The 72,089-nt window shown below is 38.0% G+C and overlaps 3 protein-coding genes across 3 annotated transcripts in view; 2 read left to right on the forward strand and 1 right to left on the reverse strand.

The window, feature by feature from the left end:
- Nucleotides 1–228: 228 nt before the first annotated feature.
- On the reverse strand, nucleotides 229–35,100 carry LOC140244606 (mixed lineage kinase domain-like protein). The gene is made up of 11 exons (XM_072324231.1): nucleotides 34,904–35,100; nucleotides 31,506–31,677; nucleotides 29,831–29,948; nucleotides 26,775–26,870; nucleotides 25,117–25,243; nucleotides 19,782–19,891; nucleotides 17,397–17,623; nucleotides 10,138–10,289; nucleotides 5,574–5,635; nucleotides 1,631–1,777; nucleotides 229–295 (listed from the first exon to the last, which is right to left on the reverse strand). Exons 1-11 carry the CDS (start codon nucleotides 35,098–35,100, stop codon nucleotides 261–263), a joined length of 1,443 nt encoding a protein of 480 aa, XP_072180332.1. The 3' UTR covers nucleotides 229–260.
- Nucleotides 35,101–49,555: 14,455 nt separating this feature from the next.
- Nucleotides 49,556–50,233, forward strand: LOC140244618 (uncharacterized). The gene has a single exon (XM_072324242.1). It carries the CDS (start codon nucleotides 49,556–49,558, stop codon nucleotides 50,231–50,233), a length of 678 nt encoding a protein of 225 aa, XP_072180343.1.
- Nucleotides 50,234–64,211: 13,978 nt separating this feature from the next.
- Nucleotides 64,212–72,089, forward strand: part of LOC140244628 (uncharacterized) — a 31,448-nt gene continuing 23,570 nt past the window's right edge. The window contains exon 1 of the mRNA XM_072324252.1: nucleotides 64,212–64,290. The gene's annotated coding sequence lies outside the window, so the exon portion shown is untranslated. The remainder of the gene's footprint in view (nucleotides 64,291–72,089) is intronic.

Raw genomic sequence — 72,089 nt, forward strand, 5'->3', positions numbered from 1 at the left:
AAATTCATCTTACCCGCCCAAGCACGAAAAATTACTCGCCCGAAAAGATCCACTTTCACAATATCATGCATACCAAGCTACTGTTGTAGGCAAATACTAGTGACTGACCATAGAAAATTAAATATGAAGCACTTATTAGCTTTCAGCTATTTGAAAATCAATTCATTCAGAGAAAACATTACGCATTTGCCTACTGGCTTGCAATATCTACGCAGAAGATGATGTCAAGGGGTGGGTTGTCGTGACAACTTCTTATCACATTATAGGCACATCTTATTCAGTCGGGTGACAACATCTGAATGAAGTGAGACAAAATTGAAAGACAAGGAAAAGAATAACAACTTTGTTCTTATAAGTCCTCAAGTCTCATACACAATATTTACTTTTTATTCTTTATCATTATTTGTACAATTAACTGCTCATGTTTCTTATGGTAGAGTAAAACTTCTCTTCCACCTGATTCCATTGTTTTGAGTATATGAGTGTTTTGGTTGCAGAACTTTGAGATGCATCATGGTTTCCAAATGTATAGATCTCAAATTGGCAACAAATTGCACAAGATAATTTTTTTTTCTCTCTCTCTCAAATTGACAATGCAAGTTTCTTTCTGTATCAGTACAGATTTGACTTTTAAAATTTAAACATTTCCACCTATTCCTTTTCCAATATAGATATATAAGCAGAGATACAAAGGTATGCAGTAAAATTCTGTAGTGCCAATTTTAATGGCAAGTCAACATCTCGCTTAGCAAACACAAGTCCAAAATCAGAAATGATTTTACATTTCATTGTATAATAGGATATGAAGACATAGGTATGATTTCAGGAAGCCTCTTACAATATCTTGGAGACTTGGCAGCTTGGTCTTTGAATGACCTTTGAACTTTCTCTCTTTTAATATTTTAATCTGACATGCTGCAGATGTTACCCCTGGTACTGAGCATCTATAAATACATATTTAATATGAGCTTAATGCTATTCAAAGCATCATACTCATTATTGCAGTCCAATAACAGGTTCCATTAAATTCATATTGAATTCAATTCAATAATATCAGTTTGTTGACAGTCACTTTCATGATTGAACATATACATTTCAGAAATGATCAGCAAAATGTCCAGACCTTTGAATCACTTATGAAAATGGAAATGTCATTTGCCTAATACATGGGTTAATCTTTAACCCGTTGAGGACGAGTCCCGAGTATACTCGGGCAGGGTTTTATGGGAAATGCGTGTTGTAGCAAAATCAGTCCGTCCTCAACTGGTTTACAGATCATACATCCCTTTAGCAAACATCACAAAATTTTGCATGGTTGAAGAGTTAAATGTATCTAATTAGCATGTATGAAATCTTACGGCAATACATTACTACATTTTTAATAGGAAGGAAATGAAAAAATAACCCCATGTCATTCGAGCATACATTCCCCTTTGTACCAAGAATAATGGTCGGAATTGTATTGGGGTCCAAATGAATTTACTGGAGTGAAAAGGAGGGGAGAGGAAGGCTGGAATATCATTGAGATAAGAGAGAGAAGTGATGAAGAAGTGAAATTCCAAATAATGTTTCGAAAAATGAGCAAAATAAAAAAGAGAGCGGGTAATTCTGGCTTCCATTTCCAACTCACCTCCTGTGTCTGGCCTGTCTCCTGGACGTGTCGCACGGCAGATCTCAATGAGCTCGCGGAAATCCTCGGGAATGTCGGTGGGTGGTTTCTCTGTCTTACCACTCTTGATGAATTGGCGCTTTTCGGCGACGCTTAGCTTTCCATCCGCTGAGCAACAAGGTAACATCAGAAGGAGAAACGACTATTAATTCAATAGAACTCATCCGCCTGTGCAGAATTATGGCAACAGATATGAATGTTCACAACAGACTTATCTAAATTCTATGCTGCATTGTTGATTGTGCAGTCTATATAAGTATGGCGATCTATTAGAACACAGGTTTACACGTAATAATATATTACAAGCTTGTAGACTGCTTTGCAGTAGATGCCATTAATTTTGGAAGCATGATATTTCTTGGATCTGGGACTTTCGTAATAACTGACGGGTTGAATTCCCAATCAAAAACCACAGTGGTGGACTACAACGAGTACTAATTATTATCATGTTTCAAAAGAAAAAAATTACGAATTCCTTATTGCAAATGGCATCTAGAAATGTTGCTATGGCGACTGGTATGCCCCTGCCATAATGCATGGTTCTCCTCATAGATCTAGAGTGCAACGTCTTTACAATGTGTGTTGACAGTTTCACATAACTGGCAAAGTATTAAAATGACAGGTTTTTTATTTTATTGCATGTTCATTTTCCTTGAACTAGGTTTAATTGGGTAAATGGCTATATCGTCTATTCAGAGTGCATGTACAGTATTTAGGAATTTGAGCATTTTTACTTGACTTTTGACCCCCTTTATACGTTTATGCATTAAGTAATTTTCAAGGTATGGAGAAAAGTATGATTTCAGTATTGTATAGTAATTTTTTTAAAGCATTTTAAACATTTTTTTTAGCCTTTAACCCTTGGCCTTTGACCTATGACCCTAAAATTCCCAAAAGAATCACTGTTAGGTAGAACATGCATAGAAATGTACAAAGTTTCATAATTATACCTTGAGTCACTTTCAAGATATGGAGGAAAAAGTGAAATTCAGCACAATTCACTTGATCTCTGACCTTTTGGCAAGAAACTTCCCAGAGAATCTCGATTGTTGGGTATAGATGTACACATATGTATATTAAGTTTAAAGAAAAATCCTGCAGGCATTGCATGAATGTGAGGGACACAATGAAATTTTACGGAGTTGACCTTGACCTTTGACCCCCTGAACTTTTAACCATGACCTCTAACTTCCCTATATCATTGCTAGTCAGTACATGCATATGTATTAAGTTCCATGAAGATACCTTGAACTATTTGCAAGATATGGAGAAAAAAAAATTCAATTTTAGCATGTTCACTTGACCTTTGACCTCATGACCTGAATCTCTGGAAAATCTATATTTGGTAGTACATGTATACACTAAGGTTCAAGAAAATACCTTTAGGCATTGCATAGATATGAGAGAAATCTCATAGTGAAATTTTGAGCATTTGACCTTGACCTTTTGACCTTTGACCTTGAGCATGAGCATAAGCATTGATAGGCACAATATGCCAACTCATACATATACATGGCAAGTTTTATAACGATACGTCATTTCTTAGTTATGTTGTCCACAAAATTGAGGACGGACAGACAACCCCAAAACATTATGCCTCCGGCAACACTTTCAGGCGGAGGCATAAAAATTGCATTTCTTTTTGAGAGGCAATTTCATTGGAGAGATGCTATTTTTGCAAATATCAGTCAACTCAATAGATTGATAAAGAATGGATTCAGTAAATTAGGAAAAGAGGTTTGCAGTTACACCATGCGTATGCAGTCCTTGAAAGGGCTGTTTCCATGGTTAGATGGAAATAAACTGTAACTGAATTCATTACAGGTGAATTGATACATATCATAAAACTAGAAATGTCGCTATGGCGACTGATGCCTCCGCCATAATGCATGATTCTCCCAATAGGCGTATAGTACAATGTCTCCACAATGTGTGATCCATGACAGTTTCACATAACTGGCAAAATATTGAAATGACAGGTTTGTCAGAAATGTCTTGAACTGGGTTTGCTTCAATTTTTTAAGAGTGCAGGTACACATGGGGAATTGAGAATTTGTACTTGAATTCTGACAGACCTTTTTTATAAGTTTATGCATTGAGTAATTTCCAAGGTATGAAGAAAGAGTGTAATGACGGTACAAAATGGATTTTTTTTTTTCTGGCCTTTGACCCTTAACCTTTGACCTTTGACCTTCTGGCTGGAAATTTCCCAGAGAATCTCCATTAGGTAATGCATGTACATTTCGACCTTGATTATCCGGCCATGTCGGGACCGGCGCTCATCCGGATAAGCGAATTGGCCGAATATGGGAGACACAATGTTAAGGTATATACCTGCCGTCCAAGCTGCCGTCCCAGTTCACTGGCAGCTACATATACATGTAGGCAGGTAGCGTACCCCGCAACGGTGGTGTAATCTATGCTAGCCTGCGCAAAATTGTAGTCCCTTCTTCACAAAAATAAAGTTTCTCTTTATGTGAAAATCATACATGTTTTACCTCATTAGATATTGAAAAACCTATCATGCGCATCTTATGAAATTAGTGAAATAGATCCATGAAAGTCACTGCTTTTTGCTCAATTTTTGGATGAAAAAAAAAAGTCCTTCACTGCGTGAACGCGTCCGGATAATAGAGATTTCCGGATAAAAGGAGGCCGGATAATCGAGGTCGAACTGTATTAATTTTTTTAACTAATAATGCAAGCATTGCATATACTAGTATATGAGGGAAATAGTAAAATTTTGAGGAGATGACCTTGACCTTTGACCCCCTATTGACCCATGACCCCTAAATTTCCCAGATAATCCCTGCCAGTCAGTACATGTGTATGTACCAAGTTCCACAAAGATACATTGAACCATTTGCGAGAAAAGTGATATTGCAACATTTTCACCTAACCTTGACCTTTTGACCTTTGACCTTATGACATGAAACTCTCTGGAGAATCTCTACGCAGTAGTACATGTCCACACCAAGTTTCAAGAAAATACCTTTGGGCATTGCATAGATATGGGGGAAATTGCAACATTTGTAGCATTTGACCTTGACCGTTTGACCTTTGACCTCTTGCCAATGTCACTAAAATCTACTCCACTAATTGTCCTATCATACATCATCCTTGGACCAAGTTTGGTGAAAGCTGCTTCATCCAGTTTTGAGTTATCACGTAAACAGATAAATTTTAGGATTTGACCTTGATCTTTGACCTTTGACCTCTGTCCGATTTCACTGAAAAACTAATCAAGTAATTGTCCCATTATACATCATCCTCCAACAAAGTCTGGTGAAATTTGCTCTATCCAGTCTCGAGTTATCGCGTAAACGGATACAATTTCATGATTTGACCTTGACCTTTGACCTTTGACCTTCAGCCGATTTCACCCAAAATCTAATCAAATACTGTAAAACGAGGAATTTTCGCGTGCACTTGAATTTCGCGAGTGCCAAGATTCGCGAAATTAAAATGCACGCGAAAGTTCTTGTTTACACTATATGCATTGAACGCCAGTGGCACTTCGCGAAAATTTCATGCCACGAAAAAGGCTGTCAGCTCCAATTCGCGAAAATTTCATGCCGCGAATATATCATGTTTTACAGTAATTGCCCCATCATACTTCATACTTGGACCAAGTTTGGTAAAATTCCAGTAAATATTACTCAAGTTATCACGTAACGAAAGCGGACGGACGGACGGACGGACAACTCGAAAACATAATGCCTCCGGCACCACTTCGTGGCAGAGGCATAATAATCATAAATTCTATGCATACTATGTACACTTCTTTTTGAAAGTGTCCACGCATAATAAATGTATGAACATACTATCATTATTAAGCTTGTGGTGTCAATAATCATAATAACAATTTGAAGTATCCTAACGGAAATAAATGCAGATACTTTACCTTCTTCCTTAGCCTGGAATGGCCTTTTCCTTGAGGCAATCTCATAAAACACAACTCCCAACCTGGAAAGAGATAGCACACAAAAGAGAAGGATATATTTCATATTGATGCTTTACAGGAGGGGGTGGGAAACCAGTGAACTCAACATGAAAGGTACAAGCCCTGTATAATACATTTCTAATCGTAGCATGTTAACGAGTGGTTTCTTGCTTTCTAATTCTCATCTGCAGTGACTCTGTCTGTTCTCGCGGTAGCTGTTCCTGAGCACAGTCACTCCATCCTGGTTCTTTTGATTGGAAGACGGCATCAAGTTTGGAAAGGCATCGTCATGAGGAAGTTTTTACTAAAGCACAATTTGGATTCCAGTAGAATACTCAATGAGAGTGTTTGGACAATTGGACAATCCATTAAAAAGTCATTACATTTTCTGTACTTTTGATTTAATTCCAAGTTCTGCTCTCTCTTGAGTGGGATACAGTGGACTCACATTATAACAAAGTCCTCGGGATCGGCATTTTTTTTCGTTATATCGAAATTTTGTTATAACCGAACAAATAAACAATAAAAAACATAAAGAGGGAAATGTTTGTTGTAAACAGAATTTTGTTATAACTGTGTTCATCATAATGGGTGTGCACTATATCTAGAACAATTTGAGACATCTAGGTAATCAGATTAGAAGCCAACATATTGAGACTATAAAAAGAAAACGGACAAATACCCATATTTGACCCGATACTAATAGATGGTATTAAAACACCATTCTCCATGTCCTCTGGAGATAGTGGTTTTTTTTTTATTTTTTATTTCTTTCCATTTTCAAGAAAATGCATCTCTATGGAATTCCTTACATACTTTCTTTATAATGTTCTAATCCAGTGTCACCATGCATTGGTGTCCAGTTGTAAGAAGAAAAGCCCTCAAGTTGAAAATGCTGTTTCAACATTACCAGCACAGACACTTTTCCACAGAATCAAAGATTTGGGGCAATTGATAGACAATGTGGCAAGTAAAAATTGGTTGGATTATGGCAGCAGTCTGCTGTGATTTTTCTCCTAATGCCAGCAGAGGAGTAAATTAAAGTTGTGCATATCACCTGCTATTTGGTGACTAATTTGACATTCATTTCTTGCTGCAAACGTATGTGTGGATTAAATGAATGCAGAAATATTAGTAGAACACATCAGTGAAAGTTTCACAAAAAAGTGGACAATCTGTTCAAGAGTTACACATTTTTCATGCTCCTGTTCAGTCATCACTACATGAGAAGACTACTACAATTTGTGAGGTCATGTTTGTTCGAAAAAAATAAAAAATAAAAACTGAATTCTAAATATGTTCATATTTCCAGTGAAGGAAAGAGTGCTTGACTTACCTCTTTCAGGAAGCTGGGGGAACAATATTACTCTCAATATGTGTCAATGACTAAAATGAAAATGCAGAAATTTTCATGTTACATTAATTTTAGCATATTTTGTGCTACTTCTGGCTAGCGCAAATTCTAAAACCCGAGAATATGTGTTTGAACCGCTCGGCATGAAAAATGAATCACACAAAAATATCAACATTTTTGGTAGCTGAGGGAGTAAGTGCATTTCATCAAAAATGAAATCTTGTGGAATTCTCTAAAGATCTTATTTTGCTGTACATATGTGCAATCGCAAACTGTAGTAGTCTTCTTATCCCCAATGCTTGCACAGAAATAAAAACATATAATTTGTGACTGGAATGTTTGATTTTCCTCAAAAATTCACTGATGTGTTCTACTAATATTGCTGAATTTACTAACATATATTTGGGTGAAGTTTTCCTTGAAGGAACCATGCTGAATGAAAGCACAATGATATTTCAGAGAGAAACTAGAAATGTCGCTTTGGTGACTGGTATGCCTCCGCCATAATGCATGATTTTTCCAATAGGTCTAGATAGTACATGTGGACAATGTGTGATTCCATTTTCACAAAATTGGCAAAATATTGAAATGGCAAGTTTGTCACAAATGTGTTGAATGTTCACCTTCCTTGACCTAGGTTTAATTGGATGAATAGGAGAGAATGTATTTGGGGATTTAAGGACTTTAACTTGACTTTGACCCATTCATACATTTATGCATTGAGTAATTTTCAAGGTACCGGTATGGAGAAAAAGTGCAATTTCTGAATTGAAGAGTAAATTTTTACCATTTTCATCTGGCCTTTGACCCTAAAATTCATAAGATAATCACTTTCAGGTAGAGCATGCACAATATAGATGTACTAAGTTTCAAGATAACTTGAGCCATTTCCGAGATATGGAGGAAAAAGTTAGTTCAGCACTTTCACTTGATCTTTGACCTTTTGACCTTTGAGGCAAAAAAAGAAGAAAAAAAAAAACTTTCCAGAGAATTTCTATTAGGTTACACATGCATACACAGAGTGTAAAAAAAAATAACCCTGTTGGCATTGCATAAATATGAGGGAAATAGTAAAATTTTGAAGTGTTGCACTTGACCTTTGACCCCATGAACCCTACATTCTCTAGATAATCACTTCCAGTCAGTACATGTATATACTATGTTCCATGAAGATACCTCGAACAATTTTCCAAGGTACGGAGAAAAAAAAGAAGTTTTGATATTTTTACTTGACCTTTTGACCTTTGACCTTTGACCTCATGACCCAAACTTTCACCAGAGAATCTTAATTGGGGAATACATGTATACACTAAGTTTCAAGAAAATATCTTCAGGCATTCAACAGATATGGTAGAAATAGTGAAATTTTATGTATTTGACCCTGACCTTTTGACCTTTAAACTTTGACCTCATGACCCAAACTTTTACCAGAGAATCTTAATTGGGTAATACAGGTATACACTAATACCCCTTTCCCGCTGAAGAAAATCTTCCCCGGGGGCACCTGGGGGCACCCGGGGAACCCCGCAGTGTGAAAGGTCACTCGGTTGAAACCTAGGGGAAGCCTAGGTGAAACACCGATGAAATTTTGGGCAATTTTTACCCGAGAAGCGTCCTGGGTAAACACCGATAGTTCAACGGGAAATCACCCGGTGGTTCACCGAGAGCGCCCAGTGTGAAAGGTTGTCTCGGTGAAACACCGGGGAAAATATGCAGATTATGTCAAAGGTCATGTCTTGTTTCTGGTCATGCACACGTTTTCAGCTAGCTAGCGCGCACTCGACCTCCCAAATCCACACGTAAAGGGTACTAGTAATTCGTGTTTGTAAACATACACACGACACTACATAGTACACGTGTATGTCGTTTCGTGTGCAATGTGGCGTTCACAGTGCGACAGCATTGTTTTCCATCATGCTGTGCATTGTATTGTTTAATTAGCACGCCGTGTATACAAAGCTGATATAGGTTTACAATGTACTTGATCGCTTTGATGCTTCCTCCTTCTTCGTCTTCCTCTAGTGTCTATGTAGCTCTTAACTCTTCCAGTAAAGTCTGATAGTGATACAGTCCGCCTCTTTCTTGATTTTTTCGTATTTTGTGCTTTGGCGTCAAGTGCTGGGTTTACAGTGTGCAGGAGAAATCCTTTGACGTTTTGTACTGTTGAAATTTGAGGGAATTTTGCAAATGGCTGGAGCGTGGACCAAAGACGAAGAGAGATTATTACTTCATCAATTACGTAGCGAGGCAGCAGTGAACGAAGAACTGAGCGGGACGTCGGCTGACGCTGGCACCACGTACGAGTCCCTCCTCCGAAAACTTGCTGAACATGGGATCGAAAAAACCAAATCGCAGATGCATAACAAACTCAAGTACATAAGATCACCCACGTTGCGAGCAGAAAACCCGTCTAGGGGAAAGTTTCACCGAGAGCAGTGTGAAACGACGGGACTGAAACTTTCACCGAGAGGTTCCCCGGTGAATTCACCGGGGAACCTCTCGGTGGTTCACCGAGACGGGCAGCGGGAAAGGGGTATAAGTTTCAAGAAAATATCTTAAAGGTCCAGTTTACCTTTGGAAGCAGTGATTTCAAAAATGTTTAAGATATCACATTTAATGCATATGTGTAGGTCTGTTGTATCATAAAACATCCTACCATATGAAATATTTGCAATAAAACCTAAGATATAAGGAGATATCAGGGTTTTTCTCAATAAACCGTAACTGTATACGGTTTAGTCTGGAAACATTGTTATTATAACTATTGTTCACATTTCGTGTATTTAACAACACTTAACAGCGATTATACAGATTCAAATTTTGACAGTGGTTGTTTCTATCCCTAACTCACATTTTAGAACTATTTTAAAGCACTAATGCTTTCATCTGCATATGGTAAATTATGCCTTTAAGGCATTCAATAGATATGGTGGAAATAGTGAAATTTTACGTATTTGACCTTGACCTTTGACCTTGAGTATGTGCACCCAAAAGGTGATAGGCACAACTTCACCCCCTAATACACATACATGCCAAGTTTCATTAGGATACCTCAACAGGTTTTGATAGTTACCTTGTCCACAAAATTCATTACGGACGGACAGACGGACAACCCGAAAACATAATGCCTCCGGCACCACTTCGTGGCGGAGGCATAAAAAAATAACTTACTTGTAGATCTCGGTCTTAATGCTGATCTTGCCATTAATGTCAGCCTCCTCAGGGGCAAGATACAACATCTCGTCTTTCTCCACATCACCTAAGACCTTGTCTTTACGCTGACTAATCTTTGACAGCGACTTTGTCATTCCATTGTCCGAAATCTGCAAAAGCCACATGAGGAAAGAGCATCCAGAAAATTACGTCTAGGTAAGAATAACAAAATATATGAAACTAGAAATGTCGCTACAGCGACTGGTTATACCCCCGCCAAACAACATTTCATAAGCTTTGGTCAAAACAACATTTCATAAGCTTTAGTCAAAAAACTGAGGAAGTAGTTGAATCCGCAAGATCTTTCCTTGATCTTCTGCCATTAATATGCCGTTACCATGGCAACGTACTTTCGAGTACTGTCGAAAAATGCGTCTTGCACATCTACAACCAAAGGCACACATCTGTACCAAGTTTCATGGAAATTGGGCAAAAACTGAGGAAGTAGTTTGCAACACAAAATTTTCCATCATTTTGGCTCATAATATGTGAGCTGTTACCATGGCAACGTACTTTTTGTCACTGTCAAGAAATGTGTCATGCTGACCTTTATCCTAAGACAAACATTCAATATGAATTCCATGAGAATTGGAAGAACACTGATGAAGCAGTTTTGCCATGAAGCATTTTGCCCTATATTTTACCAATAACATGCCGTTACCATGGCAACGCACTTTTTGCCACTGCGGAAATATGTGTCTTGCACATTAACATATTCAGATGAACACCTGTACCTAATTTCATAAAAATTGATCAAAAACTGTGGGAGGAGTTCGCGACGCAAGATTTGTACCCATTTTTGCCCATAATATGCCGTTACCATGGCAACGTACTTTTGGGTACTGTCAAAAAATACGTCTTGCACATTTACAACCCAAGGCACACATCTGTGCCAAGTTTTATGGGAATCGGTTGAAAACTGAGGAAGTAGTTCGCGACGCAAGATTTGCAACGGACCGACCGCCCGACCGTTCGCTGATTCCTATATACCCCCGTCAAACTTCGTTTGGCGGGGGTATAATTAAGTATAGGATGGTCTATCATGGGTCCAATCCTGCTACAAGTCAATTTAACCGGTTCCATACGGGAACCTGGTGGCCTGCATATCACGTCTATGGAGATTTCAGAATTTAGTATTAAACAGGTTAAGAGAGATAGAGCAGAGGCTTTGCATTCAGTGACTGCCAAGAACAAAACCCAAACTTATTTAAGCTCCAGCAGTTTTATCAACACAGCTTTACACATGATGCTGTCTATTCAATAATGCACGTGTACAAAGAATTATACAAACCAGAAACGTCGCTATGGCGACTGATGCCTCCGCCATAACGCGTGATTCTCCCAATAGGTGTATAGTATAATGTCTTCACAATGTGAGATAACAGTTTCACATAACTGGCAAAATACTGAAATGACAGGTCTGTCAGAAATATCTTAAATGTTCACTTTCCTCGAACTATGTTTGCTATAATTGTCTATTAACCCGTTGAGGACGGTTTGATTTTGCTACAACACGCATTTCCCATAGACACTTGCCCGAGTATATTCGGGACTCGTCCTCAACGGGTTAAAGAGTGCAGGTACATGTATTTGGGGAATTGAGGATTTTTACTTGACTTCTGACTGACCCTTTTATAAGTTTAAATGCATTGAATAATTTTCAAGGTATAAAGAAAGAGTGTATTCAAGTATAATATAGATTTTTTTTTTTTTTTTTTTGCATTTAAACCTGGCCTTGATCCTTAACCTTTGACCTTCTGGCAGGAAATTTCCAAGAGAATCTCCATTACGTAATACATGAATATTAAGTTTTAGAAATAATAATGCAAGCATTGCATATACTAGTATATGAGGGAAATAGTAAAATTTTGACGAGTTGACCTTGACCTTTGACCCGTGACCCCTAAATTCCCTAATCCCTGCCAGTCAGTACATGCGTATGTACCAAGTTCCATGAAGATACATTGAACCATTTGTGAGAAAAGTGAAATTGTAACATGTTCACCTAATCTTTGACCTCTTGACCTTTGACCTTATGACATGAAACTCTCACTGGAGAATCTTTATGCAGTAGTACATGTCTACACTAAATTTCTAAGAAAATACCTTTGGGCATTGCATGCAAATGGGGAAATAGCAACATTTTTAGCATTTGACCTTGACCTTTTGACCTCTTGCCAATGTCACTAATTCTACTTAACTAATTATCGTATCATACATCATCCTTGGACCAAGTTTGGTGAAAGCTGCTTCATCCAGTTTTGAGTTATCACATGAAAAGATCAACTTTAGGATTTGACCTTGATCTTTGACCTTTGACCTCTGTCCAATTTCACTCAAAAATTAATAAAGTAATTGCCCCACCATACATCATCCTTGGACAAAGTTTGGTGAAATTTGCTTGATTCAGTCTTGAGTTATCACGTAAACAGATACAATTTCATGATTGACCTTGACCTTTGACCGATTTCACCCAAAATCTACTCAAGTAATTGCCCCATCATACTTAACACTTGGATCAAGTTTGGTAAAATTCCAGTCAATATTACTCAAGTTATCGCGTAAACGAATGCGGACGGACGTCCATACAGACGTACGGACGTACGGACAACCCGAAAACATAATGCCTCTGGCACCACTTCGTGGCGGAGGCATAAAAATTTACTAGATACAAATAATAGGTACGGTACTGGAGTTTGAGGACAAGGAAAGGAACCGGAATGTAATAAGCACAGATTATTAGATGAAATGCTTAAATACAACAAAGGATGGAAGAAGAACATAAAAGGATTAAAAGCCTACTAGGTCACGTAGCTGCATGTATGGCAGAAGGACCCTATAAAGGCTTGTGTGGCTAAATAATCACAATAAAGAAATGGTTACATCATATGAAAGAGCTTTCAAAACTCTGTTAATCATGTCACAAACCTGATTTCGACTTTGAGATTGAATTTTCACAATAGGGCCCAGGCTTACAGTAACTTTCCTGTGTAGTCTTCACTGGCATTAAATCATCCTTGGCTCTCTCTCTCCATGACGTGATAGTGAGATTTTATTAAATCAGGTACAGTAGATTGCAGAATATATGACTGTGCCCATTTTGAACAGAAAGTAGGAAATTAAGTGCACTACTACACATTAGTAGGCCTACACATGCTCACTGCAGGGCTCATACACTTCCACATTTTGAAAATTCCCTGACTTTCCATGACTTTCCAGAGCAGAAAATGTAAATTTCCATGGCCATTTTACACGATGTACACATCTTATTCTAAAGTGTGTAAAAATACATCATCATAATACTAGGAACCAAAACACAAATCAAGTGTGTATACTCAGTTATACACACTTATGCTTTGTTCTGAAAGCAGCTCCTTAAAGGGGAATTTTTCCCAAACAACAATGTGGATTAGTTGAGTAGAAAACAATTGTAGAAACCCAACAGTAAAATGTTGAGCAAATTTTGATAACCTCTTAACAAGAATTAGGCAAAATTGTGTATGTTGCCCTCTTTGGACGGAACTAAGTTTTCTTCCATGTTTTCTTCTTAACGCGATAAAACACAGGAATGCCTTCCGATGTTCCTACTAAATTATTGAACATAATCATTCGATTTTCTTTTTTGCGAGATACGCGTGCGTGATATTAGGTCAGACCACGGGGGAATGAGACAAAAAAGATAACGCATTCAAAAAATATTCGTGTAGCGACACTTGTGGCCAAAAATGGACAATTGGAATGTGTGTGCAACTCACCATTATATCCTTTCCATTTTTAGTTCCAACTTCCAGTTCTTTTGCTTGTTAGAAAATATGAGTGTGGATGATTAAAGCCGAAATAATTAATGAAATCATTGCAATCTCGCCGGGTGACAGTAGCGTAAAAATAGTTGAATAACACATGTTAACCTAAATCAGAAAAAGAAACAAACGCATTTATTAGTTTGAATTTGTCCATTATCATTGAACAAATAATTTAAATATGAGTGTGTATGATTAAGCCGAAATGATTAATGAAATCATTGCAATCTCGCCGGGTGACAGTAGTGTAGAAATAGTTGAAAAATGCATGTTAACCTATTATACTTAATCGGCGTTCAGAAAAGAAACAAACGCATCTAACAGTTCAAGAACGGATGTACAAAAGGCGAAGAGATTTCGGAAGAAAATAAAAAACGCATTTTTAATCCCTTCGGCCGCAATGATGTACATTGCATAAAATTACAGCCGAAATGATTCGTGAAATCATTGAATTCCCGCTGGGCACCAACAGCGTAATATACCTCGCAAGTTAACGATAAACAACGCATGTATGTTTATCTCTGAAAGCATCGCGATCTCGCCAGGTGACAGAAGCGTAAAAATAGTTAAATAACGCATGTTAACTTAAATCATAAAAAGAAACAAATGCTTTTATTAGTTTGAATAGATCTGGGTTTGTTCATTATCACAATCTTAACACTGCATTTCACAATGAAGATTTTTCTTTCTTTCAGAATGGTCTACCAGGTAGATTTGCGTAAAAAGGATCTTAACCTTCCAAATTCAATCCTGTCGCATATTTTTCAAGAACAGATGTACAAAACGCGAAGAGATTTTCAGAAGAAAATAAAGAACGCATTTGTAATCCCTTCGGACGCAACGATCATACATTGTATAAGATTACAGCCGAAATGATTCATGAAATCATCGCATTCCCGCTGGGCACCAACAGCGTAAAAATACCTCGCAAGTTACGGTAAAGAACGCAGATATGTTACTCTATTTGCGGTGGTGTTTAGAAAAACTTAACAAACGCATTTTATACAATCTGACTTTGTTCATTATCATTTTACACTGTATTTCACAAACGAAAAAAAAAATTCTTTCAAAATGGTTCAACACCAGAGGAAGAGATAGGTGTAGAAAGAATCACGAAAATAATATAGGCCTATACTTCTCAAGAACATAATGTGCAAATATCATGCAAAGAGATTTTCAGAAGAAAAATAAAGAATTAACTAATTTCAACCTCTACGTACTTTTTGTCTAATTCACAAATGATTTCCCTTTATTCCCTTAATAACAATGATCCATAGTTGTGTAATATCAACGCAAAGGATATTCTTAACTTTCATTGATGGGTATATGACGTCATGCTTATGTTTTTCCTTGTTTTTTAATGCGTACGGTTATAATGAGGTAACGGTAATAACGAGGTAATATCGCCGGTCTCACGGACCTCGTTATAACGGGGTTTCACTGTACGTACATCTACCTACAAAAAGGCAGACTTGCGGAAAACAACCATGAGATAGGCCGGTCGCACTGCAGCAAAGTAGCGCTAGCTAGCTAGAGCTCACATGCGCAGCCTAAATGCGGACTTGCGATAATTGCGCCTTTGGAAATAAGTAACCACGAGGTTGCGATATTGTCTGTCGAGTAAGCTAATCATACACACAAGTACACGTGCACATGCACATGAAGGACGCAATAGACACAATATCTGTGTCGAGTTTATTACGAAAACTGTCTTAATACAAGAAACCACAAATTTGACAAACTATTTTTCCTTTGTTGATAAGAGAAATCAAATACTATTTTAAACAAGGAAAAGTAGAAATTACGCGGTGCGTAACATATGTCCCCGCCGGAAGTAGCATTTAGTGGCAAAATGTACAATATAGGTAAAAAATCAAGGTCAAAGGTCAAAGAAGTCAAAGGTCAAAATTCTGTGTAGAAGTTTTGAAGCCCTCACCTAGTGCCATCACATAAAGCAAACGGAATCGAAATCGGGTTAGAAATGGCGAAGGAGTAGCATTTTGTAGCCAATGTACAATATAGGTCAAAAATCAGGGTCAAAGGTCAAAGAAGTCAAAGGTCAAAATTCTGTGTAAAAGCTTTGAAGCCCTCACCTAGTGTCATCACATAAAGCAAACGGAATCGAAATCGGGTTAGAAATGGCGAAGGAGTAGCATTTTGTAGCCAATGTACAATATAGGTAAAAAATCAAGGTCAAAGGTCAAAGGTCAAAATTCTGTGTAGAAGTTTGAAGCCCTCACCTAGTGACATCACATAAAGCAAACAGAAGTGAAATCAGGTTAGAAATGACGAAGGAGTAGCATTTTGTAGCAAAATGTACAATACAGGTCAAAAATCAAGGTCAAAGGTCAAAGGTCAAAATTCTGTGTAGAAGTTTGAAGCCCTCACCTAGTGACATCACATAAAGCAAACAGAAGTGAAATCAGGTTAGAAATGACGAAGGAGTAGCATTTTGTAGCAAAATGTACAATACAGGTCAAAAATCAAGGTCAAAGGTCAAAGAAGTCAAAGGTCAAAATTCTGTGTAGAAATTTTGAAGCCCTCACCTAGTGCCATCACATAAAGCAAACGGAATCGAAATCGGGTTAGAAATGGCGAAGGAGTAGCATTTTGTAGCAAAATGTACAATATAGGTTAAAAAATTAAGGTCAAAGGTCAAAGAAGTCAAAGATCAAAATTCTGTGTAAAAGTTTTGACGCCCTCATCTAGTGCCATCACATAAAGCAAACGGAATCGAAATCGGGTTAGAAATGGTGAAGGAGTAGCATTTTGAAGCCAATGTACAATATAGGTCAAAATCAAGGTCAAAGGTCAAAGAAGTCAAAGGACAAAATTCTGTATACAAGTTTTGAAGCCCACACCTAGTGCCATCACATAAAGCAAATGGAATCAAAATCGGGTTAGAAATGGCGAAGGAGTAGCATTTTGAAGCAAAATGTACAATATAGGTCAAAGGTCAAGGTCAAAGGTCACAATTGAAATTTTGTGTAGAAGTTTCAAAGCTCCCATGTAGTGCTATCATATAAAGCAAACAGAATCAAAATTGGCTCATAAATGACAGAGAAGTAGCAAATTGAACATTTTGATCACACACGGACGCACAGACGGACACACGGACGCACAGACGGACGGACACACGGACACACACACGTACAGAGCCCGTTTCATAGTCCCCTGCTCGAACTCGTTCGGCAGGGACAAAAATATCTTGAAAAAAAAAATATTTTCCCTGACTTTCCAGAAGAAATAGATGGATTGCCTGACTTTCCCTGACTTTTTGCTTCTGGAAAAAGTATTTTTAAATTCCCTGACTTTCCAGAAATTTCCTGACGCATACGAGCCCTGTCACTGTAAAAGTGTGATGTTTGCAGTGGATACAGCAGATTTGCTGACACTACAAATTGTATAAAGCCCCACCTTGACTGCGTAGTACTCGTTCACAAAGAAGCGGGTGGTGGTGATGGCACGGTGCAGCATCGGCTTAGACTGACCGTAATGGATGGCATAGACGCCTTGGGCACAGTCCCGCGCCATCCGCAGTCGTATCTTGTTGGGCTCCCAGGATAAGGGGTGGGCTGTTGGGTTCTCCAGCACACCACGCAGAGAGCCATGCTTCATGTATTCAACCACAAAGCACAGCCTTGCTGCAAAATGTGAAGCCATAGCAGAGGAACAACATAAAAACAAGGCTGTGGGACTGAGGCACTCTGATCAAAGTGCTGCTCATACAGCTGATATCAACATAGATACGTTAATCTCCTTCTTTCTCACACTCTTGCATTCATCTTTGGCTGTGCTTCGCCAAAATTTTAGACTCCTTACTCTGACAGTGTTCAAGTTGTTTTTTCGATACCTGTGCATGAGTGAACACAAGAATGTTTCATTAAAAATCAGGCAAAAATGAGAAATTTGTGACAAAATGATACTGGTCCAAGTAATGCTTGCAAACAGTGACAGAATTGCTTCATGTCTCTATCAATGATCTGTTTTGTAAAATACTGGTACTGGTAACCCTTTTGTTAATCAGCAACTATAGCCCCTTAAGCTTACTCTTCTTCTTGCACAGGCAGCGCTCAACAATACCGGGTATCACTTTTTTCTCTGATGGTACATATTTGGGCCACTAAAATCTTCGAATTTGACATTTTGGTGGCCTAAAAAAAAAGAAATGTTGCTGCCCAAAATAAGGAAAATATAACATTTCATTTTGAATTTAAGTCGCCTTATTGGGCCATCAAAAAAGGACCTTTTTGGAAATTTGGTGGCCCAACATAAATTTTGAGTGGCGCTAGCCACCAGCCATCGCTAATGTCATGCACTGGCTAAGGTAATCATTGCCAACATGTCAAAACTCCAAATAACAATTTCACCCAAAATTCTTAATTCCTATAAAACAAAACAAAACAAAACAAAAAATCACTGAAGCTCTGTGGGCAGGTGACTGGGAGACGTATGGGCTACGAAATCATTACATCAACTTAAAATCATATCACTTTAACAGATACGTATGTCCCTAATCTGTGAAAATATCAAAGACTTTGAATATCACAGCTTTCTCAATTCTTGCTTGATTTACTTCTACTACTACTACTACTACTACTACAGTACTACTTCTACTTCCTCTTCTTTAATTAAATTAACATAAAAAAATAATAATAACAAAAATAATCATGATAATAAACAACACATATAGTACTACATACAGGCATTTATAAGGACATCGAGACCGAACAGAAAGTTGACTTAAAGTACAGAATGTAATTATGAACATTGAGATTTGTACATAGCAAAAGAAAGGAGGGAAAATATTACAATTGATTAAGTGAGTTTTTAACATTGATTTAAACTGCCTGCTCTTTGAACATTTTGAATGGGAAAAGGAAGTTTTTTCGAAAGAAATGGAGCCATGACAGAAAATACCGAAAATACCCTATCATTGTAGGCCTAATACCTGTAGGTTAAAGTATGAGGTAACTATATATGGTACCGGTATTAACTCTTTTAAATATGCCATGGTAGAAACCCCTTGTTTGCCACATTATTCTGAGTCATGCCTTGGAAAAACATTATATTTTTCCAATCTATGTAACTTTTATGAATTTCTGCTAAGTTGGACAAAGCTGTAAAGAAAATGGCAAGCTTTGCTTTGATGTATTAATTGTATGACAAATCTATGATTTTTTTTCTCTTTCAAATGAACAGTAGCTACATAATTGTAAAGCATGACGTTCGTACACCAAACAGTGACAGAAACTTAGAATTTACACATAAATCCAGTGCCGTGAGTGGGGAATATCGCTTGCTAGTCAATCACCAAACAAAATGTAAGCTATGTGTGAGAGGAACGGAATCGCAAGAAATGCTTTCAACGAACTGTAGCATATGGTGATTTATCAACCGGTTTGGGCGGGTTTGTGCGTTTGAGCAGAATGTGCGAAGTTGGCATGCCATCAACTGAGTCGGGCGTGCAAACTTGGCACATAGAGAGTTAGAGTGCAGAGTAAAGAACAGAGAGATTGGGTCAAGTAAAGGAGCGATGTAAGATCAATGGGACAACATTATTACATATATCTTATGAACTATAAGAAGAACTTGAAAAGTGATACATTGATGTATGGGGAACCAATTTTGGAGGGATTGGAAAACTGGAGAATTGGAGTCCTGACACTTTTTTCACAGTGTTTGTTTGGTCTTAATCTATCTATAGATGTCAGCCCGAAAGAAACAATGACACTAGTAAGCACAAGTGAAGACATGCAGCCACAAGGGAAATATGAATGAGACTTCCACAGACTTTCTCACCTTCTGTATCCACTACATATCCATACAGCTGGACGATGAACTGTGAAAAACGCAAACACTTCCATTTATCCGCCTCCTGTAGCAGCTCCTTCTGTGTTAATTTCGATTCACTGGCATAAAAAAAGAAAGAAAGGAAAACTTCAAAAAGTGAGACTGCAGGATGTAATAGGGAATGAGATTTCAAATGGCTACACCAAGTGAAAGCACCACACTGACTATTGTACAGCTCTGCTTTCATTGTGTTGGATATAGTGCAAAAAAAATCTTCCTGAAAATTTCAAGACAATCAGAAATTCAAATTCACTACAGCTCATATAAAACACATCATTTTTGAAGGAAATGCTTGCTTGCATTATTGTTGACCCTACAATGTACATTGCAGCTACAACATTTCAATACGCTTGATCTTCACAGCACTTTGCAGTTTTGACATGCTTTGTACACTGAGCAACTCCTTATGTAATGAAACTAATTAACTACAACATAGGCGTGTACAGTGAAGGCCCGTTATAATGAGTTCGGTTGTAACGAGGAACCACTTATAACGAGGTGATCGCGTCGGTCCCGTTTTCCTTTGCGTGTAAACCTGTGGCAGAACGAATCGGTTATAACGAGTTCGGTTATAACAAAATTCCGGTTATAATGAGGACATTTTCGGTGCATTATGATAAAGAAAAACATAAGCAATTTGATCGGATACGAGGTTCCATTTCTTGACCTGCCGCTTCCAAACGCGCGACGAACGAAACATTGAAAATCGAATTCACGCTATCCCCGTTTTACAGAGTCTGTGCTGAACGTAGTAAGACACTGCACAAGTGCCTGTCCCGTCTCGATCTCTACATGTACTATCTGAAGTGGGAAGACTCGGAAACAAACATGTTTTCAGTCCCGCCGTTATCCTTCTTTACCGTCCATTATCAGTGAGGAATAACCGAGTACCGTTCCTTCCATGTTTCTTCTAAACCACATAACATGATCATAATCATTCCATTTTCTTTTTCGCGAGGTTCCATTTCTTGACTTGCTGCTTTCAGACATGCGACAAACAGAACAGTGAAAACCGAATTCACGCTATCCATCTCTTTCCCGTTTTGCAGAAAACGTTTTCTTCTAAACCACGCGATAAGACGCAGAAATACCTTCCGATGTTCCTAAGTTATTGAATAAAATCATTCAATTTTCTTTTTAGCGAGATATGCGTGAGTGATATCAGGTCAGACCACACCGCAACGAGAGAAAAAAAAATAACGTATTCAAAAACTTCTCATGTAGCGACACTCGATCGTGGCCAAAATGGACAATATTGGAATGCGTGTGGAACTCATCATAAAATCCTTTCCATATACGTTCCGACTTCCAGTTGTTTTGCTGGCTAGTAAATATGAGTGCTTATGATTAAAGTCGATATAATTAATGAAATCAAAGCGATCCCGCCGGGTGACAGTAGCGTATTAAAAATAGTTGAATAACGCATGTTAATCTACTTTTTAGTCGGTGCTTAGAAAAAGAAACAAATGCATTTAACAGTTTAAATAGATCTGGGATTGTTTATTATCGTGTAACAAATGATGAATATGAGTGTGTATGATTAAAGCCGAAACAATTACTGAAATCATCGTGATCCCGCCTGGAGACGGTAGCGTAAATAGTTGAATAGTGCATGTTAATCTACTTAATTGAGGTGGTGTTCAGAAAAAGAAACAAACGCATTTGACAGTTTGAATAGATCATTCATTATCATTTAACACTGCATTTCACAATGAAGATTTTTCTTTCTTTCAGAATGGTCAATGAGGTACAGATTTGCGTAAAAAGGATCACAACCTTACAAATTCAACCCTGTCACATATTTTTCAAGAACGGGTGTACAAAAGGCGAAGAGATTTTCAGAAGAAAATGAAGAACGCATTTTTTAATCCCTTCGGGCGCAACGATCATACATTCTATAGGATTACAACCGAAATGATTCATGAAATCATCGCATTCCCGCTAGGCACCAACAGCGTAACATACATGTACCTCGCAAGTTACGATAAACAACGCATGTATGTTACTCTATTTGCGCTGGTGTTTAGAAAAACTTAACAAACGCATTTTATACAATCTGATTTTATTCATTGTCATTACACTACACACTGTATTTCACAAACGAAAAAAACATTCTTTCAGAATGATTTGATACAAACGGAAGAGATAGGTGTAGAAAGAATCACGAATATGATCCTGCCGAGTAGGCATACTTCTCAAGAACATAATGTGCAACTATTATGCACAGAGATTTTTGGAAGAAAAATAAAGAATTAATGCATTTCAACCCCTACTTTTTGCGTCTTTTTTATGTATCAATTCATAAATAATTTCCATTTATTGTCTCAATAGTCACGATCTATAATTGTGTAACAACAATGCAAAGGATCTTCTTAAGTTTGATTGACGGGTATATGATGTCGTGCTTATGTTTTTCTTTGTTTTTTATGCGTATGATTATAACGAGGTACCGGTTATAACGAGGTACCGGTTATAACGAGGTAATATCGCTGGTCCCACGGACCTTGTCAAATAACGGGGTTTCACTGTACCTAAGATTGTGCAAATGCTCCTACTTGCTATTGTATCTTGTAGTGTAACATGGTCTATAAGCGGGACCTTCACAGTATTGCACCTGAGTGGGGTTCTCTACCTTGCACTACAGTGAAGTGAGTGGGTTGGGATGGGGTAAGGAATTTACAAAATATGAGTTGAATATATTTTTCTGTTCAAGAGCCTTGAAAGGAATGACATAGTTTCAGTTCTGATTGGGCTTCAGGTTTCCAATGTTTTTTGTTTGTTTGTTTGCTTGTTTTTTGATGATTTTTTTTTACTTGATGACATACAAAACTAGAAATGTCGCTACGGCGACTGGTGTATGCCTCCGCCATAATACATGGTTCTCCTAATAGGTCTATAGTACAATGTCTTGACAATGTGTGATGACAGTTTCACACAATTGGCAAAATATTAAAATGACAGGTTTGCCACAAATGTGCTGAATGTTCACTTTCCTAGAACTAGGTTCAATTGGATGAATGATTAAAACGTCAGAGTGCAGGTATTTGGGGGAACTGATGATTTTCACTTGACTTTTGACCCTTTTACAAGTTTATGCATTGAGTAATTTTCAAGGTATTGAGAACTAGAAATGTCGCTATGGCGACTGATGCCTCCGCCATAATGCATGATTCTCCCAATAGGCGTATAGCACAATGTCTTCACAATGTGTAATCCATGACAGTTTCACATAACTGGCAAAATATTGAAATGACAGGTCTGTCAGAAATGTCTTGATCTGGGTTTGCTATAATTTTTTTAAGAGTGCAGGTACACATATTTGGGGAAATGAGAATTTTTACTTGAATTCTGATGGACATTTTTATTAGTTTATGCATTGAGTAATTTCCAAGGTATGAAGAAAGAGTGTAATGATGGTACAAAATATATATATATATATATATATATATATTTTTTTTTTTTTTTTTTGGGGGGGGGGATTGAAACCTGGCCTTTGACCCTAAACCTCTGACCTTTGACCTTCTGGCTGGAAATTTCCTGGAGAATCTCCATTAGGTAATGCATGTATTAAGTTTTGAAACTAATAATGCAAGCATTGCATATACTAGTACATGAGGGACATAATAAAATTTTGAGAAGTTGACCTTGACCTTTGACCCCTGACTATTGACCCATGACCCCTAAATTCCCTAGATAATCCCTGCCAGTTAGTACATGCATATTTACCAAGTTCCACGAAAATACATTGAACCATTTGCGAGAAAAGTGATATTGCAACATTTTCACCTCACCTTTGACCTTTTGACCTTTGACCTTATGACATGAAACTCTCTGTGGAGAATCTTTATGCAGTAGTACATGTCCACACCAAGTTTCAAGAAAATACCTTTGGGGCATTGCATAGATACGGGGGAAATTGCAACATTTGTAGCATTTGACCTTGACCTTTTGACCTTTGACCTCTTGCCAATGTCACTAAAATCTACTCAACTAATTGTCCCATCATACATCATCCTTGGACCAAGTTTGGTGAAAGCTGCTTCATCCAGTTTTGAGTTATCACGTAAACAGATAAATTTTAGGATTTGACCTTGATCTTTGACCTTTGACCTCTGTCCGATTTCACTGAAAAACTATTCAACTAATTGTTTTATCATACATCATCCTCCAACAAAGTTTGGTAAAATTTGCTTGATGCAGTCTTGAGTTATTGCGTAAACGGATACAATTTCATGATTTGACCTTGACCTTTGACCTTTGACCTTTAGCTGATTTCACCCAAAATCTAATCAAATAATTGCCCCATCATACTTCATACTTGGACCAAGTTTGGTAAAATTCCAGTAAATATTACTCAAGTTATCGCGTAAACGAAAGCGGACGGACGTACGGACGTACAGACGTACGGACATACGTACGGACGTACGTACGGACGTACGTACGGACGTACGTACGGACGTACGTACGGACGGACGGACAACCCGAAAACATAATGCCTCCGGCACCACTTCGTGGCGGAGGCATAAAAAGTATAATTTCAGTATTAAATGGTAAAATAGTATTATCGAAACCTGGCCTTTGACCTTTGACCCCACAGTTCCAAAGAGAATCACTGTTAGGTAGAACATGCATAAATATGTAAGTTTCATGACAATACCTTGAGTTATTTTTGAGATATGGAGGAAAAAGTGCAATTTAGCACTTTCACTTGACCTTTGACCTTTTGACCTTTGACCTTTTGGCAAGAAACTTCCCACAGAATATATATTGGGTTATACATGCATACATCAAGTTTTAAAAAAATCCTTCAGGCACTGCATAAATATAAGTATATATATTTTGAGGAGTTGACCTTGACCTTTGACCCATGACCCCCAACTTCCCTAGATAATCACTGCCCATCGGTAAAAGCATATATACTAAGTTCCATGAAGATACCTTGAACCATTTGCGAGATATGGAGAAAAACATGAAATTTCAATTTTTTTTCACAAAATAACCTGTGACCTTTGACCTTTGACCCTAAAATCCACACAAAGTATCATCCCCCAAGGATATACCCTCATACCAAGTTTGATGCAAAACCACCACACGGTTCTTGAGATATCGACAAAAACAAAACGGGACGGACGGACGTACGGACGTACGGACGGACGGACGACCCGAAAACATAATGCCTCCGGCCACTTTGTTGGCGGAGGCATAAAAACCCAAAAACATAATTCTAACAGAATTCAAAGCTTATTTGATGGAAATCGGTTTTGCATCAATGATGCAGTCATACCTGTCAGTAATCGCCTTAACTATCAGCAATTTGTTTTCATGTTTGTGGTTCACCCTGTAGATTGGTCCAAAAGTGCCCTCATGCAGGATCGTCTTATCATCGAAGTCTTCATGACTCATTCGCATATCTTTGAGGACAGATAACAAAAAAGAAGAAAAGAAAAGAAAAGAAAATAACAAGAGTTGGAAAATGAAGATGCGTTTGTTCCTGAAGAGAGGATCATTTTCTGCCCATAGCCAAGGTTCTTGCAAACTGCACTGTCTCAAGAATTTGAGTTAAAAATTATCTCCCTTCTTTTGATAAGGCCTTCATTTTTCATAAATATATAATTGATAGTTCTCACACAATATTCAATAATTTTCAAGAGCCCATTGAATGTTAAATTCATAACTTGCAAACACTTTTGAAGCTAAGTTCTCATTTTTCCTCAAATTGGCAAATCCTTGTGTATCTGCTTTGTAAGCTTGATAGGTGTAGACTTAAAGGCAAAACATAGTTCTGATATGCCTGCAAAATTGTCAAATTTCGCTCCGTAATGTACAAGTATGCCTAAGAAATGTGTGGAATAACGCTGTAATAACAACATTCTGGCTGGTTGCAGTTACAGGTCGAGTTGATACAATGCGCGCATCAATTAAAGAACCTCCTTGGCGCGCCTACAAAATGAATGTGTGCCTATGTATAGAATTTGAATATGGCAATCACGAACTGCGTATAAACTGTCTTCAATAGGGCCGAGTTGTCCCTGAGACCGAGTTAATCTGGATCCTTCTGGAATAGAAGTCGGTATTTCGACTTTTATTTTTGATCTCAAGACACTCCAAAACAACTCATCCTCCCGGCAAATCGCGTCAGCCAGGTAAGTTTCTTGGTAGACTCTTTCCGATATATTGCAAGCAAATAAGAAATGGTGCAAGATGGGTTCTCAAACCCTTACCAGAACTATGTTTTCACTTTAATGAATTGAGGCAGTTCAATCTAATCTTTCTCAAGTACCCTCCGTACACATTATGCAGTAAAAATTTAAGCCCACCACATACTACACAAGTCAACCAGTTGTATGACTGGAGACAAGGCAGGTCATTTGACCAGTGATGTGACTGGACAACACACACTGCACTGGTGTTAACACAATTACTTCAGCATGATTGGCTGAAAGTTCACAACTGGAGTGTGTGTTCATTTTGGGCATTCATTTTGTGGGTGACACGGCATTTGCTCCTGCGACAATTGTTCCAGTCTATCTTCTCCAAAGACTTAGGGTTAGGGTCATGGTTGTGATAGTGTTTTAGGTTAAGTTTGACGGGAGGAAGAGGATTAGGATTATGGGTAGAATTTAGGTTTGGCTTAGCGTGTAGAAATTTTCGTGGCAGCAATTGTCGTGGGAGAAAAAGTCATGGACCAATTTTGTGAGGTGGGATAACAAGCTAGATAGGCATGCAAGTGTGAGAGAGACCTCTGATGTGCGAGACTTGATGTGTTTAAGCCTGTACATAAAATTGGTGGCTCACTTAAAGCCAGTCCCATGTTCAGGAAAATAATCTAATCACTAGACACTGACAGTGTTATCAAACGCTGAGTTTGCTTTGGAGGCAGCATCAAAATTTGCATATTAAAGCTGGATATCGTCAGTCTTGCTCTGTTCTGGTTGCACCTACTGTCCAGGTTCTGGTTAAACTTCAGGTTAGCTTCCAGGTCTGCAATTTGCTCGTTGAGCTCTTCCACCATCTCCTGTGTCTCCAGTCCTAGTTCAACTGTAATGATTGAAAGGGGAGAACAAATCCAAACAATCATCTGTGGCCAAGGCTAGGAGAAACATACTACAACTAATGCATGGTTCTCCGAATAGGTCTATAGCACAATGTCTTGACAATGTGTGATGACAGTTTCAAATAACTGGCAAAATATTAAAAATGACAGGTTTGTCACAAATGCATTGAATGTTCACTTTCCTTGAACTAGGTCTATTTGGATGAATGGCTGTACTGTCTAATAAGAGTGCATGTATTTGGGGATTTGTACCCAACTTTTGACCCTTTTATAAGTTTGAAGAAGAAGTGAAATTTAGCACTTTCACTTGACCTTTGACCTTCTGGCCTTTGACCTTTTGACAAGAAACTTCTATTAAGAGAATCTGTATTGGGTAATACATGCATACACTAAGTTTCAAGAAAAAATCATGCAGGCATTGCATAGATAAGAGGGAAATAATGACAATTTGATGAGTTGACCTCGACCTTTGACCCCCTGACCTTTGACCAATAAATTCCCTACATGATCACTGTCAGTCAGTACACGCATATACTAAGTTCTATGAAGATACCTTGAAATGTTTGTGAGATATGGAGAAAAAAGTAAAATTTTAACATTTTCACTCGACCTTTGACCTCATGACCCAATACTCTCTCTGGGGAATCTTTATTTGGTAGTTCATGTATACACCAAGTTTCAAGAAAATACCTCCAGCCATTGCAGAGATATAGGGGAAATAGTGAAATTTTAAGCATTTGACCTTGACCTTTTGACCTTTGACCTTGAGCATGTGCACCCAAAAGTTGACAGGCACAACTTCGCCACCTCATACATACACATGCCAAGTTTCATTAGGATACCTCTAACGGTCTTTTAGATATGCTGTCCACAAAATTGATTACGGACGGAAGGACGGACGGACGGACAACCCGAAAACATAATGCCTCTGGCGACACTTCGTGGCGGAGGCATAAAAAGGGGAAAATATCTGAAAACTTTAGCACACACACATACATGTATACAATCAGGGAGGTGATACAATCAAACAAACACAACAAACACATACACACTTCACCCCCTCACCATCCCCTCTTTTCCCCCATCATTCTATTTTTATGTTTCCATTTCTAAAATTGAATCTGGCTTTTAGCATTATTCACAATCATAAAATTGTGATAAATCCCAGTAGAAGCAGTGCAATGATAGTGACATGTTAAATACTGATAATACTTTTCACGATAACAAAAATAGCAATGAACGTACTGATAGTATGAAGTAAAAGAAAAAGACTATAACAAACAAGCAAAAACAAAAAACAAACAAAACAAAACAAGAAGCACCTAATCTGTTTTTGTAGTGTGCATGCATATCTATTTCATGGTATTCTTTTTTTATGAGTGACTCCTGTCGCGACAATCTAACGGCACTGGCTTAAATTTTAAATACAGGGGAATCCCCCTGATGACAAGATCTTTAGGGCCATCTATTTACTTTGTTATGGAGAGAGATTATTCAATGGTAAGTTACTGGTTTTGAGGGTGGGCATAAATTTGGCTGCTGTTTGGTTCAGGACTAAACCTTTCCTTGTTACCATATGCACAAGAATTCTTCTTCATTTTCTTTGTTTTGTTCTGTTTTTTTTTTTTTTCTTCTGGAAATTGACATTAAATATTAAAATGAAAAAAAAAAAAAAAGAAATGTTAAACTCCAACAGGTTACCATGTACAGGTTCATTCGAACCTGATGATTTACCTAGAGCTCTAAAAGCAGACTGTTATTGTATCCAACCTCAATATTACCTGGATACTGCACATAAATATGTAGAAAATGCCGATTGCTCCCATCCAAAAATACAGTTGTACAGATAAATTCACACATCTACTTGATAAAGTTCAACATACAAAGGCAAAAAAAAAAAAATAGTCTAGAAATGAGACAGGTTTGAGTATATTGATGACTGAACATTAACATTCACACAAAGGTAAAATCCCCCTCACCCAAACAAAGGAGCACATCACAGTTTACAAATCCACTGTAACCTATTAAGCTTTGAGGGTTCCACCTCAACCCCACCCCTCACTCCTTACCTTAAGGGAATGTAAGGCTATAAGAATAAAACTCCCTTCTTAACTGAACGTGACAGCACAAATGTTCATGCACATGAAACTTTTGCAAGGAGCCATTAGGATTCATGAAAGTAAAATGCATGCAAAAGCATTCGTTTACAAAATGTATTTAGTGCCAGTGGCAATTCAAGAAACTTTCATGCCGTGAAAAGGCAGTCGGATCCTATTTGTAAAAGTTTCATGCCTTGAATGTTTCTGCTTATACAGTAGAGTCAAACCTGTCTATAGCGGTCACCCAAGGAAAACGAAAAAAAGTGGTCGTTATAGACAGGTGGCCGCTATAGACAGGTTATCCAACTTTGTGTGCATTGCCTGCATGTGCATGTATCATCGTTGTATACATTTACTTTGTGTAAGTATTTACACATACATGTATGTGTGTACGTATCTGAACACGTGTGTTTCATCATGCATTGAGCAATGCCAGTATTTATGAAATTGTTGTACAGTTGCTTGTGTACAGTCTTGAAGTATTATAACTGAATGAATGATGAATGCAGCGGTGGCGATCACTGAACGTTGCCAAGGAATAACTGGCACGGCTACAAAGCAGAAAAACATGCTGAATTATTGGCTCCGCTATGTCTCCATCAGGGCTGTGGCCGCTATAAACAGGTTAAAATCTACCGTGGGAAACAAACTTTGTAGCTGCTGGCCGCGTTAGACAGGTGGTCCGCTATACACAGGGTCTTTCACAGGGATTTTTTCTCGGGGGGATTTTTCAGTGGCTGCTATAGACAGGTGGTAGCTAAGGCAGGTTTGACTGTATTTACATCATATATATATATATACTTTGATACTATGTGCCCTGAATATCCGACAGGCGGCAGACTTACGTAACTCAGCGAGATCATTCCTCGTGTCCTCCAAATCTGTCTTCAGAATCTTGTGCAGCTCAAATGTTTCTGACATCTGAGCTTCCATTCCTGTAGTAAATTTACTTTTAAGTTTGGCCTGTTGTGTTTTAAAAGAGAAAACTAACTGACAATGATGACAACAATGATGGTTAAAACAGTAATATACATGTAATAATTACTACAACAGCCTAAATCTATATCATGCCAATGATGATGATGATGATAATAATAACAATAATAATAATAATAATAATAACAATAATGATGATGATGATACTAATAATAACAAAATCAATCTTTTTTTATTATTATTACAATTATTATTATTATTATTATTATTATTATTATTATTATCATTATTATTATTATTATCATTATTATTATTATTATTATTATTATTAATAACAATAAAATAATAATAACTACTATTATTATCATTATTATTACTATGACAATAGCTCAAAAAGCACTCAGAGAGTGCAGACCTCCACCAAGCAGCTCATTACCACTCATACTGACAATCACCTAATTTCCCAATGCAGAAGTCTTATTGTTAACATCATCAGCTTCCAGGCCAGCTCAGCGGTTGCAGTGCCTCGCCCAAGCAGAGCATGCACGGTGCGCATATATTATACAAACTTCAAATAAGCTCAGCTTGAACTCTATTAAAAGTTCATTGACCCTGTATGCAAAAAGATTTTAAAAATCCATCAAAAATCTTGACAAATTCCCAGATCACTAGTCTACCACAAGTTTATCATAGAAGGTCTGTTTCTTGTGTCATTATCAACTTTTTCCTGCAAGTTCATTCAAATCTGTTCAAAACTTCTTGAGTTATTTTGAAAACATCAAACAAAAATTAAACCCTCAAGAAAATGACAGCTTTTATACAACGTCCAAGTAGATCCTTGTAATCTGATTGGAGGATTGTTGGTGACGTGATATTCAGTAAGTACTCCATTCAACGCGCCATGCAATTTTGGTTCTATTTTTGCGTGCAACTTGGTTCGATTTTTTCGCTCTATTCCACGGTTCGAGAAATTGTACGGTACTGCATATATTGTGTGTTGCATATTGAGGATCGCATGCAGCTAGCGCAGTGTACGTGTGCGGTACATTGCGGATGCGCGTATGTAGGCCTACGTAGTGCTAGTGTACGAGTGCTAGCTGTGACCTGTATCTACACTGATTGCACAACTCAGAAAGAGAATTGCAGTGGATCCACATGTAAGTATGGCTATATATTTTCATACATATATAGACCTCTAGGCCTACTTAGACCTACCTAACAATCCTCCAACCAAATAACAAAGATTTACTTGGATGTTATATAAAACAAATAGTGTATGGTCTTTACTCGTGCAATGGAACGAGATTTCGCACTCAGTGAAAAATGAGGCGCACTTTTCACCTCATGCGAAATCTTGTACCATTGCACTCGTGACCATTCACTATTTGTATAGTATAGTATAGGCCTGTCACCGTTTACAACACAAAGCAAAATGCACTGGCTGAGATACTCTTGCTCAATGCATTTAAGTACAATGTAGGTCACAGTAATTCCCATATATCTGTGAGGCTTCATTTTTCATAGCCCCCCCCCCCCCCCTCACAAATCAGGGAGATGTACATGGCAAGTCTGTAAAATACATACCTGAAGAATCAGGGACAGGCTCTGTTGGCGAGTGGTCAACTGGTTGTTGAAGCCATCGAAGTCACTGTCAACGCTTTTCCGAGTCCACAGTTTCTTGAAGTCTCTCATGCCACTGAGTTTATTCAGGAAAGCCTTGATCTGTTGAAAGCAATCTCTCAGATCCTTAAGTATCCTTGATAAAAACCAAAATGACAGTGTTTTTTGTTTAATCTTTTTTTTTTTTAAACAGAATGAGTCTTAACAATCATGCATGGCTTCTGATCTGCTCTCTTATTAAGTGAACATTTACAATGGATATTTTCATGGTTTTCTTTGAAATAAGGGATATACATACAATAACAAAATGATATGCTAGGCCCCAGAACTCAAATACCGGTTCATAAGTCTACATTAGGGTTATGATCGCTATGATACGTGTACATAAAACCCTAACCTTAGCCTGAATCTTATGGTGGGGTCTATCTATCATAATTTTGCCAGGTCGGAGAGTAGTAAAGCGTTTGCAAACAGGCATTTGCAAACAAGCCCTAAATTGATAATAATTCATATGCCTTTTATGGAGCTCTTTTTGACAAGAGATAGCATTATACGATGACTCAGACGTTTCTAATAACATGACAGTATCGCTGTTTGGTTACTTTTCACTACTTCAGTGTGTTCTAATTTTCATTAATCATATATTTATTCAAACCAAAGAGGTTTCAATCCTAGGCTCTATGAGGCTTTAATCCATCCCCCTGGTGTATCAATCATCAACAATGAGATTCTTCTCACTACCACTAGAGGGCGAACTGTACCATAACGTCTGTGATTTCGTAGCACTGTTACCCACTCAGTAATAGCCGAATTTACAGTGCATATTTGAACTTTTGAACATTTACGTTACATACTCCTAGTCCTAGCTTTGGCTGCTCCTTGGTTGCTCATATGCTAGCATGTTAGCATATGAGAGGCATTTAAACTGCGACAAGCCCAAACGCTTCACGTTCGGGCTGGTATAACTGTGTACAAGGAGCACCCCAGGGTTAATGAGGGGTGAACCTACTGCCTTGAGTCTCATTGTGTATCACAAAGCAATTTTACGGGGCGTGTGAATAGTTAAAATAGCACTAGTACCTATGCCAAACTGCACTGAATATGAGCTTTCAAAAACATCAAACCAGATATTTTCCTAACACTGTACACGGCTTTGGTCAAACCACATTTGGAATATTGCAGTGTTGTATGGAGACCCAGGTTTATGACTGATGACAAAAGGATTGAAGCTGTTCAGCGAAGAAGAACTAAACTGTTTCCTGGACTCAGCACCCTTTCTCACAGTGAGAGACTCATGAAGCTTAATCTTTATTCTTTGCACTACTCGAGGGAAAAAGGGGACATGATCCAGGTCTTCAAAATACTACATGGTATAGCTCGATAGAATCAACCAATAGTCTTAAGTTGTACAATCACAGTATCATGGAACAAGAGACCACCCTTTCAAATTATTTACCACCTAGTAATTGTCGATTGAACATCTGCAGCAACTTTTTTTAACAAAAGGGTCATCTAGTCATGGAACCGAACAGTTTGCTTTCATCACTTGTGACATCCACTATCACTAGTATAGATTCTTTAAAGGGGCCCTGAAATCCAAATGCATGTTTCTGTCATATTAATGTGACTAACAAAAGACATGGCGAGGGAACATGCAAGTTATGCTGAGTCGAGGGGAAGGTGCATTCCAATGTCTTTTATTAAACATTTCAGTACTTTAGCAATGATTGACAGATGAGGTCATCTCAAGAATATTAATATTGATTGGTTTGGAAGGATTTTTTGTGGGCGTTCCCAATTAATCTGAAGAAAAATAGAAAAAAAAATCGTTATAAATATATGGAATGTTTATAGATATTCGTTTCAATGCAAAAGTGATGTTGAGGGTATCATAAATCAACACAAATCAACATGCATTTGGATTTCACGGCCCCTTTAAACATGGTTTAAGAACTAGACACGTTCTGGTCAGACAAACATTTTGAAATTGTCTGACATCCATGCCCACTATAGACTAGCTGTTTTACCTAGTGCTACCAAGTGCTGATGACTGGGAGACCATCAGGACCTACCTACACTCCCAGCCATAGAGATGACGACGATAATAATAATATGTTGTAGATTCTAACAATTACTGAAGAAGAAAAAAAATTGAACATTGATCATGCAACAACGTAGGAATTTACATCGAAAATTCCACATCTGGGCTAAACCCTAACCCCAGCGCGGGGCACTGTAACCCTACTTGGTACGTGTTGGGGTCGCTGCTGCGGTTAGGCTAAACCCTTGACCGACAAGTATGTCTAATTCCGCGAAAAACTTCTCATTTATACTTTATAGTAATGACATTTGCTGGGTCAGTTTTTCGCTTCTTTAGACAGACACCATTGATATATACACGCTATTGCGACGGTTTCAATCGTTTTGGTTGAACGCAACTTCGACCCAGTTCCCCCCGCATAAAAATGGTTATTATTATTTTTTCCAGCTTGGTTTTCAAACCAATCTGGAAAAAATAAATACAGGATTAATCAGTCAACATTTTGACTTAACTCTTCCACTGTTTCCTCCTGTTTTCTGGTTGTTTCCTCCACTTCTTTGCAGTGCTCCCCAATTCATCGCCGCCTTCGTTTGAAAAATGACCGCACGAACGTCTATGGCAAGCCAAATGCTCTTTCACAATATTACGAAGTTAAATTTAGCGCTTGAACAACTTAAGTACTTTAGTCTTTAGTCAATAAACGTAAGTGTACCGATATAGACTGTATCAGTGACAGTGTATGGAGCATTCAACCAAAACGATTGAAACCGTCGCAATAGCGTATTTATGTATCAATTGACAATGGTGTATAAGAAGCAAAAACCTGACACAGCAAATGTCATTACTATAAATGAGAAGTTTTTCGCGGAATTACCAATTAGACATAGGACCTACTTGTCGGTCAAGCTAAACCCCTGATAAGGAGCCACAGCACAGCCACAGTGCAATGCTTTTAACTTAGACGGAAAAGTCCTTCTGTCTGTCCGCAGAAGTTTTATTGTTTTAATCATTCTTTTTTATTTACTTTTAACGTTAGTTTTACGGAGGGGATTCGGGGATTCCGTGAAGTCACTCAGCCAGATGTAGTCTCCGCTGAACATATAGCATAGGCCTATCCCCAGCTAGCCCCGGAGACCGCGCCGCAAGGCTGTCGCAGTTAATTAAATTTTAATCCCCGGCCAGATGACAAGATACAGACTTTCTTTCGCTCAAGTGCCAACTTCGTCTTTGTATAGGGATCTACCTCAGCTCACCCTCAGCCTCCCTGCCCTGGTACTGAGTTAGTGGTAGATACATACACGATGCTACTTGAAAAACGTACCTGTAGAGATCGGGATCGGGTTCTGCCTCCAAGTCCTTCTGTAACTCTTCGATGGGGCGGTAGATGACTTCGACGCGCCTGGCCAGAGTTTTCGCGCGGTTCTTGAATGTTTTGACCATCTGAATAGCATCGTATATGTACTTTCCTACAGAAATGATATCTTTAATGACATCTATGGCAGGTAAAACAGCAGCCATTTTCACACGATATTCACACAATCGTATTTTCTATTAGAATTAGGTGGTTTTGCAGCACAGATGGTACCACAGTGCGTGAGTAGGAGCCGGAATGTGTTCCACTATCGCAATTTTATGTTGTGTTGTGTACAATCATGGACCTACAGGTCCATGGTACAATGTACGATCTCTGTGCACGCGCACGTGGAACCTCTTTGGGTGAGCTGTATACTATGTATCGCCACAGCTCTATGGGTGGGACCCATCTCCAAATCAAAGAGCACTGTGACTTCCACTTCCGCATTTTGTTTTAAACTGTTGAGGTCCCGTGGGGGATACAATATGCTCGTGTAGTGTAGGATTTGATATGATTATATCACCGAAAAATATATTATTGTAATATCATAATTGCTAGGTGGTAAAACAATCATAATGCAATGCTGACGATAATATAATGGTAAATAATAGTAAGAACGATGAATAAACTTGAAACTTGATGTGGCATATAACTCCACCTCCCCCCCCCCCCCATTCGTCTCGTCTGGCTTCAGGGGGATCCCAGAGACTCCAACTCTCCCGTTTTCGACGGGAGATCTCCCGCCGAAAACCCGTTTTTGCAAAATCTCCCGTTCTCCCGTTTGAGAGGATTTCTTACATATTGCTATCGTATGTTGCAAAAATTAGCCTTTAGATAGCACCAGAGAGCATCTATAACCGTAGGAACTTCGCGCTTCGCACACATAAACTTGGGTCTCCCGTTTGCTAGGGGTTTCAGGCGGGAGAATCTCCAGACAAGAAGGTGCTTGGGGTTCGGTTGGAGTCTCTGGGATCCCCCTCCGTAAAAGTAGAGAGTCGGAGGGATCGGGCCGCATGCAATGCGTGCGTGTCATTGCCTCTCGTTTCCGGCCCGCTTAGTGTAAAAAAAAAAAAAAATTAAATTGAAAAATATCTAGATAAATAATTTTTTTTTTTTAAAAGAAAAAAGGTGTGTGTGTGTGTGTGTGTGTGGGGGGGGGGGCTGGGGTGTATTTGATTTTTTCCCACGGAAATTTTATTTCTAAAGGGGTGTGCCCCCAGAAATTTTAATTAACAAACATTATGTTATGTTATCAATTTTAATTTTCTTTGTTCTTATATTTCTTATGAGTTATATAAAGTCTCTCCAAAGATGGTACCACAGAACTCTTACACAGAGTGTAGAGTTCTGTGGATGGTACTGGTAGAGGGGGGGGGGGGGGGACATGGAAAGTGCACTCAGGGAAGGTGGGGAGTACAGGCCTTGTGGGACAAAAAGTGTGATTTGATGAATTTTCTCGTATAATTTTTCTGATATTTAGCACTCATGTCTCGGACTCAAAGACTATTGATGCTAGGCCACATATGGGTTGTTACTTCTTCCTCAATTAAGACTCATAATGTGTTCAAGAACACATTATGAGTCTTCATTACTGATTTGAAAGAGTGTCTGAACGGGTGAATTGGGCCATCCCCTGTGAGAAGTAGGACATCGATTCGGGTAAAGTGGGACAAATAGTAACTATTGGCTACACTTTTACAAGCATATCATAAAATAATGTGTGTATATGTGAATATTTACACATGAAACAGTTTCATCGCAAAACGTGATATATCCATTATGGTCCATCATCGGAAAGTTGCATTTAAAGCATCTGGAATTTAAAGAAAATAAGTTTTTTTAAAATATTTTTATCATAACTTTGAATGAAGGGAGAAGTGGGACAGTAATGATGTCCCACTTAACCCCGGCACCCCCAAAATTCAAAATGACGGCTACCATCACAATTGAGCTAATTTTTTGCAAAATCTTTTAATGCAAATTATTGGAACTTACACGGGCCTACATATTATGAAGCTATAAGTACCTACCTGCTAAAGATAGATGATCAATTCAAAAAGAATTTCACACTGAATGCAAACAACCTCAAAACAGTGTCCGAAAAAAAAAATAATTCAAAATTAAACTTTGCAGCAGAGTTGTTGCAGAGCAGTTACCATGTGCTTGTACTCAGATGCCAATTTTATGCCTAATAGGCAATAAGACTTGAAAGCTGATTAATTCATTTTTTTTTCTGAGATTTGAGAGGTGCCCACTTCTCCCGCATCCCAGTTCACCCCACTCTCCTTTATATCTGCCTTGAGATACTGATTTGAAATGAGATGTCACTGCGATATGGAGCGCATAAAGTGGCAGTGTTGCATGAAGAAGAAGGGTGATATACAAGTCTGCGAAAATATTGGTAGGGGGCATAGGTCAGACAAGCTGAAAAGGTAACATATTTATAATCAGAAATGATCCGCTGGAACTTGCTCGTAATATTCTTAGGTTTAAAAAAAAATGACCACTGTCAGACTTTAGTGGTGAGGCGTGGAATGAACATGATTGAAAATGTTGTTTTGTTTCTTTGAGTTATTTGACAAGGAAGAATGATCAAACCTGGGATATCTACCTCCGCCCCCCCCCCCCCCCCCACCTCCTTGATCAGACCATCAGAGGAGTGGCAAACTTTTCTGGTTATTTCGATTGGTGTATGCCCATCGATAAACATCGCATCACAGTCAGTCGCAATTATATCCCGACCTATTTATTGCCTATATTTGCAAAGGAATTGCTGTATAGTATACTTGCTTTTTACAATAGTAACGTTTTGCACTGACAACGCCATCAAGACAGTTATCATAATTAATGTGCCAGCCTAAGCCCGCAATAATAGAGACGTCAGGAAAAGTGATGGCCGGATACAGTGCGTCGGTTTAAACCCCTTTTCCACTTTCACGGATCATATCACGGATCATCACAGGGGGTGTTTCATCAACTTGGTCAGCGCTGACAAGTTGTCAGTCTCTGACAATCACCATGGTAACAGTCAGTAACCAGAGCATCTCAGCCAATCAAAACCAAGGATTTTGCTGAAATTGTCAGCACTGACAACTTGTCAGCGCTGACTAAATTGATGAAACACCCCCCAGATCGTCGTTCCGGGATCATCTGGGGGTGTTTCCGGCATGACCATGTTGACTCCATAAAGTCATCTGATGTAATCCTTGGCCTTCCGGCATGTCCGTGGGAAAAAAAAAAAAAATTCCTTAATAGTTCATCCCGGAGATTATGGAAGAAAATCAGTCTGTACTCTTCCTTGTAGGCACCGTCTACTCCTTGTTGCCTTGTATTCATTCCGTGACACTCCGTGAAGACATCGGGACGTCCGTACACATAGCATCGGCTCCATCCGGGACTGAAATTCCATGTATTTTTCCAATACAAACTTTCAAGTTCTTGAAATTTACTCACATTTTCCAATCAGTTACAACTTGTCATAATTATGACATCCTACTATAGTGATAGCCTTAGAAGCCACGCTTTTGACATAAACACTTTATCTCATCGCTGCCTATATTTTATTCTGGTGTTATATGTTTTTTGGTTGTTTTGTTTTCTTTATGCCATGGATGTTGCTGCGAAATGAGAGTTTCTGCAACAAAAAGAGTTTTATCGTTATGGTGTCAGGAAGAAGCATAATGTGATGTACATTTTCTATGCGCTTGTCATACTTAGCTATGGAGGCATGAGAAGGATGAACTATCAAACGAGTGCCTGCAAGCTAGCACAAGTCATCTGTCAACATTGCAGGGATATCCCTTCAGGGCCACCAGGAAGGGACCCGGTCTCCCTGCTCTCTCTTTATGTCAGTGTTTTACGTTTCCCACGTGGTCCGTGTTGCTATACCTTGTCTGTCCGTGTTGAAACCATACTCCGTGTGGACTCCGTACTTGTCAGTGAGGACAACCAACATATTGGGATCGTAATACCCACAGCGGCATTGAAAGGGAAATCGTAATGTAACGTTGCACGCCGGAACACAACGGATTACGATCCCTGATGATGATCCGTGATGCGATCCGTCAAAGTGTAAAAGGGGCTTTAGCGAAAGTCGATTAGCCCTATAGGCCTATTGTCACAACACACAAGTGAATTAGTTTTAGGAAAATCGGACAGTCATTTCCGAAGTCGTGAGGAGTTTTTTTTTTTATTTTTTATTATTATTATTATTTTTTTTTTTAATAGTTGATGCGGTTACTGCGCGATGCTAAAAAGACATGTAGACAACGATTCTTGATTCAAATATAGGCCTATCAGGGCTCGACACTAATACTGCTCTGGTGCCCCCCTCGGACCACATACCTGAAGTCTTTGTATATGAAATTTTGCTTTCTGAAAAAGAAAATAAAACATTTTGTGGCCCGAAATAAACGGAAATGTAAAATTTCATTTTGAATTTCTAGCTCGATCGGACCACCACAAGATAACCTTCTGGGAAATTTTGTGGACTGACATCAATTTTCAGTGGCCCCGGATCACCAATTAGCCATTGCAGGTGTCGAGCCCTGTTATACACGATAGACACTTGGGGAAAAATACTCCCGTAAAGGGGAAAGCCAGTCCAAATATAAGTTAGTCTGATAAGAAAGAGTTCAACGGTAGGCCTATAAATTTGATTTAAATCGGATGAAAAATAAGAAAGTTATGACATTTGAAGTTTCACTATTTTTGGGGGAAACAGTTCTTGAACAGTCAATATAAATATGCAAATTGCAAAGTGAGCATGTAATTCCCTCACAACTCCCCATAGTTTGTACATAACATTGTGAAATTTCCGGTTTTTCATTCAAACGCAATTATGCGCGAGGCTCAAATCCTCATAATATCATCTAACTGATCACCTTTCTGAAGTTATTCAACCAAGAATAACGTCATGTTTCAGACTTCAATTACAGAAACATTGAATTTTCGTCATTTTTTTTTTTTTTTTTTTTGGTACGCGATCAATGGAAAATTGTGAGAGCATGACATGGTTAGCTCTCTCATTTGCATATTCATACCCACTATACAAGAACTGTTTTGAAGAAAGTATCGAAACTTCAAAATTTCATAACTTCCTTATATATTTTCCATCCAATTTCAGTCAAATTTTTACCGTTGAGCTCGTGAAAAATTACCCTTTTTATCAGACAAACTTATATTTGGACTGGATTTCCCCTTTAACAGGTAGGAATCGATCTGCTTATAGAGCAGATTTACTGTAGTCTTCTCCTTTCTTTTCTTTTTTTTTGGCCCCTCATTCTGTTGTAATTGCGTAATCACATTCCCATCTATATATACTATAGCATCTCGCGCTATACGACCTGGGATTACGACATAAAAATATGGCAATCCAGAAGCATGAATTATGGAAATCGGGTAATAGTCGTTATTCTGCAGGTTCGTTAATCCGAAACAGACAAGTGCCCCATACCTAAAGAGGTTCGTTAATTCGAAATAAAAAGGATTCATTAATCCGAATATTTTATTGTGGCGTTGGTAAGTTCATTATTCCTAAGGTTAGTGATCTACAATCCCGAAAGATAAAATATAATAAGATTCATTATTCCAAAAGTTCTTTAATCCAAAAACGAAATAAGGTCCGATGGTTTATTGATCTGAAATAGAAATAAGGATCGTTAATCCGAAAATGGAATAAGGTTCGTAATTCGACAATTGAATAATCTGAGGCATATCAGTAGGGAGGGGGCATGACCAGGGGCATACACAGTATATGTGGGATTCTTTCAAAGTGGTGATCTGTACAAGAAAGAGTGTTTGAGTGCCTCCTTGTAAGATTTAAAGTTTGATTTTAAGTCATGCATAGTTCACCCTGATGATAATGTATTTTTTTACAATTGTAAAGAAATTTTGAAGAATTTTTACGTCTGTATATACATGCTCACTAATCATACTGCCTTGGTATACTACCGTGTGTCTAAAAAAAAAACAAAAAAACTGTACACTTTTGAAATGGCTGCCGAATAAGAAATATATGATTCTGGGGGAAGGATAGCTTATGGACTCAACTTTCATATGACATCAAAAAGTCTAAAAATAATTCATGCTTGAAAAAGCACTGCTCACTTTTGTAAAGGGTATGAAAATTAGGCTGCGTAGGAATCAGCCTTTTAAATTTGCGACAGGTGAGTCCGTTGGAGCTTACAAAACTGAAGTTGATATGATAAATTAATGATCAATTGCAATCAGTTTGGGTTTGCTGAGTGAATTTTATGGTTTATTAAATCAAACTTATATGCATGAGTAAACCGCAGTTGCATTTATTGTATTGTAGCATTGCAAATTTCCATGGTAGACTCAGTGGTGTGTTCATGTGAGACAGGATGAGGTGATGGTACATGCAGTGGCGTATCTAGGGGGGGCAAGGGGGGCACGTGCCCCGGGCGCCACTCCTTGGGGGCGCAAAAAAAAACGAAAAAAAAAACGAAGAAGAAGAAAAAAAAAAGAAGAAAAAACGAAAAGAAGAAAAAGAAAAAGAAAAAGAAAAAAACTCGCCCGGAAGGGGGGGGGGGGGCAGAAAACCAAATCAAACAAGATAAAAACAAAACATGATGATGACGCGGACAAAATGACAATGTTTATTGTGTTCACACAAAAATTCCATGTTCTGTGAGAGGAAATACGAACATTTTCGGCTCGCTCGCAAAAATGTATATAAAAAAGAAGGTAAGAACAAAACGTGATGATGACAAAATGACAGTGTCTATTGTGTTCACATATGTCATTTTATATTTAGCAGGCAAAATGTTTCACGGAGCAGCGGCAGCAATTTCTTTCGTTCTGAAGCGATCGCCAATTGGATCAAAAGAAGGCGCCAACGGTTTCGAACATACGGGGGGGGGGGGTGCGCAAAAAAACCCCGAATCAAACAAGATAATAACAAAACGTAATGATGACGCGGAATTATACAAATTTCGGCTCACTCGCTCGTACTAATTTAGAGTATTTTTTTCAAGTCCTCATTTTGTTGGTATAAATCGTTATCTATAAGGCCGTCACTATATCTTGATTAGAATTGTAAGATTTAATAAGCAAAAAATGACAAGAGTTTCATGATTTGTAAGCTGAAATACAAAAATTTTCGGCTCTCTCGCTGCGCTCGCTCGCCAAGATTTGTATTTAAAAAAAGAGAAGAGGAGAAGGGGGGCGCAAAAAAAAATCAAAAAAGATAAGAAAAAAACGTAATGATGACGCAGAAATATACAAATTTCGGCTCACTCGTTCGTACTAATTTAGAGTATTTTTTTAAGTCCTCAGTTTGTTGCGGTCGTCACTATAATTGTGAGATTTAATAAGCAAATAATGACAAGAATTCCATGTTTTGTGAGCTGAAATACAAAAATTTTCGGCTCGCTCGCTGCGCTCGCTCGCCACAATTTATAAAAAGAAAGATAAGAACAATACGTGGTGATGACGAGGACATATACAAATTTCAGCTCACTCGCGCGCACTAATTTAGAGTATCTTTTTAAAGTCCTCAGTTTTTTTGGTATAAATCGTTATCTATAAGGCCGTCACTATATCTTGATTAGAATTGTAAGATTTGGTAAGCAAAAAATGACAAGAATTCCATGCTTTGTAAGCTGAAATACAAAAATTTTCGGCTCGCTCGCTGCGCTCGCTCGCCAAAATTTATCAAAATTCATTACATTTAAATTACTCTCAAAAGATCCCTTTTAAGTGCTTGAAAAAGCATCATGTGGACTTTGTTTAAAGTCCCTACCGGGATGGGGTTGGGGTTGAACACTTTTTCAGAAATTAAGGGCGCAATTTTCGTGCTTGCCCCGGGCGCCGTTTTCCCTAGATACGCCACTGGGTACATGTTGCAATTTCCATGTTACACACTCTTATTTTTTACATCTGTGACTTAAATGAAAACCATCGCCCCACATTGCAGTTATTTTCAGATTCCTAGCTCATTGATTTACTTGATAACCAGATGGGGATTATGTAAATTCATTATTCAAATAGGCCTACATTTTGTTTAAAAAGGAATGTCACAGCTACTGGCTACTTACTATTCAGGTTACCCATTGACCTGAAGAATAAATAGCTGACATCTTTGACATTCTTTCTTTTTTTTGACAATCCATAATTGAATATTCATTGTTACATAATCCCTATACCTGGGTATCAAGTAAATCAATGAGAAATTCAATATGGGGTGCAAGTTTTTATTCAAAGTCAATGATGTTAAAAATCTAACAGTGTGTAACAGTGTGTCACTTGGTCATGATACATTAAGCTGGTATCTCACTGAGCGGCGAACGTTTGCGAACGTAGCGAATTTGAGATTCGCCAACTTTGCTGGCGAATGTTTGCGAAAAATCAAGGTTCGCTTCTGCCATTAGCGACAGTTAGCGACTTTTAGCGATGTTTAGCGACAATTAGCAATACTTATTAGCGAACGTTTGCGAAAGTGTTTGCGAAACACAGGTGGCGACTATTAGCGAATGTTAGCGAATGTTAGCGACAGTTTTGCAAATGTTAGCAACTGTTATAAAATGGGTTCAAGAATGTAGCCAATAGGAAGCGCTGAAATGAGTCACATGTGCTTCCTTTATTCTAGTCCCATTGCACTGCGTGTTAAATCCTATTGCCGATCATCTGTGCGCGCGGCGGCTCCTTTGATGAATTGCATGCATACGCGCTGTCAATCCTGTAAACAACTTCTAGTTCGGGCTGCCGGCCGGCCGGCCTTTTTCTTCCCTTGTGCATAACATGTGTGGCGCATGGCGTACGTACGTACGTACAGCATAGACCAAGCGTTGTGGGACTGGACGCGTACATGGAGTCACTTTGAAGGGCAAATCCAACGACTTAGCAGGTTAATTCTCACGCCGTTTTCAGAGTATGTTGTCTAGTAGGCCTATATGAGGAGTCTATATCAAGTCTTTAAGGTAAAGGGTGCATATTCTATGTAAAATTAGTAAGTTTTCATGCGGGAACTTAAGTGTCCGGAAACCCAACCCCCCATTATACTTACTAGTATACTGTATGTGCGGGATTTCCGAGTGCGACGTGCGTAAATGTTTGGGACGAACATCTTCGGACGTCTTGACCCACAAAGGTACGTGAAAAACGCTGAAAAATGCTGTTAGTTTTCGAATTTTCGACCCATTTTATAAAACAAATGATGCACAGGATTATTTCGTGGCGTTAGTGGAGGCGTAGCTCACTCTCGGGTATTTACAATGTAGTGCAACATGCACTCGGCTTCGCCTCGTGCATGTTTCACAATTGTAAATACCCTCGAGTGCACTACGCCTACACTAACGCACTCTATCCTGTGCATCATTTGTATATTTGCAAATCCCTTGCGACAATTGCGAATGCCTTGGGACCTGGAAAATTACCAGGCGATTATGCACAGTCAGACCCATAAAACGAGCGTACAGCCTTCCACTGCATCCAGATCTCTTGTGACCACCGCTCAAGATGGATTTCAAAAGCATGGAAATGAATTTCTGCCAAGAAGCTCAACGTGCGGCTATCCTTGAAGAGCTTCTTTGCCTAGCTGCTGCAGCTACAGCTATCATGCAGCAAAAGAGAAAAAGAGAAGATGAAGAAAAAAAAAAGAAAGAAAGAAAAAAAGAAAGACCGTTTGGGTCAGAGAGTGGTTGCTGCAGAGGACAGCCTTTGGCCAATACGAAAAGCTCTTGCAGCAGTTGCATGATGGAGATGTAAAGAGCTTTAATAGTCCAGGCTAGGCTCCATAGAAAGTGCACCTAACCGTGTTTTTTGATATATACAATGTTTTTTGATGGTTTCTTGTCAATTCGAGGGTGCTGATTCCAAATCCGATTGATGCCACTCGCGTAACCTTGAGCATTTTCGGCAAAACGCAAAAATCCAAAATGGCCGCCAGATATGCTAATTTTGGCCATGATAATCCCAGTTATATCAATTTTATGACAAATTATTCCATCAAATTATTTTAAATTGTTGTTCCTTGAGTAATTCTACTTGCACATGCAAGAAATTTTTCATTTGAAGAGGTACATTTAGTATTTTAAGCTTATTTTCAATTCAAAATGGCCGCCACTCCTAAACTCCTGTACTATATGAATGACAAAAAATATGCATAGAAATAGAAGACGAATTTTCCGTCACATACCTACGCTTTTATCAAGTTTTGCATGTGCAATGCAAATCTGATGAGTGCCACTAGCAAAACAAGCAAACAAACAAGCAAACAAAGAGAAAGTTTATTGTTTGTAGGCTTATTATATTCTTCTTAAGACAAAACTTCAAAATGGATGCCACTCATATATCCCTGCACAATATGAACGGCAGAGCGTGTGAAATAAACAAATTTTCTTCTTTTTTTTTTGTCACTCAGGTACACTGTTTACCAATTTGTGTGCTGATTATAAATCAGAAGGTTGTTCCTAACAAAGGCTGTTTTATTTTTTGATGCGAACATCCAAATTTGGATTACCTTAATCTGAATTTTTCCCTAGGTATTTGGAAAAATCCACCAAAACTTGAATTGACGCCAACATCAAGATCGTTTATCAGAAATTATTAGATATGAACATTTACTTGCCTTGAGATATTCAACATCAAAATATTCATTCTGATTTACAGAATTAAAAGGCTGAATCCTAGTTGATGACACAAATGAAATTTCCAATTAACTGTCCTGTTCTACATTATCTACACCCAGCAAAAAAAAGAAAGAAAAGAAAGTAAACACCTTTTCGAGGTCATATATTTCATAGAAGATTTTTACGAAAATCAATGTATTATGTACCATATTAAAGGTAACTTATTGGTTATTAAGCTCATAGGTTAATTAAAAAGAAAACTTTACCCATGAGTGAGCACATTCGTTTTTGTCCTCCAAGGCACAAAATTAAAAATTGCAAAAATTGACATGTTCTCTTTCATTTGCAAATGCCCTTCACGACAAAATTGACAACAAAAGACCAGTTTAACACAATGAGAGATATGAATGAAATAGGAAAAATAAGTTTTTGTACTTTATCTCTTTATTGCCTCTAAGAAAAACAAAGTGGGAAACTAAAGGGGGAAAAATAAGAATTTTCTGTCAAGTCAAACTTCAAATGACATATGGAATGAAAAAAATATAAACGTGGTTAAATGAACAGAATTTCTGTACTTATTTCTTTCAAGAACCAAACATTATTTACAATTTCCTTTTTTTTTTAAAAGCTCAAATTTGTACCATTTTTGACAATTATTGCCTCTTTTCTTATTTCATTTCAATTTAGATTTGACATAAGATGCTTTTTTTCCTCCATTATTTTTAGCCTTCATTGGTCTTTTAGGTTTTAAAGATATCTTAGAGATCAAAGGTTTGTTTTTGCAACTTAATTCATGTTTCTTTTTGTGTGAAATTCGTTGTATGTTCTTATTGTTCTATGCAAGAGCACATATGCATGAATGACATCTTGTTCAGTTTTGCAATTTTTACTTGTGTGCCTTGGAAGAGAAAAACAGTGGTGTTCACTCATGCGTTAAGTTTCCCTTTTTGTTGACCTACCAGGTTGATAGCCAATTAAATTACCTTCAATATGGTATATAATACATTAGCTTTCAGCCAAATATTCTATGAGATATCTAAACTTGAAAAAGAGTTTACTTTCTTCTTTTTTTTTTTGCTGAGTGTAAAAGCGATATTATACAAACTTTTCAGTCCCCTCATCCGAGAAAGAACATGAGGCAGGGGAAAGTGGAAAAAAGGGACCACCTCACTTCCTGTTGTCAAATCTCTGAAATAAAAACAATGCCCCAAAGTTTTAAATGTTAACCCAGATGAATTATACATGGTAGATGAATTTTACCGTTTTTTCGGAGTGAATGTGTTTGAGTATCGGCCTATGATGTCGAGGGAGACTCTGAGATCTGTACAGTGCTGCCTCATTCTGAAAGCGGTGTTATAACAACTTCACACTGCTCTTTAGTCTTCAGCATTTGCAGATTCAGGATTGCTCTCGGTAACCAGACCAGCTGTGTTAGAACTCTGAATGATGGCCTCCTTAATGGTAGCTGTAAACTAACTCCACTAGAGGTCTTTTTAACATGTATGTGGTGACATTACATTCACTTCACGTAGGAATTTGCAGATGATCTTGCCTTTACGTCTCATAGAAAGCCCTTGGATGACATGAGCCGAGTACTGACCCATCTCAAGACAATAGTGGAGTACTTCATCTTCTGGAGACTTTGCCCCAACCTTTATTAGATTATCATCAGACCCATGCCTTCCATCTTAGTAACCATCTTGCAACGCTATGTTCAAGGTAGCCCTCTGTGGCAAGTCTTTCAAGCATAGGCTAAGGAAGTCCACCCTCCTTCACTGGCACTCGATCACTCTCCCTCACACTGGAAGGAAAGGATGGCAAGTGTCACTAGTGCCGTCAACGCATACCCTGACCTTCCAAACATGATAGCAGAGGGGGGGCATTTCATGAAGCGTTTTGTCTGACAAATTTGTCTTACAAATTTGCTCTCAGCCAATCAGATGCAAGGAATTTAATAGCTTATAACAGTTTGTCAAAAAGAAAAGATCTGACAAAACACTTCATGAAATGCCCCCTTGAACAACCAGCCATCAATGCGCCTGAAATCCCACAAGCCTAGATTTCCCTACTGTAACTTGAAAGCTTTGACCCCAAAACAGGTTGGTGCAGATGCTGGTCTGATGTCATCTCTGATACCACCCAAGTTACATACAACACTGTCTCAAGCCATAGGGCCTCAACGGGTGGTGATCAAGCAAGTCTTCATGTGTTCATCCCGTTTCTGTGGCAAATAATCGCCCTCTGACCCCTGAGGAAGTGCTGAACATCACCAGATGTGGTTGCAATTAAAACAATTGCAGGACTAATATGCATCTTTAGTCTGAGAATTCTGCAAATTTGGGACTGATGTCGCCTGCTGCTAAACATACAATTAAAGGGTTCTTTAAAGACAATAAAAATGTCAGTTTTAGTTTTAAGACAAGACTGAATGAGATCATGATGTCAAAGTGTATATTACCAACACCTGGGAACTGTGAGAGAACTGAAAGAGGTATCTCACATTGCTCCTTGGTTGATGTTTAATGAACAGTTTGTATTGCATTAGGACAGTTTCGTTTATGCCTTCAACATTTTTTGTTGTTGTTTTAATTAAAGAAGAAAATCAGGTTTGCTCGATAATATCAAGGCGACACTTCTAAATTAAATTATATCAAAGTGATGGAGGTTATGATCCATTTCGAAATCGCCTCAGGACTGCTCCCTCCCCCCCCCCCAACTCCTTGATGGAAAAAAAATCTACAATGTAAAGGGTTTTTAGTTGTGTCATTAATGTCCGATGTGTTTTTGTCTGCAACCATGTATCCCTGCACTTACTGCATATAGGATTTTTCTATACTTTGTTAATATGGTTTTAGGGAAATGCATATTACAAGCTTTGCTTTCTAGCTTCCCCTCCATTTTCAACATTATTTGATAAATACTATGTATCAAGGCTCCTTAATATATTGTGTCAGTATTACATTTTTATATTCAACCTGCATGTAGAATATGATGGTATACTGATTCCTTGCGAGACGTTTAGTAAACTTATATTGTTGAGACTTTTGTTGAGACAAAATGAAATATATAAGAAATTGTGTTCAACATCGTAAGGTTTATGAATATCAAATGCTCATACATAGGCCCCCTATATATTGTAAGTGACACCCAACACATTGCACATGCAACACTTAATGATAGCGTATGGAAATATAGTAAATTTGTTCTATATTTCCATGCATATGATTTGCCATTCATATAGTACATAAGCATAGGAATGGCGGCCATTTTGAATTAAAAAAATGAGCTTTAAATGCTAAATGAACCTATTTGAAATGAAAATTCGCTTGCAAATGCAGATGGAGTAACTCTAGGAACAGAAATGTACAAAGTTTGGTGGAATAATTGGTCATATAATGCACATTATTGTGTTTATCACGGCCGAATTAGCATATCTGGCGGCCATTTTGGATTTTTGCATTTTGCCGAAAATGCTCAAGGTTGCGCGAGTGGCATCAATCGGATTTGGAATCAGCACCCTCGAATTGACAAGAAACCATTAAAAAACATTGTATATATCAAAAAACAAGGTTGGGTGCCTTCTAGCCTGGACTATAAGAACTTTCTCAGAGTGGATCCTGGCCTGTTTCAGGAGCTTGTTGAGAGGTTAACCCCCCGCATCCAGAAGAAGGACACAAACCTAAGACGAGCTCTTGAGCCTGGTCTGAAGCTGGCCATTGCATTGAGATACATAGCCAGTGGTGATAGTTATAAGTCCCTGTCCTACGGGTTTCGTGTTGCACCCAACACCATTTCGACCACTGTGCCAGAGGTCTGCCAGGCCATCTATGAGGAACTTCATGAAGAATGCATCAAGCTTCCTACAACGTACTGAGGAAGAGTGGAAGGAAGTTGCCCAGGGCTTCTCCTACAGATGGAACTTCCACCACACGCTGGGAGCCACTGACGGCAAACATGTGGCTATCCAGGCTCCGTCTCACTCAGGATCCGCCTTTACCATAACTATAAGGGCTATTTCTCTATTGTAATGTTGGCAGTTGTGGATTCCCAGTACAAATTCATGTATTTGGATGTTGGTTCCAATGGCAGCTGCTCAGACGCTGGAATCTTCAAAGATAGTGAGCTGTACTCAGCTTTGGAAGAGGGAGCAGCAGCCCTACCTCCACCAGAACCCCTGCCTGACGATGATCATCCAATCCCCTTTTTCTTTGTGGGGGATGACGCTTTTGGCCTCAAAGACTGGATGATGAAGCCCTATGCCACCAGGAACATGACGAAGCCTGAGAGATTGTTCAACTATCGTCTATCAAGAGCAAGGCGAATAGTTGAAAATACATTTGGCATATTAGCACACAGATTCAGATGCCTGTTAACCACAATGCTCCAGAAGCCTGAAAATGTGGAAACGATTGTGCTGGCTTGCTGCTGTCTCCACAACTTGTTAGCCGCTAGAACACCACAGAAGATCGCCAGAAGAGCTGACAGAGAAGAGACTGATGCAGACCATTACCAGTGGACAGATGGAAGCTGGGGGTCCAAAGACACACTTGCCTCTTTGCAAGTTGTTGGAGGAAATGTTGGAACCAGAAGTGCTAGAGCCCAGAGAGACTATCTCAGAGACTACATGTACTATGCCACAATTGGCAAGGTTTCTTGGCAGGACAAGGCTATTGATGTGAACAAGTACAGGAAGATATCTACCTGATTTTGAACTGTGTTCGGCAATGCCAAAGACTGATGATGGAAAGTTATGACGTTATCATTATGTGTAAATATCAATTTTTTGAAGGGTCATTCTGGGGTCCCCCCCCCCCACTCTCCACTCGGAAGCTCTATCTTGCTCAAGTCGGTCATGACTATCTCATTTCTATGATTTAGCAGAAAAGTGTACTCTGAAAGTATTGCGTATCGGATTTCCATTTTTTTCTGACATCATGACGTAAAATTCAATTCTTTGACACTACAAAATCGTCCCTATCGCCATTGTGTCACGTAATGTGTATTATGCTTATCGAAGAAAAAGAACAAATTCAGCGCAGAAAAGAAGTGTTCTGTCAATAATAGGCAAAATTTGATTAGTATGACCAAGTTCAGTTTGTTCACCGTGGTTTTGTTGGTATGCGCATTATGATTGTGAAGAATGTAATTACAGGTCTTTGGGAATGAATAAGAACTATGTAAGACCTTGTTTATTGATCCCTGTGAAATTGTTACTGATGAAATACCGTGAGTTCATTTTGTTTCTAGATAGGGTACCGATCACCGAAAGTTGTGGTTTTAACAATTCTAATTATCTACAATGTCTCTCGCTATGTATTTTCGGTCCATTGTGGTTTCAGATTCACGGATAGACCAGATTACAAAATCCGGTTTATTTGGTCTGCTACAAATGATAATGCATTCAAAGAAACATCCGAGTTATCTTTGCAGGGGTTCAATGTGACATGTAAAATAGAGTTTTCCCCAATGTGCATACAATTTCTTTCTCTATTGAAATTATGTTGAACTCATAATCAGTTGGCATAGAATGAAGGTAGACATACATATATACCAGGATAAAATAGTCTTTTATTACATCTCAAAATCAACGGTATAGAAAATGACAGCATCATATTTATGTTAACTACTGAAGCAAATTAAACTATACACAGTGCGTTCCTTAAAAAAAAAAGAAAAAAAAAAGAGGTAATAACAGTTCAGTGCAGAGACAACTGTCGTTCCAGTGCGTATCGGATTTCCATTTTTTTCTGACATCATGACGTAAAATTCAATTCTTTGACACTACAAAATCGTCCCTATCGCCATTGTGTCACGTAATGTGTATTATGCTTATCGAAGAAAAAGAACAAATTCAGCGCAGAAAAGAAGTGTTCTGTCAATAATAGGCAAAATTTGATTAGTATGACCAAGTTCAGTTTGTTCACCGTGGTTTTGTTGGTATGCGCATTATGATTGTGAAGAATGTAATTACAGGTCTTTGGGAATGAATAAGAACTATCGTAAGACCTTGTTTATTGATCCCTGTGAAATTGTTACTGATGAAATACCGTGAGTTCATTTTGTTTCTAGATAGGGTACCGATCACCGAAAGTTGTGGTTTTAACAATTCTAATTATCTACAATGTCTCTCGCTATGTATTTTCGGTCCATTGTGGTTTCAGATTCACGGATAGACCAGATTACAAAATCCGGTTTATTGGTCTGCTACAAATGATAATGCATTCAAAGAAACATCCGAGTTATCTTTGCAGGGGTTCAATGTGACATGTAAAATAGAGTTTTCCCCAATGTGCATACAATTTCTTTCTCTATTGAAATTATGTTGAACTCATAATCAGTTGGCATAGAATGAAGGTAGACATACATATATACCAGGATAAAATAGTCTTTTATTACATCTCAAAATCAACGGTATAGAAAATGACAGCATCATATTTATGTTAACTACTGAAGCAAATTAAACTATACACAGTGCGTTCCTTAAAAAAAAAAGAAAAAAAAAAAGAAGAGGTAATAACAGTTCAGTGCAGAGACAACTGTCGTTCCAGTGCGTATCGGATTTCCATTTTTTTCTGACATCATGACGTAAAATTCAATTCTTTGACACTACAAAATCGTCCCTATCGCCATTGTGTCACGTAATGTGTATTATGCTTATCGAAGAAAAAGAACAAATTCAGCGCAGAAAAGAAGTGTTCTGTCAATAATAGGCAAAATTTGATTAGTATGACCAAGTTCAGTTTGTTCACCGTGGTTTTGTTGGTATGCGCATTATGATTGTGAAGAATGTAATTACAGGTCTTTGGGAATGAATAAGAACTATCGTAAGACCTTGTTTATTGATCCCTGTGAAATTGTTACTGATGAAATACCGTGAGTTCATTTTGTTTCTAGATAGGGTACCGATCACCGAAAGTTGTGGTTTTAACAATTCTAATTATCTACAATGTCTCTCGCTATGTATTTTCGGTCCATTGTGGTTTCAGATTCACGGATAGACCAGATTACAAAATCCGGTTTATTGGTCTGCTACAAATGATAATGCATTCAAAGAAACATCCGAGTTATCTTTGCAGGGGTTCAATGTGACATGTAAAATAGAGTTTTCCCCAATGTGCATACAATTTCTTTCTCTATTGAAATTATGTTGAACTCATAATCAGTTGGCATAGAATGAAGGTAGACATACATATATACCAGGATAAAATAGTCTTTTATTACATCTCAAAATCAACGGTATAGAAAATGACAGCATCATATTTATGTTAACTACTGAAGCAAATTAAACTATACACAGTGCGTTCCTTAAAAAAAAAAGAAAAAAAAAAGAAGAGGTAATAACAGTTCAGTGCAGAGACAACTGTCGTTCCAGTGCGTATCGGATTTCCATTTTTTTCTGACATCATGACGTAAAATTCAATTCTTTGACACTACAAAATCGTCCCTATCGCCATTGTGTCACGTAATGTGTATTATGCTTATCGAAGAAAAAGAACAAATTCAGCGCAGAAAAGAAGTGTTCTGTCAATAATAGGCAAAATTTGATTAGTATGACCAAGTTCAGTTTGTTCACCGTGGTTTTGTTGGTATGCGCATTATGATTGTGAAGAATGTAATTACAGGTCTTTGGGAATGAATAAGAACTATCGTAAGACCTTGTTTATTGATCCCTGTGAAATTGTTACTGATGAAATACCGTGAGTTCATTTTGTTTCTAGATAGGGTACCGATCACCGAAAGTTGTGGTTTTAACAATTCTAATTATCTACAATGTCTCTCGCTATGTATTTTCGGTCCATTGTGGTTTCAGATTCACGGATAGACCAGATTACAAAATCCGGTTTATTGGTCTGCTACAAATGATAATGCATTCAAAGAAACATCCGAGTTATCTTTGCAGGGGTTCAATGTGACATGTAAAATAGAGTTTTCCCCAATGTGCATACAATTTCTTTCTCTATTGAAATTATGTTGAACTCATAATCAGTTGGCATAGAATGAAGGTAGACATACATATATACCAGGATAAAATAGTCTTTTATTACATCTCAAAATCAACGGTATAGAAAATGACAACATCATATTTATGTTAACTACTGAAGCAAATTAAACTATACACAGTGCGTTCCTTAAAAAAAAAGAAAAAAAAAAGAAGAGGTAATAACAGTTCAGTGCAGAGACAACTGTCGTTCCAGATTCCTTTCATGGACGGGAAAATGTGTCAGGTCAGGACCAATCTGTTTATTAAAATGTTGTGGTTTAACGTGGATTTGACTGGTCTTGTACTCTTTTTTTATTGTTTTTTTTTATTAAGTTAATCAATTTTTTATGCAACTTTTGTATCTGTGTCGTGAGAAACGGTCGGTTAATCAAGTAGTTGGTAATTGAACAAGCGACGACGGAAATCGTTCAGTTATCAGAATTTAACGAGCTCATGAATCAAATGGAAACAGCATGACATTGATCATTTCAATTTTAGATTTTCTTGGAACATTTGAAACTTGGAAAAAGTGGGTTGGTACCTGTCACATTCTGAATGGTAAAAAAAAAGTGATGCTCGACAGTGGTGATGCAAAATAGGTGTCAATGAATAAAGATAAAGAGTCATTCCTTAATAAATCTGTTAAAGATCTATGGTACAAAATTGTGTAGTTGAGTTGAGAAACCTTTCCCCCCTCCAAATTCACATGTAGAGTGCACTCCATAAATGAAATTACTTACAGTTTATTGGTAATATATATGAGAAAAGCCATAAATCCTGAAATGAAAAAAAAAAGAAGACAATTTTATATCAAATATCAACAAGACAAAAAAATATAAGAAAATTACATTTATTACAATGTAACGAACTCAGTCTCGAGTCTATCTCCAGTTATCTGTATAAGGTGTAATAATAAATGATTACTACAGCTTCCAAACATTTTCATTTGCTGGCAATTCAACTTCATACTTGTGAACTGAAATGATCAACAACAGCGGAAATGCCAATAAGAAATATGAATAAACTACAATGAAAAAAAAAAAAACTCTCCTAGTCTATCTACGTACCTTCTTTATTTGTGTTTGTAATATGAAACGTACATGACAGTGTTTGTTTAACATACAAGTGTATATAGTTTATACTAATTAACCAAATCATATCAGACGGTCTTTCCTGGTAAGGGAGTAAAGACATAAACACCGAAATAAAAAAAAAGAATTAAAAAACCTCAAAATCAACAACACACGAAATTACAATCAAATGAAATAAAAAAAGTTATAGACTACAATATGCAAAACCCTCTCTTGTCTAGGTTTTTCTGTGGGGTTTCAGTACGAAATAAGACAAAAACACGTTTTCAAAATTGACTAACTTGCAAAGGTGACTCCATACCTATGCACTCAAATTATATCACACTTATTTCTATTCTTGGTAGCATAAGTATACGCATACATACGCAAATAAAAAAAAGGAAATGACCATTCATGAATTCTAGCTCTTGAAATCAACAGAGAATATAAAAGATGTCGTTAAAAATTACACACAAAAAACTTATCTTGTCTACGTTCTCTGTAGGGTTTCAATGTGAAATGTAAAAACAGGTTTTCAAACTTTACTAACTTGCAAGATAACTCCATACCTATGAACTGAAATTATATCACACTTGTTTCTTCTCTTGGTAAAATGAGTATAAACATGTAAGTACCCATATAAAAGGAAGGTTATTCATGAATTCTGAATCTTAGAATCGATAACACAACATGTGATAAGAAAATTACACAAACGATAATATAACATTGTTTTTAGAGTTTTTAACCGGATTAAGTAGTGGTGGTGGGTGTACTGGTCTGGCAAGTGATTGGGCTGGCTACGAAATCACGTCCGGAGAAATTCACTAGCGAACCGAGACTGGAGTTTATGCCATCACTGCCTGTGGTCGTAGGTGTCAAGGTGGTGGTGCTGGTGGCGCTTGGCTCTACCTGCAGGGTAGCTGGCTGGCGGGTATACTCTAGCTGATATGGAGGGTATAGCTGTTGCGGCTGCGGAGGGTATAGTGTTGTTGATGGTGAACGTAGGCCTACTGCTGTGGCTGATAGAAGTACTGCTTCTGTTGCTGCTGACTGTGCTGCTGCTGCTGACTGTGCTGCTGCTGCTGACTGTGCTGCTGCTGCTGACTGTACTGATGCTGTTGAGTGTGATGTTGTTGATGCTGCTGCTGCTGCTGAAGGCAGCGCCTACTGCCAAACTCCAGAGTCAGGGCCAGCACCTGCTGGCTGTAGTCAATCCATTCCTGGCCTTCCGGAATCCTAGTCATCAGAGTTGCAAGGTACTGAGCGAAGCTTTTAACTTCTGCCTCGTGGCTCGAGAGGGATACGTTCTGTCCTAATCTCTGCTGCATTGCCTGATCTGCTCTAGCCAAAATCTGGAACAGAGAGAGAGAGAGAGAGAGAGAAACAAAAACATGTCATCAATAATTTTGTTAACAATTGACACGTATAAGCTCCCAAGACAGATCATGACTACTTTTCACAGGTATGCACTATTATGTACACTAAAACTCTACAATGATACAAGATACCTTGAAGACACTTGAAATTAGGCCCTACATGAATAAAAATCCATATATAGAGCACTTCATATTATGGACTGGGTGACTGATAGACAAGTGCATCTCTACAAACAGTACACTGCATGGAAAGAAAATAAAAAAAAGAAAGGTTGGTTACCTGTGAAAGCATTTCATCAGTGTTCTCATGGATGGTGAAGGAATCTCGGCAGAACAGTCTACTGGCAGAAGCACTCTGCCTATTGACATCCTTATCAAGTCCCTTGTGCCCAGGAAGAGTGCTGGTGGATGGAGCAGAAGGGATGGAATCTTCATCATCACTGCATAAGGAGGCAACTGACGGCGGTTGTGATGTTGGTTTGGAAGAAGCCTTGGAAGAGTGGAACTGCAGCATAAAAATATCAACATGTCAATGCTTTGATAATAGATGAAAGGACAGTAAACCACTTTTATGTTTATTTTTGTTTGTATTTTGAAGGAATTGGGTGGGATTCTCACGTGGTGCGTCACCTTGCCACGCCTCTTCTTGATATGTGGGCAGAGGTAAGCAAAGTTGGTCATTGTCCACTGGTCCGTAGCTGTGAGCTGCTCATCTGCCTGTCCAGACTTCTTGCAGCTAAGCTTGACGAACCTGGTCCTGTAATTTTTCAGGAAACCCATGACCTGCTTATCTGTAAAACAAAACAGAAAATGAATATATACAGTGCTGTATGTAAGTTCTTGTTTAAAATGTTTCGCGGACCCTAAATAAATTGCTTATGTATCATAATTATATGTTTCATTGTTATTTCATTCAACATGTTATTTGTTACAAACTTGATAATTATTCCCAGGACCATGTAGAGCAGTATGAATAAAATTATTCAACTGCTGACCTTGTCAGGGTTACATAAATAATACAACTAGCGGAATTAAAAACGCGCAAAACTCTTCTTACCCCGCCGGTAGCGAAAAATTAGTCGCACGAAAATATCCACTTTTACAGTAACTGGGATTATGCATAAAAAACATCATGACGTCATCAAAATTGCATTATAGCATAATCGCATTAATTCACAATACTCCAAATGAAATATATTAATCAACTCACAGGTCGGTGCGGGCCGGCCCTTGTCTTCGAATTTCTCCTTGACAAACTGCTTCACCACCTCTCTCTTGGTAGTTGTGTCCTTGAACTCTTCCAAATAGGAGTTGTAGAACATGGGGTATTCTTCAAAAAAAAGCAGCTAAAAGTTCTTTGTCCTCTGATGTCCAAGTATAGGAAACACCCGACTTCTTCTTCTTCTTCTGTTTTCCTTCCCCATCATCAGAGGGTGATGAGACAAAAGACTCCTCATCCTCTTCAACCTCAGTGGGTTCATCAGCAGCACCAGGGGGGTCAGCAGCAACCTCCTGGACTGGAGGGAGATCTTCTTCAACCGGGTCCAGGGCATGGTCTTTCCCCGTCCCCCGAAGGGCCTTAACTTTCCTTTTTACAACTTTCTTCTTCAGCATGACGAACTAATACACCTATGACAAATTTCTCTCAATGGACCAATTTTACATAGGAACCATGTGTTTACGTGTTCGCTAGCAGTGGCGAATCAAAAAGAATGTTAGCGACACCTTATTACGACCGTTTGCGAATTCTTGCGAATGTTTTGCGAATGTTTGCAACCGTTAGCGAAAATACGAATTCGCAAAGGTTCGCAAAGAAATTTTGAACCTGTTCAAAATTTCTTTGCGACAAGAAAAACTGTTTGCGACAATAAAAACCGTTTGCGAACTTTCTTGCGAATGTTAACGAACCTTTTGCAACCGTTTACGAACCCTGGCAAATTCCCAAATTCGCTACGTTCGCAAACGTTCGCCGCTCAGTGAGATACCCCCTTTAAAAATGAATTAAGAGCCATAAGTTTTTACTCAGTCCTCATTAATGGTAACGGAGTACCATCGCAGTAACAGTGCCACTGCTGTCCTTTGGAAGTTCCGACAAGTCTTTCCGCATGTAAGATGCCCAACACGTGCAACATCCTGACTCACATGAACACACCACTAAGTCTACCAGGGAAATTTGCAATCCTACAAAACCGTAAAATAAATGCAACTGCGGTTTACTCATGCATAAAAGTTTGGTTTAATAAACCATAAAATTCACTCAGCAAACCCAAACTGATCGCAATTGATCACAAATTTATCATATCAACTTCAGTTTTGTAAGCTCCAACGGACTCACCTGTCGCAAATTTAAAAGGCTGATTCCTGCGCAGCCTAATTTCCATACCCTTTACAAAGGGGGGCAGTGCATGATCATTCAAGCATGAATTATTTTTAGACTTTTTGGTGTCATATGAAAGTCGAGTCCATAAGCTATCCATACATATAAAGCTTTCCCCCCAGAATCATATTTCTTATTCGGCAGCCATTTCAAAAGTGTATAGTTGTTTTTTTTTTAGACACACTGTATAGCTTTACTTGTTCGAGCATGGCTGTGTCTGGATCTATGTTTGTCTCTGTGTGCGCTTGTGTTGTGTTGTCATTTCAACCCCTTAACTTTTTAGGACCTATCTTCCTACATGCTCCTTTGTTTTTCCAATGTCTTCTCCGTTCTGAATGGGAGCGCCCGCGCATTCATTTACTTTGATACAATCCTAGTCATGTGTAATCTTTTTGTCTTACACTTTGCACTAATATAAAGTCGAATTATTCTTTTCACCCTTTACCATTTCCATAGGTTCCTACTTGCTAAAAAAATTGTACAAGTGTTTTTTTCAAGCCCTTCCATATCCATAAAAATTCAGTTTCATTTGAATTTGTCTTGATTCCACAATTATTAAATTACATTATAATAATGATATCATATATATTTTGTGTATGTGTACGCAAATATTATTATACATACAAAAGCAAATGGTTGGTGTCGTTATCTCGAAACTCACAATTCCCTATGTATCTTGATGTTCGTTAAGCCGAAAATAATTGTACATGTAGTTTGTTGATTGCGTTATTCCAAAGGTTCGTTAATCCAAAATGAAAGAGAGGTGCGTATATAACTAAAATTCAGAATTACAAACCTTCTTTCTTTTTCAGATGAACGAACATTCTGAATAACAAACCTTATTTCAATTTCGAATTAACAAATTTTCGGAAAAAGGAACATGCTTTTTACATTTTCGTAATGACAAACCTTTGGAATAACGAACTGTTTTTGTACATATGATATTCGTGTAATTTTACATAGGCCTATACATGATTACGTGCATTTCGTAATTCACTCTGTTATCGTTTACACCTAGTGCAAATGAAAATTTGTTACTATTGTTTTAATTTGTTCATTTTTTGTACAGAAAATAAATAAAATAAAATGATTTATTTGTGAATCCTACTATCAGAAAAGTATTGAACTAGAAATGTCGCTACGGCGACTGATGCCTCTGCCATAATGCATGATTCTCCCAATAGGTGTATAGTACAATGTCTTGACAATGTGTGATGACAGTTTCACATTACTGGCAAAATATCGAAATAACAGGTTTGTCAGATTGAATGTTCACTTTCCACGAACTGGGTTTGCTATAATTGTCTATTAAAGAGTGCAGGTACACATATTTGGGGAATTGAAAATTTTTACTTGACTTCTGACCGACCTTATTATAAGTTTATGCATTGAGTATAATTTTCAAGGTATGAAGAAAGAGTGTAATTATAGTACAATTTTTTTTTAATTTAAACCTGACCTTTGACCCTTAACCTTTGACCTTTGACCTTCTGGCTGGAAATTTCCAAGAGAATCTCCATCAAGTAATACATGTACATATATTAAACACTTTTAAAACTAATAATGCAATCATTGCATATACTAGTATACATGTATGAGGGAAATACAGTAGTAACATTTTGAGGAGTTGACCTTGACCTTTGAACCCCTGACTATTGACCCATGACCCCTAAATTCCCTAGATAATCCCTGCCAGTCAGTACATGCATAGGGCCTATGTACCATGTTTCATGAAGATACATTGAACCATTTGCGAGAAAAGTGATATTGCAACATTTTCACCTAACCTTTGACCTTTTGACCTTTGACCTTATGACATGAAACTCTCTGGAGAATCCTTACACAGTAGTACATGTCTACACTAAGTTTCAAGAAAATAACTGCGGGCATTGCATAGATATGGGGGAAATAGCAACATTTTTAGCATTTGACCTTGACCTTTTGACCTTTGACCTCTTGTCAATGTCACTAGAATCTACTCAACTAATTGTCCCATCATACATCATCCTTGGACCAAGTTTGGTGAAAGCTGCTTAATCCAGTTTTGAGTTATCACATAAACAGATAAATTTTAGGATTTGATCTTGGTCTTTGACCTTTGACCTCTGTCCGATTTCACTGAAAAACTAATCAAGTAATTGTCTCATCATACATCATCCTCCAACAAAGTTTGGTGAAATTTACTCCATACAGTCTTGAGTTATCGCGTAAACGGATACAATTTCATGATTGACCTTGACCTTTGACCTTTGACCTTTAGCCGATTTCACCCAAAATCTTATCAAATCGTTGCCCCATCATACTTCATACTTGGACCACGTTTGGTAAAATTCCAGTAAATATTACTCAAGTTATCGCGTAAACGAAAGCGGACGGACGTACTGACGTACGTACGTACGTACGGACGGACAACCCGAAAACATAATGCCTCCGGCACCACTTCGTGGCGGAGGCATAAAAAAAAAAAAAAAAAAAATCACACAGTGACATCACCCACTTTGAATCGCACGCTGGTTCTGTGCTTTGCTGCCCACTTGTTTATTATGTGTATTCTAAGATCTCGATCCCTAGCAGTAAAAAATTTGATGGTTGGCGTCATCTATCGACCACCCAACGCCAATGCCGATTTTTTTTTTTTTTTTGGCTTAATTTCTGATTTACTGATTCCTCTCTTTTAGATAAGGATTCCTTTACAATTCCTGACTTTAATATAGATGTGTTGTGACAATGTGTCACAGGAGTTTTGTGAAATTTTATTGTCATCTTCTTCTTCCCCCTTTTTTTTTTGCCCCTCATTTCTAGGCTGACTAAACTTGCTGAAGACTCTGAAACCATGATTGATAACATATAATTTTCTAACGTAACTCCTCAAATTAACTCTTATGTTATTCTATTTGATATGTCAGATCATTATCCTACTATGGGTCATTATAAAATATCAAGCAAAAATGTTAACAGTGATGGGCCTTGCCCATTGAAAAGAGAAGTTACTCGTCTGCGTTTAGCTCGTTCACGTGACAATCTTGATAACGTGGACTGGTCACACATTTTACACTATGAATGAATCAAATCCTTCATTTACACACACACACTCACACACACATATTACATGAACAATTTGATATGCCAATCCCATAGCAAAAGCATTTTGATAATAATTACCCCCCCCCCAAAAAAAAAAAAAAAAAGAAGAAGAAATGTTCCAAGACTTCCTTGGATCTTGAAATCCCTATTTCGTCCAATTCAGAAAAAACTAGATATATCGCTACAGCGACTGATATGCCTCCGCCATAATGCATGGTTCTCCTAATAGGTCTATATTACAATGTCTTGACAATGTGTGATGACAGTTTCACACAATTGGCAAAATATTAAAATGACAGGTTTGCAACAAATGTGCTGAATGTTCACTTTCCTAGAACTAGGTTCAATTGGATGAATGATTAAGAATGTCAGAGTGCAGGTATTTGGGGAACTGATGATTTTTACTTGACTTTTGACCCTTTTATAAGTTTATGCATGGAGTAATTTTCTAGGTATTGAGAAAAAGTATAATTTCAGAATCAAATGGGAAAATAGCATTATCTAAACCTGGCCTTTGACCTTTGACCTCACAGTTCCAAAGAGAATCACTGTTAGGTTGAACATGCATAAATATGTAAGTTTCATGATGATACCTTGAGTTACTTTTGAGATATGGAGGAAAAAGTGCAATTCAACACTTTCACTTGACCTTTGACCTTTTGACCTTTGACCTTTTGGCAAGAAACTTCCCACAGAATATATATCGGGTAATACATGCATACATCAAGTTTAAAAAAAAACAACCTTCAGGCATTGCATAACCATAAGGAAAGTAGTGATATTTTGAGGAGTTGACCTTGACCTTTGACCCCTGAACTTTGAACCATGACCCCCAACTTCCCTAGATAATCACTGCCCATTGGAATAAGCATATATACTAAGTTCCATGAAGATACCTTGAACCATTTGCGAGATATGGAGAAAAACATGAATTTTCAACCTTTTTTAATTTTCACAAAATAACCTGTGACCTTTGACCTTCGACCCTGTGACCCTAAAATCCAAACAAAGTATTATCCCCCCAGGATATACCCTCATACCAAGTTTGATGTAAAACCGGCCACCACACGGTTCTTGAGATATCGACAAAAACGTTATGGGACGGACGTACGTACGGACGGACGACCCGAAAACATAATGCCTCCGGCCACTTCGTTGGCGGAGGCATAAAAAAAATTGGTCACGAAGCAAGGCCAAGCGTCGCACACACAAACAGACCCTCTTAAATTTACTTTTTCATGTGTAAAGACGGAACAAGCGAGGGCACCATCACCAAAAACAATAGGCGTCTTCGTTTTACCATAACACACCTTCATGCCAAATTTGAAGATGATCTAAGAAGAACTGCAGCCAGTAGAGTGCTCACAAGAAAATCTCTGCGGCGGACGCGGCGCAACGAGGCCAAATCCATAGTATCCTCCGAAGAGCTCTCCGAACTCTGTTCGGGGGATATCATAATGAGTGGATGACCTATATGTCAACACTCAGCATACTTTCACACCCCATGATAGCATACTATGCAAATGATATGCAAATGAGTCCATTATGCCCAGTGCATATGGATATATGAAAGATTGAAAATACTGAAAAATGTGAAATACACACACTTTGTATGACTACGTTCCTCTTTAACTGGAACATTTTCTCTGTGTGTACAGCTATGATTGTCATCTACAGAAACATTCAAATCCAAACTTCAAAACGTTACCTATTCCTCTCACACTGAGGACTATAATTGCAGTCTATAATGTTCGGAACAATTGTATTCTTTATCTGGTATGTGTTTGTTGTTGTTTGCCATTTTCTTCTCTGTTGTCATGCTTGAAAATGTGTTATATCTATCTTTTCATTTATGAAGCGCCATGAGCACTAAAAAGCGGACCTGTGCGCTATACACGTAGCCACTATTATCATTATCATTATCATTGCTACATATGTACTTCTACTACTATTACTACTACTACTACTACTACTAATAATAATAATACTAAGACTAATACTATACTAATTGAACTCTGCAATACATCTTGTAAAACTATGTCTGCTGATTCTTTAACTCCTTTACATGTATCAGTGTTTTTTTGTGAGTGAATATATGCTACTGTCATACATTGTATAGTACATGTGTGAATAATGTGCACAGCTATTAATATTTACCAGGTACCATATTTTTTCCTTTCATTGATTTCACATTTTTCACAGAGGAAGACATTCAAAACTACAGAAGCACTCTGAGAGCGCAGACCTCCGCCAAGCATGCAGCTCATTTCCACCACTGATCTTGTTTTTCCATAGAAGTGATTTCCACCCATACATACTTATAGCATTGTGTGCTGAAAGTCGCCCAATTTCCCAATATAGATCAGCCTTTGTTACGTCATGAACCCTCAGCTGCACGGCGCGCCTCGCCCTAGCAGAAATTATACAACACATGTATGGAATCTTGCCATCTGATTGGATAAATGCTGGTCACATGACATTCAGAGGAATCGGCTATCCAACGCTCACACTCAATGGCAGTGCAATAGTCGACTATTGAACGGTACAAGCGAGCCGGCAGTGCAATAGACCCTAGGACACACTGAACTTGTGTATCGTACAGCTAGCTGGCATTGATGCATACGCGCACCCGTAGGGTTTGCGCTGCGCCATACCAGCACGCAACAACCGTTTATGTGTACCATACCACCACCGGTCACCTACGCACGTCGCACGGCCATGCGCCATTACGTTATCATGGCTACGTAGACCTACCTCTTTTCACCCGAGCTTTGTTCTCGTCTCTGATGAGGATCTCAGCGCATTGCTAATCATGAGTGAAATGCAGCAGCAAATACTAAGAAAGTGATCAAATACAGTGTGCTTTAAATAGAGGTAAGCAAACTCTCTAGACCTAGCTATATAGGGTGTTGTTAGACCTTTTTCAAGACCTAGGGGGCCTACCAGAGATCGAGCCAGTAGTGGCAGTACGCTAGTTGGCCTAACTTTAAGCGTTGGCGTTCGCATACGTAGTTCTCGATCTACCTATTTAGGGTTAAAACATATCTATTTTTGGTCCAAACTGTAGGCCATGCCTAAATATTTCGATATTATGTGTTGTATAAAACAAATATTCAATGTTTATCATTCGTGCGACGGTACCGAATATTACATTCGGTACAAGTTTAACCGTTCTATTCAACTCCGCTTCGCGTCATTGAATAGAACGGTTAAACTTGCACGCTCATGTAATATTCGGAACCATCGCACTCATAAACATTGAATATTTGTATATTATACAACGTCCAAGTAGATCCTTGTAATTTGATTGGAGGATTGTTGGTGACGTGATATCAAATAAGTACTCCATTCAACGCGCCGTGCAATTTTGGTTCTATTTTTGCGTGCAACTTGGTTCGATTTTTTCGTTCTATTCCACGGTTCGAGAAATTGTACGGTACTGCGTGTACTGTGTGTTGCATATTGACAGTCGCATGCAGCTAGCGCAGGTACATGTGCCGTACATATTATGCATGCGCGTACGTAGGCCTACGTAGTGGTAGTGTACGTGTATGAACGCTAGTATAGCTGTGACCTGTACACTGATTGCACAAGCCAGAAAGAGAATCGCAGTGGATCCACATGTTAGTATGGCTATATTTTTCATACATATATAGACTTCTAGGCCTACTTAGACCAAAAAGATCTACTTGGACGTTGTATAAATCAAATAGTGTATGGTCTTTACTCGTGCAATGGAACGAGATTTCGCACTCGGTGAAAGATGAGGCGCACTATTCAACTCGGCTTCGCCTCGTTGAATAGAGCGCCTCTATCTTTCACCTCGTGCGAAATCTCGTACCATTGCACTCGTGACCATTCACTATTTGTATACTAGAGCACGCACTAGTGCGCGCATGCAAACCTCAAATACGCGCAGCCTGAACTCCCAAGTTCATTGACCCTACCTGCCAAAATATCAAAAATCCTTCATAAATTCCTCCAAAATTCTCAGATCACTACCAAAATTTGATCATCTGTTACTTGTATCAATCTAAACCTTTCCTGCAAGTTTCATCCAAATTCGTTACCTACTTTTTGAGTTATTTTGCACACAGACAAACTAACAAACAAACAAACAAACAAACCAACGGTAACGAAAACATGACCTTCCCCCTGGGCGGAGGTAATAACACAGTAACAGCAGATTTGTGACAGAAAAAAAATCTACTTTATCTGCAGATTATCCTATCATTGTTTTGATAGCAGAAATTCTAAAGAATTTGATAGGGTTGGGGTTTTAGGTGGTATGGAATTGTTAAATGGTATTGTGAAATTCAAGTATCAGAATGGCTAATCACTTTCGACATCCAGCTGAATCCCTGCTTGGCAAACTGCTTGGCACACTCTCTTATTGCCACAAACTAGCATTAGACTAACATGAAAACATATGAGTGGGACTGTAAGGACAGCAGCAATTCTGCTTAACCCACCACCTAGGCTTCAGTTTCTGTACCCGTTCACATGGGTGAACCGACATTTAAGAATTTTTAGCTGGCAGAAATGTATCGATACATTGCTTTGAAAGTGATTGCTATACAGAATCAGAGTATGTGAGTTTTGTCCTGGCAGCTCATATTACAGGATATATAACAGTAGTTCAGTGTTGAATTCATGTTCATGGAATACAGCAGTGAACACAGAAATGTACACATGGACGTTACATGATCAGGAGTTGATATTTTCACGTTGTTAGATTTGCGAATAGTACCCAGATCGGAGAATTCCCACAAATAACCCAAGGAAAACAGGTACGGTATGAAGTCTCATTAATAAAGATTGTCTTTGATGCATTTGAGGGTCACATCATTGTCACAGCAAGTCATGACTGTGTATAGTTAGTGTAAAGTGTATTTACATAATATGCACAGCCCTGTAGAGTGCATTTACATAATATGTGTATGCACAGGCCTGTCACATCACTATCACAGCAAGTCATGACTGGTACTCTTAGTGGTCTCAGTCTGGTGGCCCCTGGCTGGGCCCCCTGCCTTGGGCCAGCACTTAGGCTCCTGGCCTCGGCCCGGCCTTGGGCCCTGTGAGCCCCGTGGGCCCCTGGGCCACTGGGCCTGGGCCCACTTGGGCTATGGGCCCCTGGGCCTGGGCCCACTTGGGCTCTGGGCCCCTGGTTCCGGGCTAAGGCCCGTGGCCTTGGGTCCGGCCTTAGGCCCCGCCTTTGGCCCGGCAGTACTTTGTACATTGTCTATGTGAAATCAGGTTTGTCTGTAACTGTATAATTACAAATAATTACAAATAATCACAAATGATCAACAGGTCCATACTACATATAGGACTATATGAATATATGAATATATGATTATATGAATATATGAATATATACAATGTATGTGAATATATATATTATTATATATGAATATATAAAAGCGATCAGGCATTCTAGTCTAGCAGCCAGAAAGGGTCCCCGTGCACCCCCCCTAAAAGAAAATTCTACGATATGTTCGAAGATCGTCAGAACCTGTATTTTCCGAATCCGGTTGTCGCCAGCGGAAAAAAAGGTTGCGCGCGCGTCTTATTTGCATATTTCTAAGATGGCCGCCGCCCGTTGCTAGGAGACGGATTATTTTTGAATAACTTTAGTTAGGAATAACAAATTACCATAAAAATGGTATCATTTTGAAGAGAATTAAATTTCTTACAAGCTGATATCCCATTTGATGGGATAAATAGTTGTTGTCATGAAATATTAAGGAAGGAATTATTTTTTTTAGCATTTTTCTAAAAAGATACGGAATTTGGTTATAATGTTCTTTTCCATACATCTAATATGCATTTACAAATAACATTTGAAATTTCCTAAAATTATCCCCCAAACATAGCTATTATCATGTGAAAACGGCTTTCCAATACACCAGTTCCTTTAAAAGTTACACGACATTAAAGGGGATAAGGTTCAATAGGTTTTACAGCAATATTTAAGGGTTATAATGTCTCCGCGCGCAATTGCGTAGGTTCTGTATGTGGGGTTTGTTGTAGATCACTGCTATCTATTGATCAAATCTCATCGAAATCGGCGAAGAAAGGAAGAAAAATTACACTTTCTATTCCTTATATGAAATAAAAATGTTTTTTTTTTTTCTATTCTGTGTTACCAAACTCAATCCATTCAGCTTCCCATATGAACAGTTTCTTGTCTTTTTGGATTCCCTCCAAAATCACAACTTATCTGATATTAAAAAGTTAAAGAAAAAAATTTGACGTGACAGTTTCCTCTTATTGGAAGATTAAAGTGAAAAAAAAAGAAGAATCTTATGCTAAAAGCCCTAAGAAATAAAGAACTTGTTAAATGGCCTTTCAGAGCTTAAAATGAAACATGGCTATCTTATTTTTTCATAACAAAATGAAGGGAAGTATCTGTGTAGTTCATGTCGGCCCATACTGGGTTACTATTCTTCAGAAATGGTCCCCGTGCACCCCCCCCCCCCAAAAAAAAAGAAAAATCTACGATGTGTTCGAAGATCGTCAGAACCTGTATTTTGCGAATCTGCTTGTCGCCAGCGGAAAAAAAGGGTTGCGCGTGCGTCTAATTTGCATACTTGTAAGATGGCCGCCGCCCGTTGCTAGGATACGGATTATTTTTGAATAACTTTAGTTAAGAATATCAAATTACCATAAAAATTGTATCATATTAAAGAGAATTAGATTTCCTACAAGTTAGTACCCCGTTTTATGTAATAAATAGTTGTTGTTATGAAATACTAAGGAAGGAAGGATTTTTTTTTAAATACATTTTTCCCAAGAAATACAGATTTCAGTAATGTTTTTTCCATACATTTAATTTCTGTTTACAAATAACATCGGAATTTTCCTTAAGTTAAACCCCATAAATAAGTACTATTCTGTGAAAGCGGCTATTAAATACACCAATTTCTTAAAAAGTTACACGACATTAAAGGGAAAAGGTTCAATACGGTTATACAGAAATTTAAGGGTAATGTCGACTTCCACACTTGCGTAACGCGTGTAATACTATGATAATCATTGCAAGTATGAGACCCTATCACTTCTTACATCCAAATTATTGATTAAATATCATTAAATCTTGTAGAATATGAAAACAAATTAAATTTTTTATTCGCTATCACCTTTGATCTACTCAGCTTCACTTTTAGTTTACGTCTTTTTTCATCAAATAGAATGAAGGCATTACGAGAGGTGTAATTTCATGACGGCCGAAACGGGCTTACCTGGATAGGGGTTTCCAACATATCGATATTAATCAAACTTCTCTTCATCAACTCTCATTCTTCTGATCATCTTCACACACATACTCACACCTCCAGTATCGCACACAGGCATTCATGCAGGGGAAATGAGCTCAGTCATGAATTTCGTGAATTTATTCAATACGCCATTAATGCATTCATGGAACATCAAACTCGAATGCTTTATTTAGATGTCGAAATAAGAGTTACATGTATACCGCACAAGCGAAATATTTCTCACCATGCTCTAGCATGAAATCAATTTATCTTTTTAGGATAAGATCGCACATACGTGTTCTCATTCTTTGGTGGTTCGCCTGATGGTTTTTAAACATATTGCTCATACGTGTATTATTGCCAAGAAACTAATAGATAGATTACAAATACCAAGGAATGGCATTGATAAAAACGAATAGTTGCAAGTCAAATCCAGTCGCTTTCGAATTCTGTGGGGTTTTTTTTATAGAAAATGATTTCATGGGTTGATTTAAATGCAATACAACGTAAACTTGGTTGTTAAATCCGTTAGGAGTGACTAATAATCAATATTATACAAAAATGAGAGAGAGAGAGAAAAAAAAATGTTATGGTTAAGTAGACCTTAATGCATGGATCTATAAAACATGAGGGAAATGTCTGAGGGAACATTAACTATGCATGCGTGTATGTATGTATGTGTGCATGTATATACTATAACTATGTATATATAATATATCTATATCTATATATAATATATATATATATATATATATATATATATATATATCACGTTTATATTTATGCAGGTTTGTATACTTTTGTGTTGTGTGTGTTTGTGTTCAAGGATGTATGTGTATGACTAATGTGTTAAACATTAGACATATTCAGAGTGTAAATGTTTAACCACAACGAATACAATATTTTCATGTTTTCCACAGAAATTAGTTGCTAAAATGATTTGAAGTGTATCTGCTATAGGCGCATCTGACGTGCAATCCACTTTTAGAGCGCATGTAAGTTCCGCTGGAATAACATTTTAACTCATGCATGAATTAAATACACCATCCAATGTTTTCAGATATCCATGCCCTACTCGTCCGCCGGTCCTTTTTAGATAGAGTAACTATAAATGTGCATTATCGATACCCAAAAGATTATTGACATGGCAGTTAAACACTTTCACTAGGTTGCCATTGTCGCGAGTCTCGATATGCTAATACATGTATACTATCTACCACAAATCGATTCTTAGTCTACGAGTGACCGTGGTGATCTTATCATGGCTTATCACATCTTGAGGTCTATGGTGGTAATCGTGTTGATCGTAGAAGAATTATTGGACTGTTCGAAAAATTACTACGATCAACACAATGTCTTTGACTGACATCAAGATTTGATTATCTGATGATCAGCACGATTAGTCCCCGAGTAAGACCACGATTTCGGGCGAATCGAGAAAGTGGACCCAGCTTAGTGAATTCCACGAGAGTGGTAACTTACCATAAGGATAATCAACACGACAGTTTCAATACCGTACATATCAATATTTACATATCTTCAAAGATTAAACTTCACCTATGTAATCTAGATTCTTTTGTATGCCTCCGCCAAGAAGTGGTGCCGGAGGCATTATGTTTTCGGGTTGTCCGTCCTTCCGTCCGTCCTTCTCTCCGTCCGTAATGAATTTTGCGGACAGCGTAAAAAAACAAAACAAAAAAAAACAAAAAAAACAAAAAAACTGACATTTGGCATGTATGTGTATTGGGGGTGAAATTCTGCCTATCAACTTTTGGGTGCACATGCTCAAGGTCAAAAGTCAAAAGGTCGAGGTCAAATGCTTAAAATTTCACTATTTCCCTCATATCTCTGCAATGCCTAAAGATATTTTCTTGAAACTTAGTGTATACAGGTATTATCTAATTAAAATTCACTGGTAAAAGTTTGGGGTGATAAGGTTAAGGTCAAATGTGAAAAGGTCAAGTGAAAATGTTAAAATTTTACTTTTTTTCTCTGTATCTTGGATATTGTTCAAGGTATCTTCATGGAACATAGTATATATTATGCATGTACTGACTGGAAGTGATTATCTAGGGAATTTGGGGTTCATGGGGTCAAAGGTCAAGGGCAACACTTCAAAATTTTACTATTTCCCTCATATTTATGCAATGCCAGCAGGACTTTTTTTTAAACTTGGTGTATGCATGTATAACCCAAAATAGAGATTCTCTGGCAATTTCTTCTTTTTTTTTTTTGCCAAAAAGGTCAAAGATCAAAGATCAAGAGAAAGTGCTGAACTTGCTTCTTCCTCCATGTCTCGGAAGTGGCTCATGGCATCTTGAAACTTAGTACATTTTTATGCATGTTCTGCCTGACAGTGATTCTCTTATGAATTTTAGGGTCAAAGGCCAGATGAAAGTGGTAACAATTTTCTACACAATACAAAAATTGCACTTTTTCTCCATACCTTGAAAATTACTTAATGCATAAACTTATGAAAGGGCCAAAGTCAAGTTAAAGTTCTAAAATTCCCAATTACATGCTCTCCTATTCATCCAATTAGACCTAGGTCAAGGAAGGTGACCATTTTGAATTTTGAATGGAAACAATGTCATTATCGTTTTCAAATTCCCAGTAACAGGGCATTTAATCTTGTTGCTTTCGCGTGGCCTTTCTTTCTATAATATACAGGAAGTAAATTTGTTATTGCTTTCAGCAATAACAAATTTGGGCCCGTTTATTTATATCATGACGAACCTCCGGAATAACGAACCTTTGGGGGAAAAAAATGAACCTTCGGAATAATAAACTGTGACCAATATTGTTATATTGTACAAGCTTTAACGCCGACATCTATTAACCTACTATATTACTACTTTCACTCTTTGAAAGGAAACACGCCAACAACCAACGACACAACAGGAATGGAAACAATGTCATTATCGTTTTCAAATTCCCAGTAACAGGGCATTTAATCTTGTTACTTTCGCGTGGCCTTTCTTTCTATAATATACAAGAAGTAAATTTGTTATTGCTTTCAGCAATAACTAATTTGGGCCCGTTTATCTATATCATGACGAACCTCCGGAACAACGAACCTTTGGGGAAAAAAAAATTGAACCTTCGGAATAATAAACTTTGACCAATATTGTTATATTGTACAAGCTTTAACGCCGACATCTATTAACCTACTACTACTTTCACTCTTTGAAAGGAAACACGCCAACAACCAACGACACAACAGGAATGGAAACAATGTCATTATTGTTTTCAAATTCCCAGTAACAGAGCATTAATCTTGTTACTTTCGCGTGGCCATTCTTTCTATAATATACAAGAAGTAAATTTGTTATTGCTTTCAGCCGGCAGCATAGCTTTCGATGGTTTGTGATATCATTAGAATTAAAACATTGAGCTCTCCATAGCTGACAATTG

The sequence above is a fragment of the Diadema setosum genome, chromosome 2 (assembly GCF_964275005.1).
Source record: "Diadema setosum chromosome 2, eeDiaSeto1, whole genome shotgun sequence".
Lineage (NCBI taxonomy): Eukaryota > Metazoa > Echinodermata > Echinoidea > Diadematoida > Diadematidae > Diadema > Diadema setosum.

What these genes read in the sequence shown, in the direction of transcription:
- LOC140244606 (XM_072324231.1), bottom strand. Translation starts at nt 35,100, where the DNA reads ATGGCTGCTGTTTTACCTGCCATAGATGTCATTAAAGATATCATTTCT. An exon ending in CCCGATCCCGATCTCTACAG is followed by an intron (nt 31,678 to 34,903) that starts GTACGTTTTTCA and finishes GTTTTTATCAAG; the next exon opens with GATACTTAAGGATCTGAGAG. An exon ending in AGACAGGCCAGACACAGGAG is followed by an intron (nt 296 to 1,630) that starts GTGAGTTGGAAA and finishes CACTTCATTCAG; the next exon opens with ATGTTGTCACCCGACTGAAT.
- LOC140244618 (XM_072324242.1), top strand. Translation starts at nt 49,556, where the DNA reads ATGTTGGCAGTTGTGGATTCCCAGTACAAATTCATGTATTTGGATGTT.